The 58,326-nt window shown below is 47.3% G+C and overlaps 1 protein-coding gene and 1 long non-coding RNA gene across 8 annotated transcripts; one reads left to right on the top strand and one right to left on the bottom strand.

The window, feature by feature from the left end:
* Window positions 1–17,019: 17,019 nt before the first annotated feature.
* On the bottom strand, window positions 17,020–43,446 carry PSEN2 (presenilin 2). Of its 7 annotated transcripts, XM_055582048.1 has the most exons (15): window positions 43,372–43,446; window positions 37,998–38,081; window positions 37,431–37,467; window positions 37,133–37,275; window positions 36,518–36,608; window positions 32,436–32,596; window positions 30,215–30,432; window positions 28,899–29,040; window positions 26,717–26,784; window positions 25,809–26,029; window positions 24,470–24,568; window positions 23,651–23,734; window positions 23,218–23,319; window positions 19,259–19,377; window positions 17,020–17,749 (listed from the first exon to the last, which is right to left on the bottom strand). In XM_055582048.1, the coding sequence occupies exons 6-15, from the start codon at window positions 32,574–32,576 to the stop codon at window positions 17,594–17,596; spliced, it is 1,350 nt and encodes a 449-aa protein (XP_055438023.1). In that variant the 5' UTR covers window positions 32,577–32,596; window positions 36,518–36,608; window positions 37,133–37,275; window positions 37,431–37,467; window positions 37,998–38,081; window positions 43,372–43,446; the 3' UTR covers window positions 17,020–17,593. The 7 variants fall into 7 exon arrangements, with proteins under 7 accessions (XP_055438023.1, XP_055438025.1, XP_055438022.1 ...); XM_055582050.1 differs by lacking the exon at window positions 36,518–36,608 and having other exon boundaries at window positions 37,129–37,275; XM_055582047.1 differs by lacking the exon at window positions 36,518–36,608.
* Window positions 43,447–43,491: 45 nt separating this feature from the next.
* On the top strand, window positions 43,492–57,915 carry LOC129652927 (uncharacterized). Its single transcript, XR_008714852.1, has 2 exons — window positions 43,492–43,633; window positions 57,499–57,915. It is a non-coding gene; the product is annotated as an uncharacterized LOC129652927 (long non-coding RNA).
* Window positions 57,916–58,326: the final 411 nt, after the last annotated feature.

The following is a 58,326-nucleotide window of genomic DNA, read 5'->3' as shown; positions in this document are numbered from 1 at the left end:
TTCATTCCTCTTGTTCAGGGGCCCAAACCCTTTCATGGGAACAAAGAAAACCTTCTGACATTCAGATAAAATATCTTTATGAACACTGATGAGATTGTTGATGAATTTGTTTCTCACATGCGTCCCCTTAGTGTGTTAGTCACTCATGCATGCGTGCTAAGTTGCTTCAGTCGTGTCCAACTCCTTGTGACCCTGTGGACTGTAGTCCGCCAGGCTCCTCTGTCCATGGAATTCTCCAGGCAAGAATATTGGAGTGGGTTGCCATGCCCTCCTCCAGGGGATCTTCCCTGCCCAGGGATTGAACCTGGGTCAGTTATGCCTCCTGCATCGGCAGGTGGGTTCCTTACAACTAGCACCACCTGGGAAGCCCACGTTAGTCACTCAGTCCTGTCCACTTGTTGTGACCCCATGGACTATACCTTACCAGGCTCCTCTATCCATGGGAGTCTCCAGACAAGAATACTGAAGTGGGTATTCCCTTCTCCAGAAGATCTTCCTGACCAAGAGATTGAACCCAGGTCTCCTGTATTGCAGGCAGACTCTTTACTTTCTGAGCCACCAGAGAAGCTCTCCCTTTACTAGGGAAAATTTGTCTCCCAAGTGGAAGGAACCTCTCGCTCACTCCCTCCGGGTATAGTCCTGAGCTCAGCTCAGGGGCAGAACTAGTCACTGATGGATCCCAAACAGCTCAGGGAAGAGCTGATTCAGGAGGTACTAGGAGCACACAGGGCCTGAGGAGCTGTCCTGCTTCCAGCCCTGTAGCATCGCTCTCTCCTCTTGGGCATGGAGCGAGAATGAAGGACCAGGAGCCAGAGAACCTGAGAACAGACCAGAGCTCTACCATTACATCAGGTCTCTTGGGCACCTTATGTAACCTCTCTGGGCCTCAGTGTTTTAATGTGCCAAATACCTGAGCTACCTACTTAATTCTTAATTTAATCTTGTGATATTACCACTATTTTTCTTTTTAGCAATGACCATGTTTATTATCTGACTCAGATGTCAGCTGAAGCCTCCCTGAATAAGATTGGTTCAAACATCCATTCCACATCCTATGGAAGCCTAAAATCCTGGCCCCCAAGTTTGGCCAATTCCCAGGAGGGCAGGGTGGAAGGTTCGAGGAGGCTTATGTACACAGTCACCTCTGGCCCTGAGCCCCTGAGAGTGCTGAGGTCCACCAATTTGTGGACGGTCTCACCATCTGTGTACCATTCCTACACAGAGCTGTGCTGACCCCTTTGGGGAATGAAAGGGATCTACGTGACGTCGGATGAAAGAGTAGACACCGCTGTCCTTATAAGTCTTTTAGCTGTCCCATTCTATGAGGACTTCTATCAGCTGATTGCCTCATGGAGTTTCCAGTTAGTGGGGTTTTTTTTTCTCCCTTACTTTCTCATCTCTAGAGCTTTACTGGTGGCTCAGATGGTAAAGCGTCTGCCTGCAATGTGGGAGACCTGGGTTCAACCCCTGGTTTGAGAAGATCCCCTGGAGAAGGAAAGGCTTCTTCTGATGTTGCAGTCATGCGGGAGCTCAGTACCCAGTAATTACAAACTGGTGACAGATTTAGTCTCAGATCTCAATACCAGACACAGGGCAGATAGCCAAGGGCTGCTACCCGGAGGCTTAGGAATTAGTATGAGAATCAAACAAGAAGGTGATGGCACCCCACTCCAGTACTCTTGTCTGGAAAATTCCATGGACTAAGGAACCTGGTAAGCTACAGTCCATGGGCTCGCAAAGAGTGGGACATGACTGAGTGGCTTCACTTTCTTTTTATCTCTCCCCCTAATCCCTTCTCTTTGAGACTGCCTCCAGAACTCCAAATGCTTCTTACTGTATTCTGTGGAGTCGTTTATTTCTCTACCATTCCTTCTGCCAAACTCAGCCTCTCAAACTAATCAAGGTGTGAAATAATACAGCAAGATCAACAGTCCTTATGTACCAGGCAATTGGGACTATAAGTGTTTTTTTATCACTCTATTAAAACTGTGATACAGCTTCTGCTAAATTCTTGCCTAAATGACAATTCCATTCCTTAGAAAGCAGAGAAAATGAAGAGGAGCAGCATTTCGGTTCTAATTCTGCACAACCCGGGGAGTTTGCTCATCAGGGGAAAATGACAGAAATCTCACTGTCACGCAGGAGTGTATGACCGCGGGGAAGGCCTGCTAGATGGTCCAGTGTGCGCCAAGACTCAAGAAGGAGTTCTTGTTGTTCAGTTGCTCAGTTGTGTCTGACTCGTTGCGACCCCATGCCAGGGGGGTCTGCAGCATGCCAGGCTTCCCTGTCCTTCACCATTTCCCAGAGTTTGCTCAAACTCATGTCCATTGAGTTGATGATAGCCTCCAACCATCTTGTCCTCTGTTGTCCCCTTCTCCTCCTGCTTTCAATCTTTCCCGTCATCAGGGTCTTTCCCAATGAATTGGCTCTTTGCATCAGGTGGCCAAAGTATTGGAGCTTTAGCATCAATCCTTCCAATGAATGTTCAGGGTTGATTTCTTTTAGGATTGACCGGAATCAATCCTTTAGGATTGATCTCCTTGCAGTCCAGGGGACTCTCAAGAGTCTTCTCCAGCACCACAGCTTGAAAGCATCAGTTCTCCGGCACTAAGCTCTCTTTACAGTCCAACTCTCAGGAAGGAGACTCCTATGGTATTTGGAAAAAAGTTAGGTGTGATTGATCTCGAGATCCAAGAATAAAGGAAAGACAGCTCAAGCAGGACTGAGTGGTCCTGTTACAGATGATCCCTCCACAGTCAAATACACCCATAGGTAGGTGAATGGGTCAGCAGGGTGTTTCTGCACTGGCCAACAGGAGCTCCAGCATCTTCACCACGTGACTTGAAGGTTGCCCTGGGGACCGTCTCCATTCCTGTGGGAGATCAGTGGGCCTGGCCCAGCAGCGGCACACAGACTTCTGCTCACACTCCCTGCACTGATCACGTGGTCACACCCGCTGCAGGGGAATGTGGGAATGGAGTCTAAGTGTGCTCTCAGAAGAGCCAGATGGCAACAGCAAGGTGTCGCCCAGTAGGAAGCAGTCTCTGCCACACACTTCTTCAATTGCCTTATCAAGTGTGAAAAGTTGAGGAACAGTGTCAGTAAGAGGATATGGCAGCAGATAGAAAGACAGCACCTTGATGCCCCAGGAGAACTACTGGAAGGCTGAAGAGACAGGCACTATCATCCCGATATTTATAAAGACTAAGAAACTGGAATCTAGAAAGTACACAGTGATGAACTTGACATGAATACAGGATGAGTGGCTCAAAGAGATAGTCAGATGGGTGGCCTTGAACATTGAGAAGGAAAGCAATGACCACGAAGAGCCAGCATGTAGTCCAGGCTAACCTCGTTTTCTCTTTTGAGAGGATTATCTTTAATAATGTTTGTATCTTTAGTCTTCATAATACTCCTTCAGGAAGTTTATGCTGTTGAATCAATGCAAATTATGGATAAAGTTATTTTGCACAAAATGATATCACTATTTTTATTTTTGGCTATACCATGCTACTTGCAGAATCTTAGTTCCCTGACCAGGGATTGAACTTGAGCCCCTGTCAGTGAGAGAACCAAGTCCTAACCACTGGACCAGCAGGGAACTCTCATTATTTTATTTATAATAGCAAAAAATTATATACGATCTAAAAGTACAGCAATAGGGGAATGGTCATGTAAATCATTAATCATTAATACAATGAACTATTGTACAGACTTTAAAACTGTTTTTGAAGAGTAATAATGATATGAGAAAATACATATGAAATACTGTCAATGATAAAATCGGGATGCAAATATCAGAGAATGTATGCTCTCAGTGAAGTGAAAAATATCAGCATAGAAAAATGATGGATAAAATAGGCAGAAATGTTAACAGTAGTTCTCTCAGATGGCAGAATTCTTGGTCGTTGTTAATTTCCTCCATGTACTTCCCTATATTTTGCAACAGTGAGTATGTATGACTTCCACAAAAAGAGAAAAAAACCTATTCTTTGAAAAAGAAAAAAAATCACCAAGCTGATAGAGCAGGGCCACCACACATATAAAGAGGACATCATCATTTCACAAGGTATTTGAAAAAGAATTTCAATGCTATTCACTGCACTTATAGATAAAATTGTGAGTCAGTTACTATGAATATAGGTGGTTGTTAATCCCTGAATGACCATCCATTCCCAATCCAGACTTAGGTCTGCAGAGGCAGGAATAGGCTTTGTCCTGTTCAACATTTTCACCCTTGTCTCGGGTGAACATCTGCACTGTCCAACATGCTGTCCACTAACCATGTGTGAATAATTGGTTCTACATTAATCAAATTAAATGCAATTTAGGGGAATTCCCTACTGGTCCAGGGGTTAAAACTCTGCTTCTGCTGCAGGGAGCCTGGGTCCCACATGCCCAAAGATCCCACATGCCACGTGGCCAAAAACAAACAGAAACCCCCCAAAAATCTCAGTAACTAAAATTAAATGCGCTTTAAAATTCAGTCCCTCAGTTGCCCTAGCCTCATTTTAAGTGTTCAATAGGCACACATGGCTAGTGACCACTGTATTATACAGCTTAGATATACAGCATGTCCATCATTCTAGAACATTCTTTTGGAAAGTGCTGATCTTGGGGTAATGATGATCAGCTTCACAGAGCACACCAGACTGAAGGAAAGTCGGCCTCTCAGGTGATTACCACAGGCTGGCACAATGAGCCAGGTCTAATCAGATGAACCTGAACTGTTCTAAGCATGACATCCACCACTGGACCACCATGGAAGTCCCTAGGGGTGGGGAGATATTAATTTTTGTTGAAGACAAACTCTATATGTACTTGTGAGATAACGCAACTAAACCAAAATACGAACTCTTGAGTTTAATTAATGAAGTATAAGGTTCAGAACAAGTGATAGTTCCAAGCTATGTTGGCCAAACTACACTGAGAATGTAAGTGTTTTTCCATCAGTGGTGTTTTCAGAACTAGAATTGGCCAGAATGAAACTGATTAAATACAAAAAATAGTTTGTATCACTTGAGACTGCTGTTGGTTATAAGTGGATGGAAACTGGAAACCAGCACAGCATATGAGGGAAAAAAAAGACTGTTAGGAACAGTCCAGCTTCTGGGTTTTAGTGGCTTTGTGCCTGGTTTGGTAAACAATGAAGTAATAAGCCATACAGGTAATAGAAGTGGTAAGACTGGTGAGAAACTGCATTAACATGGTGCCGGTGTGGGGAGAAAAAGAGAGAACCAAGACTGATACCTAGAGCAAAAGCCAGAGGTAATCAAGCGATGTTTAAGGTTTAATAGCAATCTAACCAGAGCTATGAAACAGCTTTATTATCAAACCACTTGCAGGAAGATTAATTTTGTTACTGTACATTTCAGCTTTAGCATCATTCTTTCCAAGGAACACCCAGGGCTGATCTCTTTCAGAATGGACTGGTTGGATCTCCTTGCAGTCCAAGGGACTCTCAAGAATCTTCTCCAACACCACAGTTCAAAAGCATCAATTCTTCGGCGCTCAGCCTTCTTCACAGTCCAACTCTCACATCCATACATGACCACAGGAAAAACTGTAGCCTTGACTAGACGAAACTTTGTTGGCAAAGTAATGTCTCTGCTTTTCTATTCCTAACCTAATGTCTCTGCTTTCTATTCCTAACCTCGTCTTGATTCTTTTTTTTTTTTTTTTTAAGCCACACACAGTACTGTGTGTGTGGCTTAGTTCCTCAGCCAGGGATTGAACTCATGCCCCTTAATATTAGAAATATGGAGTCTTATCCACTGGACTGCCAGGGAAGTCCCTATACTTGCTTCCTTTTTGTTCCTCACCTTGTCTTAAAACAGTTCTTATACTAGATAAGAACTCCTCTAAACAAAGTTGTTTTTTGATAATGTGTGATTTCCCCAAAATGCAACTATCATATTTTATATAGTGGAGCAGACCCAATTGTCGTCAACTTTGAGTATTTTGGTCCAAAAGAGATGCTGGATTACTTAAGCAAGTCAAGAGAAAAAGGATAAAGTTATAGAAACAAAAGCAACAGAAGATATGTAGAGCTGAAACTGCTGTGTGGACACCTGTAGAAAGGGAAGTGATGGGAACTGAATCTTAGTTTGATACAAGGAAGGCACTTCCAGCAGTCAAAGGTGAGGCACCAGCTGCAGGAGGCAGCATGGGGTAGAGGTGGGTGGAGGAGGGCCAGGTAAAGGGTCAACCTGAGTTTGTGCTGCTACTTTCTAGCCATGGGACCTCAGGCCAAGTTACTTAACTCTTCTAAGCCTCTGTTTCTTCACCTGTAAAAGGGGATAATAACTCTTGGTGTTATTCAGTTCAGTTCAGTCGCTCAGTCACGTCCGACTCTTTGCGACCCCATGAATTGCAGCACGCCAGGCCTCCTTGTCCATCACCAACTCCCAGAGTTCACTCAGACTCATGTCCATTGAGTCAGTGATGCCTTCCAGCCATCTCATCCTCTGTCGTCCCCTTTTCCTCCTGCCCCCAATCCCTCCCAGCATCAGAGTCTTTTCCAATGAGTCAACTCTTCGCATGAGGTGGCCAAAGTATTGGGGTTTCAGCTTTAGCATCATTCCTTCCAAAGAAATCCCAGGGCTGATCTCTTTCAGAATGGACTGGTTGGATCTCCTTGCAGTCCAAGGGACTCTCAAGAGTCTTCTCCAACATCACAGTTCAAAAGCATCAATTCTTCGGTGCTCAGCCTTCTTCACAGTCCAACTCTCAAATCCATACATGACCACAGGAAAAACCGTAGCCTTGACTAGACGAAACTTTGTTGGCAAAGTAATGTCTCTGCTTTTCAATGTGCTATCTAGGTTGGTCATAACTTTCCTTCCAAGGAGTAAGCGTCTTTTAATTTCATGGCTGTGGTCATCATCTGCAGTGATTTTGGAGCCCAAAAAAATAAAGTCTGACACTGTTTCCACTGTTTCCCCATCTATTTCCCATGAAGTGATGGGACCAGATGCCATGATCTTTATTTTCTGAATGTTGAGCTTTAAGCCAACTTTTTCACTCTCCACTTTCACTTTCATCAAGAGGTTTTTTAGTTCCTCTTCACTTTCTGCCATAAGAGTGGTGTCATCTGCATATCTGAGGTTATTGATATTTCTCCTGGCAATCTTGATTCCAACTTGTGCTTCTTCCAGCCCAGCGTTTCTCATGATGTACTCTGCATATAAGTTAAATAAGCAGGGTGACAAGACACAGCCTTGACATACTCCTTTTCCTATTTGGAACCAGACTGTTGTTCCATGTCGGGTTCTAACTGTTGCTTCCTGACCTGCATACAAATTTCTCAAGAGGCAGATCAGGTGGTCTGGTATTCCCATCTCTTTCAGAATTTTCCACAGTTGATTGTGATCCACACAGTCAAAGGCTTTGGCATAGTCAATAAAGCAGAAATAGATGTTTTTCTGGAACTCTCTTGCTTTTTCCATGATCTAGCGGATGTTGGCAATTTGATCTCTGGTTCCTCTGCCTTTTCTAAAACCAGCTTGAACATGTGGAAGTTCACGGTTCACATATTGCTGAAGCTTGGCTTGGAGAATTTTGAGCATTACTTTACTAGCGTGTGAGATGAGTGCAATTGTGCGGTAGTTGGAGCATTCTTTGGCATTGCCTTTCTTTGGGATTGGAATGAAAACTGACCTTTTCCAGTCGTGTGGCCACTGCTGAGTTTTCCAAATTTGCTGGCATATTGAGTGCAGCACTTTCACAGCATCGTCTTTCAGGATTTGGAAGAGCTCAACTGGAATTCCATCACCTCCACTAGCTTTGTTCGTAGTGATGCTTTCTAAGGCCCACTTGACTTCACCTTCCAGGATGTCTGGCTCTAGGTCAGTGATCACACCATCGTGATTATCTGGATCGTGAAGCTCTTTTTTGTACAGTTCTTCTGTGTATTCTTGCCATCTCTTCTTAATATCTTCTGCTTCTGTTAGGTCCATACCATTTCTGTCCTTTATCGAGCCCATCTTTGCATGAAATGTTCCCTTGGTATCTCTTGGTGTTATTATAAGAATGAAATAAACTAACACATGCCTAGTGCTTACTGTACCTCCTGGCACATGCCAAACCCTCCAGTGTTACCTATAGCCTGTTATGATTGATTGTGTAAGCTCCTTGTCTCTGAATGTTCCAGCAAACCTCCTGGATCACTGGTTGGGAGAATCATAGGATGGATTTCTGCACTGCATTGGTAGACGGTTAGGATGAGCTGTACCGATACTAGCAACCTAGAACTTAAGAGGTGGTGTAGGAAAAGGGTTCTGTGGTCAAATCAGTTGACAAGTGCTGGAATAATCAAAATTCAACAGCTCTCTTTCCTCTGTGACTTCTCTGAGCCTTTAATATCACTCGCTTGCTCAGTCGCTTCAGTCATGTCTGACTCTTAGCGACCCTTTGGGCTGTAGCCCTCCAGGCTCTTGTGTCCATGGGATTCTCTAGGCAAGGACACTGGAGTGGGTTGCCATTTCCTCCTCCAGGGGATCTTCCCAACCCAGGGATCGAACCCGTGTCTCCTGTGTCACGGGGTGATTCTTTACCACTGAGCCATCTATGAGCCCCGTTACTACCCTGATATTTAAATTCCTATCATACTTGGCCACAGAACCCTTTTCGTAGAATATCTTGAGGGAAGAGAGTGTTTTGAACACATTTTAGGAAATATTGAATTAGATGATTTCTGAGATTCTTTCTGACTCTGGCATCTGAAAAAGTTGTGAACTGCAAATGCAGTGATGTTTACAGCTACTGTTTATTGAGCACTATCTATGAGCCATGCACTGATTTGAGCATTTTAGATATGTCACATGATTCTCATGGTAACCCTTAACATTTCATCAGCCTCTTTTCACAGCTGAGAAGATTGAGACTCAGAGAGGTTACTCAGTTTGCCCAAGTTCACACAGCTAACACATGGTGGAACCAGGAATACAACCTTGCCTGCTCTTCAAAACCCTGCTCTTAACTGCTAGACCATGCTTTAGCAGAAGCTCCTGATTTTTTTATGCAGCGGTATAAATATGATGATGTATATTTAGAGGAAAAAAACAATGTGGGGTTGACATTATAAGAAAAGGGAGAAAACACAGTCCAGGAGCCAGGAGACTTGGGAGGTGAAGCCTTATCTTACAAATTTAGATCTCATGCCCTTTCTACCGACCAGCATTCACGCCAACTACTCACGCCAGTTTGCTTTAAGGTTATCAGTGAGGTCATTGGAACCACTGGCTACCAGGAAGTGAGAGGAGTGTCTGTGTTAAATGACCAGGAGATGTTTTTTCCTTTAGTAGAATTTCCATGGCTGATGAGAAATGAAGCCCTTCACAACATATGCCCTTTATCTCTACCTTCATCCAAGATGAGATCAAAGGGCAGAGAAATTCTTTGGCTCCCTCTCTTGCTGTGCTTACCCCTTTACTTTGATAACTACATGCTACTTAACAGTAAGAAGAGCAGGTGCCCCTTCCTTATGGGCTATGCTGATGAGAAGAAGCATACCCAGATTAAAGCTGAGAACCTGAAAAGTGGGCTTCTTAACTCACCTTGACATCAAGGTCACGTTCATTCCCAAGTATGTCAACCCCTGCAGTGTGGTCAGCCTCTGGCCTGGGCCTCTAACTGAATCAAGCCTAGTCCTCTCCTGGTTCCTCAGCTCACTGGGAGGGAGCACAGGGTGGCTGCACTTTCTGCAGGCAGTGGCCAGAGATCCAACAGGAACTCAGTGCTGCAGGCTCAATCCTGAACATCAGGGCTTGAGGGCCTCCCTGTGGCTCCAGGTGGAATCTGCTGCCCTCGTGTGGCCATCCTGGCTCAGTGCTAACCGAAGGAAAATTGAAGGCAAACGGGCCCTTGAGAGGCCGGAAAGACAAGTTGAACTGAGTGACCTCGTGAAAGCAGCAGATTTAGGGGTCCAGTAGTGCTCCAACTTTTTAGTCCCCGTTCTATTTACACTCATAAAAATTATTGAAGACCCCAGAGATCTCTTATTATGGATTGATTCTCTCCTATTTAGAAATTATAACTGAGAAACTTTTTAAAATGTTGACATAGCAATTCTTTCAAAGATAACAATAAACATTTCATGTTAACATAAATAACATATTTAGGTAAAAAACTGTATTTTGCAAGGCGAAAAGAAACTTTAATAAAAAGAGCAGCACTTATTTGCATTTTTGCAATTCTCTTTGATAGAATACAATATTTCAATAAACACAGCGAGACCCTCACTTCTTTTGCTTTCAATTGCTTCTAGAAAATTCCTGTGTACCTTCATGAGAGAAGAATGAAAAAGGCAGAGTATCTTCGTATTATTATGAAATAGTTTTGACTTTGTCATCCCCCCGGGACCACATTCTGAGAACTAACCCTGACTCAGAGTCCTCCCCTCCCAGCTCAAGAGCCCAGGTAGGGGAAGTTGGGAGGGAAGCACCCGAGGTGGCTTCTACTCCAAGAGGAAACATCCACAGAAACATGTAGTAAACTCTTCACATTTTTTTTTCTTTTATGTTTAAAAGAGCTGGCCTTTTGTAAGACAGAGAAGATGGGGAAGAATATTGACTGAGTCACTGTTGCCCTCTTTCCCCTTCAGAGATAAGATTTTTAAGAGACGACTTCACTTGCTTTATTTTTCATGCACTCTTTAAAAAAAAAAAATTTTATTTATTTATCTGGCTACACTCGGTCTTAGTTGTGGCATGTGGGATCCAGTTCCCTGACCAGAGATCTAACCTGGACCCCTGCATTGGGAACAAATAGTCTTAGCCACTGGACCACCAGGGAAGTCCCTTCACACACTTCATTTTTCTGTTTTTTTTTTTTTTTTTGGCAGTTCTGTTTTTTTAATAGAAAATTTAGAAATGGTGGCATGATACATATAACATAAAATTACCATTTTGAACATTCTAAAGCATGTAATTTAGTGGTATTTAGTACATTCACAATGTTACACAAACATCACCGCTGTCTGGCCCTGGAACATTTTCAGCACCACAAAAGGAACCCATGCCCATGAGCAATCATTTCCCACTACCCACTCCCCCTGGTCCCTGGCAGCCACCAGTCTGCACCCTGTGTATGTGGTTTGCCTTTTCTGGAGAGTTCATATTGGGAGAGTTCATATAAATGGCATCATGCAATATGTGGCTTCTGGTATCTGGCTTCTTTTACTTATCCTAGTGTTTTCAAGTTTCATCTATGCTGTAGCAGGAATCAATACTTCATTCCTTTTCATGGCTGAATATTCCCTTGTAAGGACATACCCATTTTACTTATCCAAGTTTTGGCTATTGTGACTAGTGATGTATCATCATTTTGTACAAGTATTTGAACACTTGTTCTCAATTCTTTTGAGTGGAAATGTTCGGTCATATGACAATCTTATGTTTAACTTATTATGGAACCGCCAAACTGTTTGGGTGCCACATTTTACTATGTAGATGTTTCTTCAGAGAATCATTAAAATAACATATTCAAGAGGCTTCCTGCATCAGTGGAAATGAGGTGGGCAACCCAGGTCCCACTGTAATATTAATAATTGCTGTTGTTAGTTTAGAATCATGCTTCTGGTTATAAAGTACATTATGATTTTTCACACGCTTTGATGATCATTATTTATTTGAGCTCGACAACACTGCAAAATGGGAAGCAAAGCTAGTCATGTACTCATGCCATGCATGTGAGCTCAGGCGCTCAGTTGTGTCTGGCTCTTCTTGTAACCCCATGGACTGTAGCCCACCAGGCTCCTCTGTCCATGGAATTCTCCAGGGAAAAATACTGGAGCAGGTTGCCATTTCCTTTTCTAGGGGATCTTCCTGGACCAGAGATCAAACCCATGTCTCTTGCGTCTCCATTGGCAGGTGGGTTCTTCACCACTAGCGCCGCTTGGGATGCCCCACTCATGCCATAGCTTCTTAAAAAACTTAAAGTACAATTTGGATCACCTTTACTACTCTTCAGATCACTAATTTGGGAATCACTAACGTTTTAAACCTTCCTCTTTATAAATGTGCAAAACTGAGATCCAGAGAGGTAAATTGGCCAGCTGGCCATAGCTATGGGTAGCTGATTATAAACTGACTTTCTAGGCACCAAACAACCATACATTTTACTGTAACACAGTCTTGTTAGGAAGCTGTGACTACAGAGGAATTTCATGTATATTTCCTTTGCTGCTGCTAAGTCGCTTCAGTCGTGTCTGACTCTGTGAGACCCCATGGACTGCAGCCTACCAGGCTTCTCCGTCCATGGGATTCTCCAGGCAAGAACACTGGAGTGGGTTGCCATTTCCTCCTCCAATGCATGAAAGTGGAAAGCGAAAGTGAAGTCGCTCAGTCGTGTCTGACTCTTAGCAACCCCATGGACTGCAGCCTACCAGGCTCCTCCATCCATGGGATTTTCCAGGCAACAGTACTGGAGTGGGGTGCCATTGCCTTCTCCAATATTTCCTTTAGGAAGATACAATTTTTTTTAGTGTAATGAGAAGGTAGAGGGAGACACTGGTTATACTCAGGCAGGTCTTGTCGCAGTTTGGCTCCCCTAGCAGCTGACATGAGCCAAGGATTGAGAGCAGGCGGCTCCTGTGCACCGTGGAGGGGATTCCACTAGGGAGGGTGGGGATGTGGGGAAGATGTGGTTGAGGGCAGGGGCAAAGGAGGCAGCAGGTTGAGGTGCATCATCGGGCCTCTCACATGGAGGCCCGCACGGGAGGCAAGGAGTGTCGACCGAACCACTCCCCAGCCCACCCCAAACTCACACTCCCAGATCCTATTCTAGTTCTTCATTGCTAAATGTGAACCGTCAAGCAAGAATCATCGGCCACTTCAGAACAGGTATAAAAAAGAAAAGGATGGGCAGATGAAGAAAAAGATGACCAGGGACTGGGGAGCCTGGTGGGCTGCTGTCTATGGGGTCACACAGAGTCGGACACGACTGAAGTGACTTAGCAGCAGCAGCAGAGAAAACTTGAGAGGATTCAGAGAGTAGAACACTTTTTAAAACAATTAGTTTTTCCAGAGAGATCTGAGATGATATTATCTTTATCAAAACATTAGTAGATCAGCTGTGAGAAAGGAACAAATAGAGGTGAACACTTTGGGGAAATTTTTTAAAATATGCCATTCATCACACACACACACACACACACACTTCTGTTAACTGTGTGTGGTGACGGATGTTAACTAGGCTCACTGTGGTGATCATTTCATAACATATACTCTTAACAAAGAGACAACAGGCCCCAGATAGAGTCACTTGTGTTAAGTCCACATTCCCAAACCGAGACTTAATACCTAATTACAGTGTGTCCAGAATTGTAATCTTAACCTGTTGGTCTGGAATTTCCTGGTCGGCACTAGTGAGATCATCTGCCAGCTAGACTCCTGCCATCCCCCAAAGGCAGGTGATTTTCCCTGAAACAAGCTGCTCGTTTAACTTCCTTGTCCTGCCTCGTTCTTCCATTTTGTACATGGAAGCTCCTTTCTATCTGCAAGATAGGATGCTGCCTGATTCATCAATCATTGAATAAAGCCAATTAGATCTTTACATTTACTTTAGCTGAATTTGTTTTAACACAAGTAGAGAACAAGAGAACAGACACGGCGGGATGGGGTGGGGGGTTGCGGGGAAGGAGAGTGTGGGACCTATGGAGAGAGTCACGTGGAAACTTACATTACTATATGCAAAACAGATAGCCAATGGGAGTTTGCTGTATGACTCAGGGAACTCAAACAGGGGCTCTGTAACAACCTAGAGGGCTGGGATGGGGAGGGAGATGGGAAGGAGGTTCAAGGGGGAGGGGACAGATGTATACCTATGGCTGATTCATGTTGATGTTTGACAGAAAACAACAAAATTCTGTAAAGCAATTAACCTTCAATTAAAAAATAAATTTTAAAAAAGATAAAATGTATACCTGTGGCGGATTCATTTTGATATTTGGCAAAACTAATACAATTTTGTAAAGTTTAAAAATAAAATAAAATTTAAAAAAATTTTAAAAAAGATAAAAAATTTAAAAAAATACAAATATCAAATCATTCATTATGTTGTACATCTGAAACTAATATATGTCAATTAGATCTAAATTTTTTAAAATGTGATTGCCAAAAAATAAAGTGTTGGAAGGCTGAGAGATAAATTAGAATATGGATGGGTGGAGAGACAAAGAGAAGGCACAAGAAAATAGTTTAGAAAAAATAACAATATGAGAGATCTAACAGAAGTCTCAAAAAAGCAAAGCTAAAAATACTGTAAAAATCCTAAGAGACCATCTACCTTAATCCCTGGCTGTCATCTGCCATCTCCCATTTCCACCTTCTTTGAAGACACCACCCTGTGGTCCACACTCCCTCATGACCTTGTTCTCTCATACTATATTGCTAACTTCAAGATCTATGTTGGCGAACCAGAAGATACACCATAGCCACATACTTCCTTATCCTCTTTAGATGGATATATAGTAATTTGAAATAAAGATATTTCTCAGTCTCCCTTGTAGCAAGGTGTGATCATGGCCACAGAATATAAGCAGAAGTGCTGTGGGCAAGTTCAAGAGGAGAAAGTGCATCCATTTCTCATCCTCCTTTTATGCCAGATGGAGTGTTGACTTGACAACTAGAGCCTGGGAGCCAATTTGGACCATTAGGTGAAAGCTACCTACTGAGGACATCGAACAAGAAGATAGAAGCCTGACCCCTGATACCTATCATGGTATAGGTCAAGCTATCATGACCTCCATGAGCTGCTTGTTTGTGAGAGAACAATAACCATCTTGTTTAAATCGCTGCTATTTTTGTTATATACAGTTTATCCTGATCCTATTCTCAGGAGGTTTCAAAGATGCCCCTCACGTCACACAGTAAGTAACTGGCAGAGCCAAAATTTGAATGCTGATCATTTTATTCCAGAGCCCATACGGAAACTCAGGAAAGTGGGCTTTACCCTATCTCGAGGCCTTACAGAGGAGACATAGCACAAGGGACTGCAGTAATGAGCTCTCGGTTGGGGGAGGGCAACAAGAAGCCAAGTGAGCATGTGATGGAGAAAGAAGAAAAAGCAAGAGGCGCATACAGCACAGAGAGAGCAGACAAGCTTCACCGCACACGTGGTAGCCTCATTTCCATGGTGCTGCGGGACAGGAGCAAGGGAAAGCTGGCACTTGGGTTGAACCGTGATTGGTTGGTTCGATAAGGTGGGGGACAGAGGTGTTTGCATACCACTTCTCTGTTCTTCTCAGCATGTCTGGATTATCTTTTTTCATCTCCTCCACTTAGGTGCTGGGTTCCCCAATCTCCCAGCTACTCAGGGACCAAGCTTCCACACACAGAGTCTCCTCAAGCATCTCTGTTTTCTATCCAAGGGCTCTCGCCCTTTTGCCTTCTCACATTTGCTTCTTTCCGGTCTTCACTAGGCTTCCCTATGGACTCAGTTGGTAAAGAATCTGTCTGCAATGCAGGAGACCCGGGTTCAATCCCAGGGTCAGGAAGATCCCCGAAGGAAATGCCAACTCACTCCAGTATTCTTGCCTGGAGAATTCCATGGACAGAGGAGCTAGGCAGGCTACAGTCCATGGGACTGCAGAGTCAGACACGACTGTGCAACTAACTTTCACTTTTCACATTAATCTTAACATCTAACCAGGGCACCGCTCACCTCTCCTTCCCTCATTGTTCACTTCCACCTTCTGCTGTTGCGGCTGCCAAGTCAATTCAGTCGTGTCCGACTCTGTGTGACCCCATAGATGGCAGCCTACCAGGCTCCTCCGTCCATGGGATTTTCCAGACAAGGGTATCCACCTTCTGCTTTAGCCTCTAAATGCAGCTTCTCTCCCAACATCCAGGTCAGGGCTTTGACAAAGGCCTTCTAAGCCTAACAAGTCAAAGCACTTGTCATACCTCCTCTTCAGAAGCCCCACCCTGAAACTACTCTTTCGAAGATAAACATTGCCCTACTTGCCAAACTGAATGAGATTTTCCCCAGTTTTTCTTCCCTTTTAATCTCCAGGGAGCTTTTACTCTCACAGACCAGCCCTCATCATCTTAAAATTCTACCTACTTTTGGCTTTCACAACAGTGATGGCACCTGAGTCCCAAGCCAGAGACGAGCCAGATGAAACTGCCACCCCTGGGCCAAGCGAGTCTGCCCTCTCGGCTTCCACATCTATCTCCCAGCCCAGGCGGGAAAGGCAGCTATGTCACAACACCAAAATACACAGTTCTTTCATCTCCTCATGATACGTAGCCAGCTTTGTGACTCGCGCAGCATTTCTGAGACAGCAGACAGCACTTCCAGTTTGAGCAGCAGTCTCAAACTGTTTTCTCAGGAGTCTGACAGCCATGCTTCCCACTCCCAGTGACTTGCTCTGTGAAGCCTCCAGGGGCCCAAGTCCTGGTAGGAGGGTGAGATTCTCTTTGCAGCCTGTGAATGATGTAGAGGAAAAAAAACAGAAGGGACTCTCTGGTGGTCCAGTGGTTAAGACTTTGCCTCCCAATGCAGGAGGTGTGGGCTCCATCCCTGGTCGGGGAGCTAAGATCCTAACAGTCCTCGAGGCCAAAACACAAAAGAGAAGCAGCATTGTAACAAATTCCATGGGAACTTTCAAAATGATCCATCCTGGAAAAAGAAGAAAGAAAAAGGAAAAACCAATCTGCACCCCCACCTCCCTCCACACAGTGCCCAGAGATACGACCACAGAAGGAAGGGAGAACAGGTTCCTGGGCTCCCCCATCCCCTGCAGCCACTGCTGAGAACCAGCACTGCGCGTTCCTCCGGTGTTTTGGCAACAACCTTGCAGTGTTTCTGACGACAGCCGGCCCAGCACCTGCCCAGCTGTCAGCCAGCATGCCTCTGCTTAGGAAACCTAGTTCAAGAAAACGATGCAGAAAGGGGGGCGTTTAAGCCTCTGTCCTTCACAATGGGCAGATCTCTTCCCTTCCATGGCCAGAGCACACACGTTCTCCCAGGAGAGGCAGGGAGAGGGTCCGCACTGACAAACAGACCAGACCCCAGCACTGTGACAGGACTCGGCTATTTATTGATGGTGATATTAAGACACTTCCCAGCAACGACTGCTGTGACAAGGACTCTAAAGGTAATCAGATAATGATGACATCATAGACAAAGCGCTGGGAACATTCCTTGCAGAGAAAATTGGCTTTTCCTCTCCAGTCAGTGACCAGGCGCTTCGTGCCATCCCGGGCACGGCCTCCTGGTCCCAGACAGCCTTGCCTCATCCTCTGTCTGGGCCTTCTCCGAGGACACCAGGCTCGGGGGTGAGAGCAGGGGGCCTTCCCCACGCCCCTCACGTCTCAGAACCGTCCTCAGCTCCTCTGGCCCGACTTCCCGGGTTTCCTGTCGGTGAAGCGAGTGCTCACGAGGGGGTGAGCCACGCCCCGCGACAAAGCCGCTAGCACCACAAAGCTGGCCCTTCCTCTTCACCAAGTTAACACAAGCCTTTTTCATCCTCACTTGCTTTTAAAGGAAAGAAAAGTCTCAAAAATACATGGCACTAGAGTGTAAAATCATACAGCTGCCTCCAGTTACCGCTTCCTACAGCTTCCAGCCCACGGCGCCCACGTCCCCCTCAGATGTAGAGCTGATGGGAGGCCAGGGTGTCCATGAACGGCCGCACCAGGTTGTCCGTGGAGAAGTAGAAGATGAGCCCGAACGTGATGGAGATGGGGAGGGCGGGCAGCGCCTTCTTGAACACGGCGAGCAGCAGGAGGGTCAGACACAAACCCTACCGGACACAGAGGCGGGGGGAGCGGGAGAAGGTGACCACCGGTTGGACAGGGGGAGGGGAGCACTTAGTGACAGCCCAGGGTGTGGGCTCAGGAGCCCTGACACCCCAGCACCTCCCCTGGTCCTCTCGGCAGCTCTGTGAGGTGCGTGGGGGCGGAGGCTCTCAGCCAGTACTAATGCCTTGCACACGAGTGGATGAACCAGCAGGCAGGCCTCGTGAACTGGGCCGCTGCTACCGGACTACCTACCCTGGCCGTGTGACCTGATGCATGAAGCCTTCCCCCAGGGGACATGAATTTATGCAAAAACTGGACGGGTCTGACTGAAAGGCAGCACTGTTCTCAGCGGACACCAAGGGAACCAAGATGCCGAGTGACCACCCCCTGCCCCTTGCTGTAAGCAGGTGCGCTGGTTGCCTATCCTGTCCCTGCCCCAGTGGATGCAGTCAGTGGTCCAGGGTGGGGACAGGGAACCAGAGTGCCTGTCCTCTCCCCGGGGAGAGCAGGGCTTCAGGGCAGACAGTCTGGAAGTGGAGGAGCCTGGGCATCCCCTACCTGGTCCTTGACACACACTGTGGGCAAATAGAAATGTCCAAAGAACTGGAGCCTTGGTCCTAACCTGCCACGTGATGCCCCAGGTTCACCAGGCAGAGCACTGAGTGTGGGCCGTTCGGGGCCTCCACCTCCACCGTCATCACAGATGCGTCCCCATTACCTGCACCTGATCATGGTAAGTGACTACGGGTGCTAAGTCTCTGCAGTCGTGTCCGACTCTTTGTGACCCTATGGACTGTAGTCCGCTGAGCTCCTCTGTCCATGGGATTCTCCAGACAAGAATACTGGAGTGGGTTGCCATTTCCTCCTCCAGGGGATCCTCCTGACCCAGGGATTGAACCTGCGTCTCTTGTGTCTCCTACATTGGTAGGTGGGTTCTTTTATCACTAGCGCCATCTGGGAAGCCCCTAAGTGATGATAGGGGTCTTCAAATTTCACCGCTGGGGTTCAAAGTGAGGGGCCCCCCTCTCAAGCCCCAGGAGATCCCATGGGGACTCAGAACTGCATGATGTCTGGGTGCTGTGGAGGGAAAACACACAGCCCCGGAGTCAGAGACCTGAATTCAAATCACACCTCGGGCCTCGCAGCTTTATGCCTTGCAGCTTTGTGCCCATGCCCAAGCCCTCACCCTGGTCCATCTTCCAAACATCTCAGGTCACCATCCCTACCTCAAGGTGCGGTGAGACAAATGTACAGAGTTAGCCAAGACCTTGGCACCCAGCACGCACACTCAGTAACGCCAGAGCTCCTGGTCACCCTCCCTGCATCGTGCCTGCACCTACTTACGACCAGATCCTCCTGTGAACCTTGGTCTCATCCTGAGGATCTTTCTGGCAACTCTGCCCAGCCCTTCCAAGGGATAGCAGCATCTGAAAACTCCCTGGGGTTCCTGGGCCCCCCATGAAGACCCCCACTGCCCAGGGGCGGGTGGGGAGCACCCTGGGCCCACTCACAATGAGGATGGCCACAAAGCAGGCCAGTGTGGTGTTCCAGTCCCCGCTGCCCGTGGCGGCCGCCTTGCCCACCAGCACACTGTAGAAGATGAAGTCTCCGAGGCCGAGCTTCACGCCCCCTGTGTGGTGGAGAGAGAAGGATCCCGTAGGTCTCAGAAGCCCCCAGAGGAAGCAGCAGAGAAGGCTGACCCCAGCCGAACAGCCCAGGCACTCGGCCCAGCCCAGGGGACCCAGGGCCCAGAGGCCTGGGGACCTCAGAGGGCTGATGGGTGGTGTCACTGCCTAGCCCACCTCACCTGGACTCTGGAACAAGGATTAGCTGTCTCAGAAAAACAGCAGACAGTGGGGAAAAGGGGGAAACCTGTGGTCTGGCTGACTTGCATTCTGGGCTATGCAAAGCCAGCATTTCTGATAATTCACACAAAACTGGTGCTTGGTACTTGGTTTGAGTAAAGACAAGAGTGAATAAAATCCATTGTCCAGGGCTGGTGGGAAGTTACCCAACTGAGCGCTGAGTATGAATTATAAATGCTTTTTAGGAAATTTAATTTCATTGCTTTTAAAAACATATATGATAACCGAGGTCCTCTGGAGACTAATATATAAGAGGTAAATGTATAAGAGATAAATGTATATTGTAAACCAACTCTGTTATTGTGTAGCCGCTAAGTCGTGTCCGACTCTTTCAGCCCCATGGACTGTAGCCTACCAGGCTTCTCTGTCCATGGAAATTTCCCAGGCAAGAGTACTGGAGTGGGTTGCTATTTCCTTCTCCAGGGGATCTTCCTGACCCAGGGATCAATCCCACTCTCCCACATTGTAGGCAGATTCTTTACCACTGAACCACCAGGGAAGATAAACGTAACTTGTAACTAGTGTATCCATTACTGAAAAGGAAATGAGCTTCTAGAATGTTTTGTTTCCTTTAGTACAATTGCCCTGTACACCTTCTTATAGGATAATTTCATTCCTCATGGACAACAAAAATGCTTATGAAACAGACTGGAATTGAGTGGGTCTGCATCAAGGAAACATGCTCTGCCCCATCTGATCCCACTCCCCTCTCCTCTTTGGGCTCCAAGCAAGAAGCACCTCACCCTTCCTTCCTTAGTCTGTCCCTTCCGTCACCCCCCACCACTCCCAACTTCCTCACTTTGGCAAACATGTAAGCCCTGCCCTCTTACAGAGACCACTACCCTTGCGGGTCTTTTGCTACCACCCCCACTCCTGCCTCTCTGTTCTGCCTGCTCTCCCCTCCCTTCTCTCTCCGTTTTCAATCAGTTCTTTCTCAAAGGAACTGTGCTCACCTAGCAGGCACTTCAGAGACCTGAGGCAGCAAGTCCCACATCCCCCAATCAATGTGCTCAGGCAAGGCCACCATCATGCCTCTGTGGACCACCGCCCCCACCATGCTGTCTATCTCAGCACCCTGCCCTGTCTACTCCCCAGGATCCTCCACAAGCGACCTTCCCTTCATCCCCTTAACATCGCCCACGCGGGCCCTCTGGTCTCCACTCTGACCCTGCACCCTTCCTGGGTACCTTGTGGGGACCCACGTATTTGACAAGTATATCCTGGTGACTCCTCTTCGGGCCTGGAACCCTGACCTTTCTGAGCACTACTCCCTCTCGTGTGTCTCTGGCTTCTCCACCTGACGTCCTCCAGAGCCTCCCAACTGCCGGCCCCCCCTTTCACCCCTCTCCCCACCTCCCTGCCCATCCCTTGTCCAGCTGGGTCCTCCTGGTGCCTCCCATGCAGGTGGTGGTGCCCAAGCTGGGCCCTTCTGGCTCTTCCCTCACCCAACCCTCCAACAGTCTGTGCTCCTGCGGCCACCTGGGATCTGTCTGGGATGCAGCTCTGCTCACTTTAATTCCCTGCAACAAACCCCTAATGGTCCCCCGTAGCCTCCAGGATGAAGTCTGAACTCCCATGAGTACCGCTCACCCTTGAAGGTCTGGCCCCCAGCTTCTCTGGCCACTAAACATCCCAGAGCTCCCAGATGGCTTCCTCCCCTCTCATCTGAGCCTTTGCCAATGCTGTTGTGGAACAGAATCTAACCAGCCTTTGTCCTTCATTCTGGGAGGGAGACCAAATCCTTGGAATTTCCCCAGGGACGGGAGTATCTTTGTTGTTCAGCAGCCCCCTGGATCATTTATGCAAGTGAGAGGATGGCACTGTTGCTGCTGCTGCTAAGTCGCTTCAGTTGCGTCCAACTCTGTGCGACCCCATAGACGGGAGCCCACCAGAAAGACCAACCATGTGATAAGGAGGTTGGGACTCCAGGCTCGGCTGAGTCAGGGGAGAGAGGCAGCCTGGAGATGAAGTCCAGTGTCACGAGCAAGGACTCAATCCATTATGCCTATGTAATGAGACCCCAGTAAAAACTCTGGACGTTGGAACTCGGTACACACATCCATGTGCAGGGGTGGGGGTGATTCCCGGGTTCCAGGGGCAGAGAGCACCTTCCCAGACCTCACCCTATGTGGCTTTTCATTTGGCCGGCTGGTCCTCATTTATATCCTTTATAATATCAATAAAGCTGTAATGGTATGTATAGCACTTTGCTGAGTTCCGAGAGTCATTCTAGTACATTTTCCAACCTGATGGAGTTGTGAGAATCCCCAGATTTGTAGCCAGTCAGTCAGAAGCGTGGGTGGCCTGGAGACCCCCAGAGCTTGTGGCTGGCATGTGAAAGGTGGGTGGTCGTGTGGGGATGGTGCCCACGCGGGATCCGTGCTGATTCGGGCGGGGGCTCAGCGCCAGGCCTGTCTCCGGCCCAGCTGCCTGTGTGCTGGGTGACTGCCGACTTGTCCTTCCAGGCCAGCCTCCAGCCAATTGTCTTCCCCACGTCCGTCCTGAGTACTTTTTACCTAACCTCCCCTGACTTGCGCTGCTCCGTGGGGAGCTTCTCAAGGGCAGCAGCTGTGTTAATCCAGCAGCATCTCCCTGGCTCCCACATGCCTCCCAGCCCACACTAGTGGTCCATATATGTGTGCTGGTCGGTTATTTTAATCCGCTTGGAAACATAACCATGTATCAGAAGGTCTTTGGGCGTGTCTTCAAGATTGTCCTCCACACCTGCTACTTCTGCTCCCAGCCACTCGGGGCTCTGCCTGGGGGAAGCCTGCACCCCAACTCTGCCCGTCTTATGCTCCGCAGCCCCAGTGTGGGGCAGTGCTGGTAGCGCCGGCCTGCGCAGCCCAGCTCACTCCCAGAACACAGGGCCCACGCCTGCGACTCCACGGCTGCACTGGGACGGCCTCCGGCTACTCGAGCACACACTGTCCCAGCCTCAGCCCTGCCCCTCCCCGTCGTCTCCCTCCTCCCGCACAGCTCAAACCCCTCCCCATCCCACGGCTCCCACTGCTCACAGGACACAGACGAGAACCCCCATCTTGATCCAGAAGGCCCCTGGAGCCCCTGTCTGTCTCCCGGCCCCATCTCTGCACTTGGGTCTCAGCATCCTGCTTCCACTTCCTCTAAGTCAGCCCCAGGGTCACTGCTCCCAAGGTGTCCTCGGCTGGAAACCGAACCCCTTTGCACTGTGTGTTCCCCTCTGTGTCCTCAGCCTCTGGAGCTCAGCTTAGAAGTTACTTCCTCAAGAGACTTCCTCTGACCCCTTCAAGCAGGTCAACAGCCTTGTCAGTGCCCCTACCACCCTATGTTCTTCTGCGCGGTCCTCCCAGCTCCCGAGAGAGTGGTTAGTGCCCATGCCCACATAGCAGCACCCCCAGAGCAGCACCCGTATGATCACCCCCCAGTGCAGAGTGGGCATACGGCCAACATCTGTCACACACGAGGTAGCCTGGGCTTTAAGTCCCCATGGCCTGCCCATAGGACTGAGCCTTGGCAGGCTTCTCTCTGACTTTGTGAAGCAGCTCTGATGTCAAACGGGCTCCTCCCTGACCTCAGGGAGCCCCACCCCGGGCCCACGCAGACCATCCATCTGGACACCTTACTTTCCTCCTCTTCCTCCAGCTCCTCCCCCGGGTAGCCAGGCAGCGGGGGCTCAAAGACGTCAGGGTACGAGGGCTCCCCATAACTGTCATAGGAGTCTTCTTCTGGGTGTCCGTTGTCATGTGAGGAGGGAGAGAGACAAGAGGGGGTCAGAGGGTTCTCTGAGCCCAGGGCTTCCCTGCCCCACCCCACACCATGCCCAGCCCGACACAGAGGATTCTCCAGACCACACAGCAAGGGATGGGAAGGGAGAGAAGCAGGGCTGAGGCAGAGGAGCGAAGGTCCACTTGCACCCGATCCCCAGCGTGTGCATGCCCGGAGGCGTCTTCCCTGCCCTTCCTGTCCTTGTGCCTCCCAGAGAGGCCAGGCAGGCTGAGCGGGGTGCAGTGAAAAGCTCCCCCCATGATGACAGGCTGTCAGTCCCCTGATACTCACCCATCTCCGGGTCGTAGGGGAGCTGAAGGGCTCCCTGAGAGGAAGGGTCCAGCTTGGCCATGCCCACGGTCCATACCATGGCGGCTGGGGAAGGAGAAAAGGGTCCAGCCTCAGACATTACTAACTATGGCTGCCCCCGGGGCGAGGGAGGCAAGTGGGACCGTCTGTGTCCCCAGAAAGCCAGCACAGGACCCTCAGTCCCTGTGGGTATTTGCTTATGGCCTCTGTTAGGGAGCCTCTGGGGGTTCAGACTCTGCTGCACATCCAACACCCAGCACAGTGCCCACCACAAAGTGCCCACCATCAGTGCATGCTTGCTGATGCTTTTATAAATAGAGATCCCTGCAGACTGGCCCTGAGGAGAGCAGCAACTCCGAGAGTGCTTCTTTAGAGACTGAGCTTCAGTTGTTGAGAAAGCCCAGGGAAAGGCAGGCATCCTGCCACCCGCCTCCCCAGACCCCTGCCCTGAACAGTCCCTCCCCAAAGTCCCTTTCCAGGGGCCTGGAGAGCTGAGTGGGTGGCCTCAGGCTCATGGGAACGCGGCCCAGGCCCACTGCAGGAGTCTGGCTGAGATGAAACTGCGGGCGGGCCACACTCCTGGAAGCCCTCTTCCTGCTCTAAATGTCCAAGCTTCTTCCTGAGCCACAGCAGGACACAGCCCACCTTCATCTCAGGAAGGTAGACTCCTTCTGGGATCACCAAGGCTGCCTCCCTTCCTTTGGTCAGGAAAAAGGTTAACTGTCTCCCCATCAACTCTGAAAGCCAAAGCCAATGCAAACCCTGGTTCCCACGTCTGAAGGAAGCACGGGGGTCACTCACATGAGTATATGAGGGCAGGGAATATGGGCTCGTTTCTCTCCTGAGCGGTTTCCACGAGCATCCTCAGTGGCCCTTTGGGGCACAGCACAGCCACAAGATCTGGGAAAGCAAAGTCATCCCTGGCACATTAAGAAAGACGTTTATTCCCAGCCAGCTCTCTAACACCAGGCCTGGGAGAGTGTATCCTGGATCCTCAGGGCAAGGCTCTCCAACCATGGCCCCCTGTTGTTTCAGCAACCCCACCCTTGGGTTTCAGCCTCAATCCCTAGAGCCTGCACGGGCTGGAGCCCATGGTGGGGTCTGAGCGGGCTAACTGCAAACAGGGACTGCTGTTGTGTGGCTCAGAGACCCAGAGGATGGGCTTGAAGTCCCATTTCTCTGAGCCCCAAATTCCTTATCCTAAGAATGTAAGAAGCAGTACTGGTGATGGTAATCTCACTAATACAGTCAGCTTTCCAGATCTCTGGGTTCTGTATCCATAGATTCAACCAGCCGTGGATCAAAAATTTCAGAAAGTAATTCCAGCAAGTTCCCAAAACCAGTATTTGCTGCACACTGGCAATTGTAAATGTCATTTACATTTTATTAACAGCTATTTATACATCGCTTATGTTGTACTATATAAGTAATCTAGAGATAATTTAAAATATTTGGGAGGGGACTTCCCTGGCCCAGTGGTAAAGACTTCGCCTTCCAATGCAGGGGGTGTAGGTTTGATCCCTGGTAGGGTAGCTAAGATCCCACATGCCTCACAGCCAAAAAAGGTCAAAATATAAAACAGAAACAACATTGTAACAAATTCAATAAAGACTAAAAATGGTCCACATCAAAAAAAAAAAGTCTTAAAAAAACATACAGTATTTGGGAGGATGTACATAAGTTATATGCAAATCCTATGTCATTTTATGTCAGAGATTTGAGCATCCTTGGACTTTGGTACCTCAGGGGATACTGGAACCAGTCCCGCAAGGATACCAAGGCAACATTATACTAATTAAAGAGCAGCTTGCATCTGGGGTACTCACTATTTACTGGTACTGTGCCCAATCTCAGGGTTGTTCTGAGGAGTAAATGACTTCTGACGTAGAAAGTGCTTAAGGGTGCGAGTGCTCAGTAAACATTTGCTGTTATTAGTAATCATGTCAACAGTCATGATTCCATAGGACCCAGTTTGTTTTTTATGAAGGTGAACTTCTCAGAAGGCAGACCATCCAGGCCTCCCTGGGGGGTTGAAGGGAAGTGGGGGGCACATCTCAGCACCCACCAAGCCTGTCCAGCAGTCAGGACTCAGCCCTGGATGTCACTCCACGGCCTCCCACCAGGCTGGCGGCCCACCTACCATACACGGAGATGGCGCCCAGAATGACCCAGGCGGACCACTCCGGGAGGTACTTGATGAACACCAAGGCCATGAGCGCGCTGATCATGATGAGGTAGGCCTGTTGCAGCACCAGGGGGCCCTTCCAGTGGATGCACACCATGCCCACCGCCCCGAAGTTCCAGACAGTCAGGAACAGGGTGGGGTAGTCCATGGCCACATTGTAGGTCTTGAGCACTTCCCTGTGGGACCAGAGTGGAGTCCGGGGGCTGGGACACTCACTGGAGATGTCAGACCCTGAGGCAGGCGGTCCAATACCCTCAATCACCAAGTCCCAGCCTGGGTTTTCCCAATCTCTGGCTCATTTATTAACCGCCTTCCCCATTTCCATGAGCCCTACAGGTAACCCCTTGAAATACTTTCTGAAACAAGGTGGGGAGTACACCAACATCTTGTCCTTGGGCTGGACGACCCTCTGCCCGAGGAAAAGATCTTTGGAAAAGTGTTTTCTCCTGTGCCTCCAGTGTTTTTGGGCCCCTGGGTTAGGCTGATGTCCTAAATCCAGGGCAAGAGAGACCACCTTCCCCCAAAACTAGGAGGGACCCAGTCCCAGCCCAAAGATTGGAATGTAAATTTTGAGGCCTTTCTGATCCCTGCCTCTGCTGGGGTTCACAGCCTTCTCTGTGATGACTCTGAGTCTTTAAATCAGGAACCAGAAGGAGACATGTGGCCCAATGAAGGGCTCCACTCCAGTGTCAAGGAGGCCAGGCTCCTGGAGCAGCAACAAGGGGCAAGCATGGAGCCCGAGGGGCGCCCTTCCCTCCCGGGTCCTTCAGACCCACCCAGGCCACAGGGAAGGGGTCTCAGGGGACCTGCTGCCCCTGGCAGCCACTCACCCAGGGTCCTGCTGCCCCCCAGTGGCCACTCACCCGAGGTAGATGTAGGTGAAGAGGAAGAGCAACATCAGAGAAGACATGATCAGCCAACCGTGGATGAACTGGGTGGAAACAGGCATCGTGACTGCAGGCCCCCAGGCCCCTGGTCCTCAGGACTGACTCCCAAGCCTAGAAACCCTTCCTCCTTAGGCTCCTCCTGCCTATGCTGGAAGGTGGCTGTTTTACAGGTAAGGAGGGCACAGACATTCAAGGTGTTCTCTCCAGGTAACCCAGCAAGCATACAAAGGAGCTGGAAATCCTTCATGCCTAAACACCTAGCTCTCTACTTGGTCACCTGGAAAGGACACGCTTGGCACATTCCAGGCTCTAGAGAGAAAGCTGGCGGGGTCTCTGCTCCCACGTGCTATGTCCCCAAGTGTGGGCAGTGAGACAACAGACACAGAGACACACACTAGCAGGAAGAGATAAGGGCTGTGAAAAAAAAACTGGCTGGGCAAAGTGACAAGAGACCCACTGCTTCTATTTTAGACAGAGTGGTCAGGGCAGGCTCCTCCTCTCCTGGCCCAAATAAAGGAGGGTCAAAGGTGATGGGGGGGGTCACTGCAACCCGCCTACTCAGAGGACAGACCCATCAGTCACCAGCTCGGGCCACTGGGGACCGCAGTGGCCACCTGGTTGTCTGCTCAAAGTGGAAGGGGCAACGCTGGTATGTGCTGATCCTCCTCATCCCACCTGAGCCTGCCCAGACCACCGTCACCGCTTGTCCGTGTCGTGGAGTAAATCTGACTGAATGGAGGCTCAGCAGCCTCCCAGCAGTTCCTAGCGTGGTCATGTGACACCCGCTCACCACGGTGCTGCTGGCCCTGGCCCTGCTCCCAGCTTGTCCTCATACATGTCTCGGCTCCAAACAAAAGCCCTCCTCCCTACTTCCCACCATCCACGGCCATCTCTGCCCCAATCACAAACTCTGCCTCGGTTATACAGGCAGCTATTTACTAAGAAGCTTCAGCTCCTGGACACGCCCCTCCCACTGCTCACCCCCACGCTCACCCCCAGTCAGTCCCTCTCTATTTGAGGCTCTCCATCTCTCTCTACCTGCTCCACAGATGCCAGCAGCCTGAATATTCAGTGCTGCACACGCCTGTGTGTGAACAGTTTAAAAATCAGTAATGTCTCGTTCAACTTCCTTTCAGTCCTCACGGCTTCAAAGCCTTCCTCGGGAGAAAAGCCTGAAACTCGTGCCTAAAAGCTTATGGATCTCTGTGAACGATTTGGGCTAGGTGGGACTCAACTCCCCTGTTCCTCCCCAGAGCTGCTCTGCAGAGCAGGGCCCACCCAAAGGTCTCTGGGAGCTGGAAGACCTCGGTATAGCAGTTGTACACCCCCAGCTGAAAGGCAAATGGGAAAATAAAAATAAGCTTGGAGGGGAAGTATATGTTGAAAGGAGCCTAAAATAGAAAATCTGACTTCTTCAGAAGGAGAGGCAAAATAAAATTAACTTCTGAATATGAGAAGTGATCCTATGAACGCAGCAAGGAGGAACTCAGTGAAGTGGGATTAAGTGTAAGTGGAAAGCACAGGAGTATCGGGTAACCCGTGGTGGGGCAGGAGTGGGGTGGGAGAAAGTACAGGCAAACCTCAGGGATATTCGGGTTTGGTTTCAGATCACAATAAAGTGAGTATCACATGAAAAAGAGTCACAAATTTTTTGGTCTCCCACCTCATGCAAAAGTTAATGCTTGAACTGAGGTCAATTAAGTGTGCAATGGCATTATATCTAAAAAAATGTTAAAACAGCATTAATTAGAAGATAATGCTGTTGCAAAAATGGCACCAACAGACTTGATCAATGTAGATTTGCCACAAACCTTCAATTTGTAAACAAAACAAAACAAAACAAAACACAGTATCTGTGAAACCCAATAAAATGAGGTATTGCTCTAAAACTCGAGGTCTATTTTACAGGAAAAAAGGAACTCTGTTTAAAAAAAAAAAAATCCAGGGCTGCTGCATAAGAGGCCCTGAGGCATGAAAGCCAGGGTTGCTTTGTAAGAAGCCCTGAAGCATGAAATCCAGGGCTGCTGCATGAGAGGCCCTGAAGCATGAAAGCCAGGGCTGCAGCATGAGAGGCCCTGAGGCATGAAAGCCAGGGCTGCTGCATGAGAGGCCCTGAGGCCTGGCAGGCAGGCAGGAGGCAGACCGGCTCACCGCTCACCTTGTAGCAGCGGTACTTGTAGAGCACGACCAGGAAGATCGTCATGGTGACAATGACGCTGATCATGATGAGGGTGTTGAGCACGGAGTTGAGGAGCCGCTGGCCCACTGAGGGCGTGTCCTCGGAGAACGGGGTATAGATGCTGAGGAAGGAGACAAGGGCTAGAGCTCTGCACCTGGCCTGCTTGTGGCCCCCAGCCCAGGGAGATGCAGGCGCCCTGGGCACCCCCAGCCCTCAGCACAGCACTCTGGCTGTCCCAGTGAGTGCTGCCCACCATCCTCACGAGCTGTCCTGCCTCCCTGGCACCTAACTCCAGCTTCTAACTGAGCTGACGCAGCCACACGGGAGGGCCTGACTGGTCTTTACCACAGCCTCCCAGGCCCCCACACCAACTAAAACCTCTCCCAAAAGTGCTTATCCCAGCTGACCCCACTCCCCAGTTCTGTACCCACTTCCCCATCAAGCCTAGGACGCCTCCACCCCCACTCCTACCCCTACCCACACCCAATGTAGCCCAGTAGCTGCACAGGCAGCTATAAACTCAGGAGGCAATTCATTGATCCCACACTCTTAGGGAAGCAAACTGTTTGCCAAGTTCTCAAGGTCTCAACGCTTTTCACCTGAGCTGCTCTGAGTCCCCAACAGACTATACGCTTCCTGAGGGCGAGGGCTTCTTTCTCTACTCCTTTCATTATCAAAATCATAAACAAAATGTAAAAAAAAAACTCCCTTAAAAAAGTTTCAAGAAGGTACTCAGTAGTGATACCATGGGAGGCTGGGGGAGGGAGCAGAGGGAAGCTTCCCATTTACCCAGGCTGCTGCTTCTTCCTGGATTCTCTTTATTAAAATAAATAAAATCTCCCTCCTGAGTCTGGGAGTGAGCTAAGAAATCGCGTGGTCCTCTTTAGTTTACATTCACAGGAGTGTGAATGAGAGGCCCAGAGAGAAAAAGACTTGTCTGTGGTCATGCAATGACAGGTGGCACCGCCACACCTGCGATGGAGCAGAGAACCTACCTCCTGCAGTGAGAGCAGGCTGCAGGGGCTGCACATGGATTAACTCTCTCAGTTCTCCTGGTAACCTTGCTATCAAACCCATCATACAGATGAGGAGACTGAGGCCGAGAGCGGTTAGGAAAGTGCCTGGGCAGGTCACACAGCCAGGAGGCTGTGGACGAACCAGGGTGTGGACTCAGGCAGCTCCCCACCCCTGCTCTTTGCTGCGGCTGCCACGGGGCCGCAGGTACAGCGGCCAGCACAGGCTACACCCTCCTCCCCCAATCCTGCACCCCCACCCACCCCTGGCCCCCAACTCACAGCTGCCCATTCTTCTCTGTGTAGAAGCGCACGGACTTGATGGTGGCCACCACCACGATCATGCACAGTGTGACAGGCACAAATAACATGATCACATGCTTTGCCCCGTATTTGAGGGTCAGCTCCTCCTCCAGGCCTGGTGGCCGCCCGGGAACCCCACTGCAGACGTAGCGGTCAGGGTCCTCCTCCTCGTGGTCCTCCTCACTCTCCTGGCTTCTCTGTGGGAAACCATGCTGTGAGGACCATGGGATGCCCCCCAGCGGAGCCCTACTGACACAGAGCATGGGTGTGTGAACTGGAAACGAGAAGTTTGAATGTCACTTTTCAGATGTAAGAACCAGTCTATGGGCTACAGCTTAGATGTGGGAGTGGTGGCTTTCCAGGACATGGAGAAGTTTATGAGGACAACTAGAGACTAAGAGTTGGCACTAGCCACCACAGATGCAGGAAGGGAGGCCATGGTAGCCACGGATGAGGACAGTCTGCAGAATGGGTCTGCAGCAGGTCTGCAGATCTGTTCCCTCCCTCAGTGAAGGGACTCAGTTCTGGTCACACGGCCATACTAGTTTGGGAGGAGCTAGGCCAGGTGATGGGAGGAAGGCAGAGACTAAACATTTTTGGTTGAAAAATCACAAACCAGGATGGTCAGCACACATGGGGACTCTCTTTGATTGTATTAACAAATAAGGCACTGGGAATTTGCAGGGAAATAAATTACTTTGAAATTTTTGCCCCCGCCAAAACCAAGCATGCAAACTTTGCAGCTTTGAACCGGAGGCTAACTAGGCATTGAGCATCTGGGAGGATCCAGGTTAGGGAAAGTGGGAGAATATAAACGAGGAGGCAGCAAAGGAGGATAGGATGCCTGCCAGACACTGACATACACTGATCTTCAAGAATGTGTTTCAGAATTGTGGCAGTTCAGGATCACTGGCTGCCTTGTTAATTACAGTAACAGCCAAGACAAAGCCAAGTGAAACAGAAATCAAAAGTGACTGCTCTTTGGTATGTTTTTTGCAGAGAGAATTCCATCTAGATATTCAACTGAGAAGGAAAGGAAAACTGTTAATGAACAGGAACTGAAACAACTGAAATGCACAAAAAGTCCAGGAGATTAAAGACAAAACACCGAGCAAGAATTGGCTAAGGAGTAGTGGGGCCATGGCCTTGAGCTGCTGAGATCTCTCTCGGAGCCCAGGGGGAAGACAGGAGAAGAAGTGAGTTCAAACTACAGCAAAGGGGAATGAGGCTGGCTGGAAGAAAGAAAAATACTAGAATGGGCAAAACAGATAATGGGATTTAGGCAAATTCAGATACTGTTTTACCCTGATGAGGAGGGAGGTAGCTTGACTAAGTGACTCTCCCAAGTACACGCTCCACTTCATACTGTTATAATCTCCTGCCTTTTGGGCTGCAGAGGCAAGATCACACAGTGCAGCACACCCTTCCTGCTATGGGCTGCATGTTTGTGACCCCCAAATTCACATGTTGAAACCTAATGCCCAACATGATGGTGTTGGAGATACAGGCTTTGGCAGGTGATTAGGTCATGAGAGTGGAGCCCTCAAGAATGGCATTCGCACCCTTATAAAGGGTGTCCAGGAAAGCTCCCTAACCCTTCTGCCTTGTGAAGACACAGAGGGAACACAGCTGCCTATGAACCAGGAAGTGGGCCCTCATCAGACATCAGACCTGCCAGCGCCTTCACCTTGACCTCCCAACCTCCAGAGCAAAGAAAAATACACTTCTGCTGTTTATAAGCCACCCAGTTTATGGTATTTTTGTTATGGCAGCCTGAACGAACTAAAACACATCCCCAGCTCAAAAGTCAAACATGAATCAGCTAATCTCTCGGTTCCTATCTCCAGCCATCTACCAAAAAAGGTTCCCTCCAGCCTCTGTGCTGCCTGCCCCAGCATCCACTCACTCTCAGGTTCCTGTGGGAACAGTAACCTGCATAGGAAGGTGAACCGAAGGGGCAGGGCCAGGGTGGATCACGCCGTCTACTACAGAGTCGGTCTGTGACAGGCTGTGCATGTGCAGAATCTATGATCAAGCCCTCGCAGACCTAGGATCCACCATGGTGGGCCACCCGCCCCTTTGACCAGTTCTCACCTTCACTTCCCCTCCCTCCCACATCAGGGAAGGCCTGGTTTCCATCCATGAGATATGGGACGCCAGCAGCCCGTCTGGAGACCACGGACTGCTGGCAGGAACCTACCCACTGGGCGGCACTCTCTCCATCCTCCAGGCCCTGCCGGCTGTCCTGGCAGGAGCGTGGCGTGGGGCTCTCGGCCGACATCAGGGACGTCCGCTCATCACACACTTCTTCCTCGCTGTCAGAGGCCATGAATGTGAGCATGGCCCTGCCTCCGGAAGTGCCTGGAAAAGGAGCACAGGGGTCTTTGTGCCACTCTCCTGAGAGACAAAGGCAGTGGAGAGTGAGAGGTGACTTTAAAACCTGGACACAGATCCTGCCCACAATGACCACCCAGGATGCATTTGTCAAAGGACTGCTATAGGGCTTCCCGAGTGGCTCGGTGGTAAAGAATCCACCTGCCAATGCAGGAGATATGGGTTCGATCCCTGATCCAGGAAGATCCCACGTGCCAGGGAGCAATGAAGCCCATGTGTCCCAACTACTGAGTCTGTGCTCTAGAGCCCGGAAACCACAACTACCGAAGACGGAGTGCCCTAGACCCACGCTCCAAAACAACAGAAGTCACTGCAATGAGAAGCCCGTGCACCACAACGAGAGAGTAGCCCCTGCTCTCCACAACTAGAGAAAACCCTAAGCAGCAATGAAGACCCAACAGAGCCATAAATAAATAAACATTTAAGGAAAAAGGACAGTCCCCAGGAGCCACGACTGAGGCTGCAGCAGTCTCGAGAGGGACTGGCTAGAGAGGATCCAGGCCATGGGGGCGAAACTCCCAACCAGAAACATCAGGGCCACTCTAAACTCTCAACACACTCATTCATTCAATCAACAAATATCTGACCACCATCTATCACGTGCCAAGGACACGTCTGTTCTAAAAGAATAAAAACCAGTCCAATGTGGCAAATTCTATAATCCAAGTGTTCACTAAAAGGAACAGAAGGGACTAAATCTCAGAGATCAGGAGTGTTTTCTGGAGAAGATACCATTATGTGATGGACACAGACTCTCCCAGGTGGGAGGGAAGGGCAGAGGGCGTGAAGAATGTCTCAGCCTGAGCCTGGCACTGCCAGGGCTGGGGAGGGGGTCACTGCTGTGGACAAGTGAAGGGTCTCCAGCGCCATGCTAAGGAGGTGTGCCCTGTCCCCTGAGGACACAGTGACAGATCAGATCTCTGGTTAGAAATCTCAGTCTTGTCACTGACTGAAAAAGGAGTAAAAAGAAGGAAAGGTGACCTCCCTGGAGACAATGATGGGTCATGAACAGGGCCTAAGGTAGCAGAAAGATGGATGGGAGTGAGGGGAGAGAATCCATACAGACAAGATGTTGGGGACACAACAGGACAGAGTCCAGGACAACGGCCAGGCAGGGAGTAGGACAGAGGAGGTGGGAGAACAAGGTGTTGGGGGAAATCTGCCAAATGTAAATGGTTGAAAGGAGGGAGCTACCTGGGAGGCAGCTGAAGGCCAGTGTCTGAGCTGGAGGGGAGGGAGATGAGAGTTATAGGTTTAGATGCTGCGGCCACGGGAGCAGTGAGCCGAGACCACGAGAGAGGAGTGTGCATGCGTGCGTGTGTGTGTGTGTGTGTGTGTTGGGGAAGTATAGCTGAGGGCAGGACCCACAGGAAAAACCAAAGCTGAAAGGGCCACAGAGGAGGGAGCCTGTCCCCTCGACACTGCTGTGCTGCCCTGAGTGGCGTGTGGACCCAGCAGCACCATGTGGATGCTGGGGCAGCCCGAACTCCTACCAACACCCTGGGCAGGTCAGCTGAGCTCCCAGCAGGGCCAGCTCCCCCATCACCTGCCTCCTGGGACCCTGGGGAAGACTCACGCCAGTAGGAACAGTCAGGTCTGCTCTCGTCTCAAAGTTCATCTCCATGTCAATGGCCCTCAAAATTTATGATCATTTTTATTCTATTTCCACAGTGTCTTTTTTTTTTTTTTACTATATGGACCATTTTTAAAGTCTTTATTGAATTTGTTACAATATCGCTTCTGTTTTATGTTTTGGTGTTTTTGGGAGAGGGGGCCACTAGGCACATGGGATCTTAGTTCCCCGACCAGGGATCAAACCCACATCCCCTGCACTGGAAGGCTAAGTCTTAACCACTGGACCGCCAGGACAGTCCCTGTGATTTTCAAGTGGAGAAGGCAGGCAGGTTCCTTCCACCGAGGCAGCCAGTTCTGTTCATCTTGGCAGAGGCTCTGAGGCTGCTGCTTTGTTTTGAAGACAGTGTCCCAGGCCGTGGCCTGCATTACTCCCCGCTGGATTTCAGCTCCATCCCCAAGTCCAGGCCCACAGCAGAGCCTGATCCTGCTCACCGACTAGGGCCCTTACAGAAGGCTTTCCCGTAGCTCTTACAAAGAATTCGAAATGAGCAAGGTAAGCTGCGCTGGGTTCAGCAGAGAAACAAGTATAAGAGCGACAGCAGTGGCGACATCAGCAGGAAGCAGAATAAGGTAACTTCCAGGAGAGGTGACAAGGACGCTGTGCTACTGGAGTTAAGACTAAGTGGGGGGCAATCTATCAACAGTGGGGAGTAGACGTCTCAAGTCTTTAGGAGGAAGACACATGAAACGAGACACAAAGGTTAGGAGTATCTTGCCAGGCAGAGGCTGAAGTAGGTGGGGCCCGAGGAAGTAGCCTCATAAACAGATGGAGGGATGGGGGGATTAATTCTGAAACACCCAGCAGGCTGAGGTGGCTGAAGCATGGGGACCACGGAGGCAGTGATGGGAGGTAGGACCATTCAAGGGAAGGGCGTGGGGGCCTGGCCAGGGGACGAGGAGCTGAAGCTAGCCGGGGGAGAGGGCAGCCAAGGTTTCTGAATTAAGGAGGGATGTGACCAGAGTGGCTGTGTGGGAACAGAGGGCCGGCTGAGCCCTCTTGCCTCTTCCCCTGAGACACCAGGGGCGGTGCCGCCCAGGACCCAGGAGGCGGATCTGCTCCTCAGCGCCCAGACCTTGGGAAGTTCTTAGCGTCCTTCATCTATGGTAACAGTAATGAAAGAAATTACCTAATGGAGACCCAGGCAGAAAAACTCTAAAGAGCTCCTCTGCAATGGTGGGCCCCACTAGATAAATCCTAAACATACACCTGCCCGGGCCCAGGAGATGCCCTCGTTGACCCTGTGGCAATGCTGAGTCCATTCTTACTCAAAGAGCGACATGGAACACAGAGCTGGCTGCACCTCAAGCTAAATTAGGACATTCTATCTTGAACAGTGTAGCAGCTCTTTGAATACTTTGTTTTGTCTGGGCTGTGAATTAATAATTTAGTTACCATCTCTCTCCTTCTGTTCTTCCCACGCCTTTAGAGGCCCTGGGATTTATCTTCGCAGTGACTGGAGGAGCGGATCAGGAGTTCCTGTATCTAAACGGCAGGGCTGCAGCCCCCAGGGCAGAGGCGAGCTTACCCTTCAGAACCACAGCTGCTGGCAGCCAGGCTGCCTCAGTCCCTAGAGCAAAGCATGAGGGGACTGGGCAAATAAGAGGCTAAGATGCTTCTTAAAGGAGAAAGGGAGCTACAGGGCAGGTGGGGAGAGAAAAGCAGGGGACCCACGATCAAGTAGGAGTTAAATCCTTTCCAACTTCCATTTCTTCAGCCAGTCACCAAATCCCAGGAAAACACGTCTGCCTCCCAAAGTCTGTGGACACACCCAGGGAGAGCACGTTTAAAAACAGACTATATCCCTTCCATGCGAAACTGCACTGCAGAGGGAGAAAGTCAGAAAGCTACAAAACACGCTTTGCCATCCACCACATGTAATGCATGGCCTCCTCACCAGAAAACAAATGCTCCCTGAGCAGATTCCCTCCCTCCCTGGATGCTGCCCTCGACTCCCAGAAAAGCAGGGCATCTAGGGGTTGCAGCCAGGAAGAGCTGGTCTTGGCTGTTGGAGCAAGGGCATCCTAATCACAGCCCTCTGGGCCTGGAGGAGGTGGGGACAGCTGGAGGTGCTTCCTGGGGCTCCCAGCATCTGAGGGCATGGCTTAGGACTTTCAGAAAGCTGTAAGATGCTGGAGATGCTGTTTCGCAACGTGGCCCAGGCCACCTGAAGGGTGGCAGAGCAGCTGCTGAGCCCTCACTGTGTACTAAACATAAGTCAGGAATGAGGTACAGTCAGTCCCCTACATACGAACCTTCAACCTGCACACTTCAGAGATTTGAACATGAGTTCGCATGTCCAGTAGTGTGAGTTCACATGTCTGGCGTACTTTTCAAGGTACTGTACTGTAAGATTAAAAATTTTCTGTTTGCTTTTTATGTATTATTTGTGTGAGAAGTATTATAAACCTCTTAAGTATAGTACTATATAGCCGATGATGTTAGTTGGGTACCTAGGCTAACTTTGTTGGACTTACGAACAAATTGGATTTATGGCCTCTTGGAACAGAACTTGTTCGATTCAGGGCACTTACTGTGCTGCCGTTATTCCTCATTTTACAGATGAGGAAAAAGATTTTAAAGTGATAAGTTCAAAGTCATCCTTGGACTGAGGTGGTCAAGTTCTGTGCTCTTAAACACGATGTTAGGGTGCTTACTTAAAATGCAGATCCTAAGTTTCATTCTGGTCAAAGGTCCAGGGATCTGCATTTTGAGACAGTCCCTGGGCGATTCTTAGGCTGGTGTTAAACCCACCCTGGAGCTGGTCCTGCCAAGTAATCAGATGCCCCAGCCTGGGCCCAAACTTGGTACTGAAAGCGCCCAGGAACAGTTCACCTCCTTGTCGCAAGGGCAGGGCCTCACTCACCTACCTTAGCACACCTGCTGCTCTGCACAACTTGCTCACTGAATGCGGGCGTGAAAGAATAAGCAGTCCTTTTTCCTGAATACCCTGTGGTTGGGCTGAGATCCAATGGGGAGGAAGAGCAACAGGAGCTTTCTCAGACTAGGAGAGCTGCAGGGGGAGAATGCAGTGATCTGACTGACACGTACACATGCAATGCCCACCTGGAAGGAGGGTGTGAAAAAACTGGATCTCAAGCATCCCTGGTACAAACTGCATCAGCCTTTCTGAAGGCAGTAAACATCAACAGCTTTAAACATTCATACCTTTTGATCCTGAAATGCTAACTTCTCGGAATCTGTCCTAGGAAAATAACAAAAGATTTATCTGAAAACATGGTTGTTGCAGTCATTTATAATTTTTTTTAAGTGAAAACAACTAAGATGTCTGACTTTGTATGATAATATATCTATCCGATATATGACTAACAAAAATCTTACTTCAAAGATTATTTACTAACATGAAAAAAACACCAAGATGCTAAATTTAGTAGATTTAAAACCACAGATATAAGCATCTGAATTTTCTTAGAAAATGTATACATATATATGAAGGACTGGCAAGACATATTATACAACATTAAAGGTGCTTATCTTTGGGTAGTGAGATTGAGGGTGATACACGATATTTTCCTGCATTTTTTAAAACTTCCATAATAAAACATGAATTGTGTCTGCTGTTTTTTGTAAAGCTATTAATTTTTAAAGGGGAAATAACAAGTATCAACATTTAGATAGATTTTTTCCATGCTGCCTTCTCCCACATCCCCTCTCACTGGACTCAGGGGACCTTGGGAAGCCGCTTTCACACCTTCTCCTAACCCCTCTTATTACCTGGTTCCTGAAGGAGAACAGAGCAGCTGGGATGGATTCCTCTGGCTTCTAAGTTGGAACTGAAGCCTGAAGGTACTCGCAATCCTTGGAGGGAAAAAATGCAGATAAACAGTCTTGCTAGATGTTTGTCCACATCAGAGCACTTAGTGATGCCAAGAACTCCCGCCGGGAGGCTGACTCACAGGCCGGTGGGGGTGGGGCTGGGTGACTCTCCTCCTGCTGATGTCAAATCCTATCAACCCCATAGCAACCAGCTCTCCACTCTCTCCGAGGGAGCAACAGGATAAAGCAGAGAAGCCAATGGGAGGAACAGGTGCCCCAGACTACATCCTGGAAACCGTTCCCAGAACAAGGCACTGTGGCTGAAAACTCCTTGGATTAGGATGTAAAATCAAACATCCAAAGAAGCCACCGTTCACTCCCATTAATCAGTTGAATGGGATCCAAATGCTGAATGAGCCAAGCCAAGGGAGTCTGACCCAGGGAATTTCCTCAACCTTGCCTGTGTCAGCAGTTCCTGCAATTATTATGGAACCCTGGTGACCCAGTTTCCTCAACCCGATTTTCATTTCAGAAAAATGCAAAGGTTTTGGCCTTAAAATTTAAGGCCAATGGACCTAACTCGGAAACAGATTCCTACCTAAGTAGGAAATCGATTTTTAAATTCCATTGTAAACAAGAGTGCCTCAAGGAAAAACATGGAAATTTCGGTTCCAAAAGAAAATTGGGAGTCAACAGGTGGGGCCAAAGAGAAAGGCTTGGATCCGAGTACTTGCTTTCTTTGTCTCCATAGGCCTAACAGTACTCCTTCCTTTCAGTATTGAAAGAACATTACAACATTACAGTAGTTTCAGGTATACAACAAAGTGACTTAAAATGTTTTACAGATTACATTCCATGTAAGGTTACTCTAAAACACTGCCTGTATTCCCTGTGCTCTACATTACACGCTTGTATCATTGATTTTATACATGGTTGTTTGTCCCTCTTAATCCTCTTTTATTTTGCACTTCCCCCTTGGTAACCATGATCTGCTGGTCTATTTTTGCCTTTTTTTTTTTTTTTTTTGCAATTCTCCTTATGATATTTATTGAAGGAAAAAAAAATACTAATTCAAAAAAATATATGCACCCCCCCTATTCATTGCAGCATTATTTTGTTTTTGTTTTTAATTAACTTTTTTTAATTGAAGGATAATCACTTTATAGTACTGCGTTGGCTTCTGCCAAACATCAAGATGAATCTGTTTCTGTTTTGTCTTGTTTGTTCATTTTAATTTTCAGTGCTCCCTCAAAGACGGCAGCAATGGTTTTAAAAAGGTCACTTTCTAGGGTCACATGGCTACTTCACAGAGCTTCCATGACTCCTGGGGCGTTCCCAGCCTTCCCTTACCCGGGGTGAGGAAATTCCCTTAGAAATTCCCACAGCTTGCCTGCCTGCCTATTTCCCCTGGCCCAGGCACCTGACCATGTATGGGCCCTGGCTGGCCGTCATCCATCTGTCCATCCATCCAGCCCATAATGTGATGCACATCACTTGTCGGACGGTTTTCCCCAGAACAGGGAGGCGGCCTCAGCTGGAGCAGGAGCCCACGTCCCCCAGGGAGGCCCTGAAGTACCGCTCCACTCTGCTGAGTCACAGGCCCCGGGCGACCCTCTGGGGCCTCCTGAACCTTGACCCAAGCTCTAGATTTCCCTCTGTCTGCCCTTTCCTACTCAAAAGTGCTCAGTAAACATTTTCTCTCACTTCCTGAAGGAGCCTGGAAAAGGGGCCGTTTGGAAGTGACAGAGGGATGCTGCGAAGGTAGCCACACTGGCCATGCGCTACAGAGCCACCCTTGAGCAGCCTCCCATAAATCGTGTTTTTGCTTTCAATGAAAAGCAGCAAGACAGCAGTCAAAAGCTGAGCCTTAGAAATGGACAGAGTTTGAATCAGCTAGCCAATTGATCTGAACCACATACTCGGACAATTTAACTTCACACGGCCCATTTCCTCTTGTGTAAAAAGTAAGACAGGCACATTTTGCAAGATTACTGTAAAAACTAGAGCTAATGTGTAATGTGTCCAGCACAGAGTAGATGTTCAATCAAGAGTAATTATAATGAAATAAAGGCAGGGACACAGTGAGAGCGGACAACAGAAGCCTGTTGATGGCCCCTTGGAAAGCTACAAAAATGCTAAACCATCAGGCATGAGTTGAGTACCAAGGTCACGCCTCACTCAGGCCCTGAGTGTTTTCCTCTTCAGCCCCAGCCCAGGGCATGCTGGCAACATGAACATTTTGTCAAACAAAAGGGCACGTCCATAGACTGAGGCCAGAGCTGGCAAGGACCTTCAGGGCCATCCAGTCAGCACCCCATTTCATACTTGGGGAAACTGAAGCCCAGACGGACAAAAGGACAAGGGCCCATGACCAGAAGCCACAGTTATGGCTCAGGTCTCCAAACTGCCATAGAGGAGCTCTTCCCTTCTGCTCCAAGTACTTGAGAGGGTCACATACTCAATGGGTTTCCAAGAACACTCAATAAAGGGAAAATTCTGAAGGCATAATATTAACACAAAAAGCAGGATACAAAACTTCATCTTCAGTTTCCTACTTCTAGTATTTTAACACATGAATACAGGTATGTGCATAAAGTACCATAAGGAAGTTCATGTTAAGAGTGGTTCTTTGGACTAGGGGCTAACAGATGACTTGAAGAAAAAAAAAATTTCCCAAATTTTCTACAGTGAACACATATTGCTTTCATTTTTAAAAAGTCAGAAAGTTTCTGGTTAAGGTACAGCAGAAAGTGAGTGCCCTTTAAACTTTTCTTCCCATTGCTCCGGAAGACTGTGTTTTGGCAAAGATAAAAGAGCAACCCATTCTCCCAGGCAATGGAAAGAATGGACAGTAATCATCCCCCTCCCAGACATCCGGTCTTTACTGAGGATCACTTTGAAACTACTTCTGCCCAGACTGTAATCACACAGCAGCCTCACCACCTCCTGGTCAAGAAGCCAACACTGATTCTTCAAGGTTTGAAGGCCAGGTCAGATGCAGCCACCTTAAGGTGAGGAGAAACCCCCAGGCCCCGGTCAGGGGCAGCGTGGAGGGTATGCCAACCTCAGAGCCCTTTGCCTTCCACCCCCAGCCCCACCCCCAGCTGCTGGAGTCCAGGGACAGGTGGAAATATTTGCAGAAACATTTGTTGCCTTGCCAGTCTTACCAACTAAACAGTGTCTAAAAGTCAAATCAACAGCTGAAAAGCAGCCAAATGCGTCTTCAATAACATAAGGTGATCTATACACACAATGCTTTAGTTTCCTAAAAAAAATTTTTTTTTGTTTTGGCTTTGCCAAGTAGCTTCCAACGGAGATCTCACAGCAATGTCCTGGGCAGTCGTGCAGGCACATGGGTGGGGCGTGAGAGTGGGAGGTCTTCCAAGCAAAAACTCAAAAGATGCAGAAGGCAGAAGCCAGCTGGGTTCAAATGCTGGCACTCAGAGTCATGGAAGCCACACAACTGGACAAGGTCCTCAATGCCCTGAACCTTAGTTTCCCCTTCTGTAACCCTTAGCTTCCCCTTTCCACTTCAGTGTGATGGTAACTCTTTAGATAACTCTGACAACTACTGTACAGAATGGCTTTTTATTGTATATAACAAACTTATAAGTGACGTTATTGTCATTATTACCATCAATGATGTAAGAGGGACCAAATTAGGTGGAACCTCTCATTCTGGCAAAGCCTGTGTGCATGTGTGCAGAGGGGCTGTGAGTAGGCACAGAGGAGCTGGGGGTGGCGGAGGTGGGGCGGGCAAAGGGCCCCCAGGCACAGTTGAGCAGCAGCCTCTGGCCAGGCTGTTCCTTGTCCTCCTCTTCCTCAAACAGACAGAGCATTCACCTTCCAACCCTGCACACATCAGACTCTTGACTTGGTGCACAAATACTTCAACACCAAATGATACAGAATTTTTCCTGAAAACCTGAGGCACCATCATCCCACTCCACAGTAACACTCCACGAAGTCCTCCACTTCCAGCCTCTGCCCTCAATGCTCCCACATTCACCCAAGGCGAGAACCTGGATGACCTGCCTCATGAGTGGCTGAAGCTGCAGCTTTGAGCTGCAGACAGGACTTCAGGCCCCTTCACCAGCTGGACCCAGGAAACATAGCTGCTAATACACTTTCCTGCCCCCACACAGCCACGTTCACCCAGAGGGGAACCTGAGGCTCACACACCTGCAGCAGCTTATACAAAGCCTTTAATTACTACCAAAGGTCTTAGCCGAAGTCCTTGGAGACTCAGGTGTCTACAGAAGGGGCTATGTTGATTCAGGGCCATCCATGTGGGAAGAGCTCGGGTCCATAATGATCAATTACTCTCAGGACAGGCTGGCAACCCACGCTGTCAATTTTGGGTCAACCTGGCTCTGTGATTGCTCTGGATGGGAACCACCTCTCAGGCTATCCATCTATAAATTGAGGATGCAGCTACTGCAACAATCCACAGTTCATACCGTCAAAAGGGAATACTCATTAAGTCACAGACTGGGGCATTTCATCCAGCTGTCCAAGGGCTGAGGTCTAGTCCCAGGTCTGGACAAGAGAACTAGAGTCCAGGACAACAGGTTCGAAGCCTGGCTCTCATATATTCTACCTGCGTGACCTTGAACAAAGTCACTTTAGCTTTGAGGGCTGAGTTTCTTCATTGATAAAATTTGGGATGGGAATTAGCTCCTGTTTCGGGTTCATTCAGCTTTTCAAAAGCTAGATTCTGGGAGTCTCCTCAGAGCTGTAAATGCCTGATCAAAAAACAGCCAAACATCGCAGATAAGGAAACTAGGGGCTCCAGGCCCGTCCTTAGGTCCTGTTCCTCAAGCCGGCGGAAAGACCTCCGCCTCCCCTCCTGCCACTGCCAAGCAGACCCCGGGGCCGCGTGTCGCAGGCCAGCAGGACTGGGCGCCCATCAGGTGCCAGCCAGGAGAGAGGAACACAGTGCCGCGTCCGCACGCCTTTGAAACCCACGTGCGCTGCTCCTTTAAATGTCCCGGCCCTTTAACAGATCGCACCGCGCCCACTCCGGCGGGGGCTCCGGCGGCGGGGCTCCGGCGGCGGGGAGAACCCGGCCCCGCTGAAGGCCCGAGGCCTGGAGCCCCTCCCCGCGCTCCTCCACTCGCCAGTTCCGGGCCGGCCCCCATCGCAGCGGTCCCGGCGCCCTCCCCTCCCCAGCCGCTGGGGCCGCATCCCCGGAACCGCCCCGAGGCGCGACCCGCCGCGGCGAGGGGCGTGCGGAGGGCAAGGCCCCGCCTGCGGAGTGCAGCTCCACCTCGCGCCCTTCGAGCGCCGGGCGATCAGGCCCCCACCCGCGCGCCCCATCCAGCCGGCTCACCTGCTCCTCCGCGCAGCTCCAGCGGTGTTTACTGGCCCAGCGCCCGGCAGACCCGGTGCAGGCGCAGGCCCCGCCCCCGGCTCGCCCCGGCCCCGCCCCGTCGGCGACGCCACGCTCCCGGGTCCACGTCCGGCCTCACTGGAGCCCGGGCACCGCGTAGGCGAGGGGCCGGGCTTCCCTCCGAGAGCCGCGGGGACCCGGGAATGAATCTGACATTGGACTGAGCACTGACCTGAGAGGGAGTGGAGGCCGCACCTGTAATGTGAGAGGGCTTTGCGCACCATGGTGGGGGGTGGTGCGTTTGCTTCGTGGACAGTCTCCAGTCTTGCAGTTTTAGGTTCCGGTATCCCCCCACCTCCTCCCACCCCCAGGATTTAAAAGCGAGCAGTAGGGACTGGTGTGAGCTAACATCTTGAGAATTTTCCTGGTCTGTTTTCTAGAGCTTCCAAACTACCAGGAGCACTAGATCAAATTAAGCATGGATGAAATTGCTGCCCATGCCCTGAGAATTGACCTAAGTTGTTTCCAGGATTTGGGGTCCATGGGGTGAGTTGAGATGGTCAGTAATCTGATATTTCTGAGTAGCTTCACTTACAATAAAAAATTAAGGGGAAATCCATGCAACGTAAAATTAACCATGTAAAGTGTACAATTCAATGGCATTTAGTACATTCCTGATATGTAGTTGGTTCAAACCTAGCCACCTTGGTCTATTTCCAAAACATTTCCATCAATCCAAAATAAAACCTCCTACCCATTGATTTGCTTTGTTGACATCCTCTTCTCCCCTCAGTCCCTGGCAGCCTATTGACCTATTTTGGATATTTCATATAAACGAAATCATAGGGTATGTGACCTTTTGTAACTGACTTCTGGCACTTAGCATAAATGTTTTCAAGGTTCATCCACATTGTGGCGTGGATCAGCACTTCATTCCTTTTTAAGACTGGATAATATTCAATTACATGTATATCACAGTTCGTTTATCTGATCATCCACTGATGGGCCTTTGTGCTGTTTCCACCTTTTGGCAATTGTCAGTGGTGCTGCTACAAACGTGTGTACATGTATTTGTCTGAGTACCTGTTTTCAGTTTTTTGGGGTACACACCTAGGAGCTGAATTGCTAGATCATATGGAAATTCTGTTTTTAACTTTTTGAGGAGCGGTCAAACTGCTCTTCATAAAGCTGAACCATTTTACACTCTGTCCAGCAATGAACAGAGGGTTCCAATTTCTCCACCTCATCCATCACTTGTTATTTTCCATTAAATTTATTATTTTTGTTGTTGTTGTTGCCTTTCTAGTGGGTATAAAGGTTTTGTTTTGCATCTCCCTGATAATTGGTGATGTTGAGCATCCTGTACTTGCTGACCATTTATATATCTTTGGAGGAATGTCTATTCAAGTCCTTTGCCCATTTTTAATCAGGTTATCTTTTTGTTGCTGAGTTAGAAGTGTTTTATATATATTTGCTCTATATCAGACTCCTGTCAGATACATGATTTGCAAATATTTTCTCCCATTTTGTAGGCTGTCTTTTCACTTCCTGATAATGTCTTTTAATGCACATGCATCTGCGTACTCAGTTGCTCAGTCATGTCCAACTGTTTTGCAACCCTGTGGACCGTAACCCACTGAGCCTGAACATGGAATTTCCCAGGCAAAAATACTGGAGTGGGTTGCCATTCCTTCTCCAGAGAATCTTCCTGACCCAAGGATCAAACCCACATCTCCTGTGTTAACATATGGATTCTTTACCACTGCGCCACATGGGAAGGCCTTTAATGTACCTAAGTCTGGTTTATCAGTTTTTTCTTTTATTACTTATGCATTTGGTGTCATAGTTAAGAATCTATTGCCAAATCCAGAGTCAATAAAATTTACCTCTGTGTTTCTTCCAAGAGTGTTATGGTTTTAGAACTTGCATTTAGATTATCGATACATTTTGAGTTAATTATTGTATATGGTATGAGGTCTAGGTCCAGCTTCATTCTTAGGCATGTGGTTAATTGTACTAACACCATTTGTTGAAGAGACTGTTCTTTCCTCCAGTGAATGGTCTGGGCCTCCTTGTCAGAAATCAATGGGCTATAGATAAATGGGGAAAAAACCCGAATTTTAAAAAGAGCTATTTAAATGGAAATTAATCCAAGATGGAAATGGGGCAGGTCAGCATTTTGACAGACAAAATAATGATCCAAAGAATAACCATTGATGAATTAGAGAAATTAATTATAAGTAGCAGAAAGAATCATTAAGTAATAGGTTCTTAAAAGTATAAGGATCCTTGAGGGTCACAAATCCAGCTCTAACTGATGTATGAACCATCTCTGCAGAATCCGCAAGAAAGGACTGCCCAGGCATATTTCTTGTTTTGGAAACTTCCAGTATTGTAATGTGGGCTTCCCAGGTGGCGCAGTGGTAAAGAATCCACCCCCCACACCCACCCCCCAGCTGGAGTAACAGATGGCAACACATTCCAGTATTCTTGCCTGGAAAACTCCATGGACAGAGGGGCCTGGCAGGCTACAGTCCATGGAGTCGCAAAGAGTCGGACACAACCTAGCAACTACACAAGCAGGGTACATATGTTAATCCCAAACTCCTAATTTATCCCTTCCCCCACCACCCTTCCCCTTTGGTAACCATAAATTTGTTTGCAAAGTCTGTAAGTCTGTTTCTGTTTTGTAAATAAGTTCATTTGTATCATCTTTGTAGATTCCACAGGTAAGTGATATCATATGATATTTGTTTTTCTCTGACTTACTTCCTTTAGTATGATAATCTCTAGGTCCATTCATGTTGTTGCAAATTGCATTATTTCATTCTTTTTTATGGCTAAGTAATATTTCATTGTATATATGTACCACATCTTTATCCATTTCTCTGTTGATGGACGTTTCGGTAGAGTCCATGTGCAGACTGTATTCCTGTCACATGTAATCGCTGACGCCACCGTTCCACTATCTCACTGGTCAGCCACTGACTTGACGTAGATCTCCTTAAACACCTGGAGCCAACTCCTCCCACTCCCAAAGTGAGAAGAAACCTCTCATGGTCTTTATAGATTGGTCCTGAACTGGGTACTCCTGCTGCACTTAACCAGGCCACCTGCCTTAACTCTTTACTTTCTGCTTATGTGGAAGGTCAGCCCAAAGTGCAAGCCTAGGGTCCTCTTGGATCTCTTCTGAGCCTGTGTCTAGCCCTGGACTTGTGTGTTGCAGTCTGGACTCCCTGGTAAAAGTGGTAATCCTTCAAGGCCTTTTTGCTTCCAGTATCTTCCTCCTTAGCCTCCCCCTTCCCAGACTTTTTGGTTCATCTGCTGCTTAACCTCATCTGCTGCCTCTTGCCCCAGACAACTATAGGTCCTGTATGTCTTTGTGTGTGTTAGTTGCTCAGTCATGTCTCACTCTTTTCTACCTCATGGACTGTAGCCCACCAGGCTCCTCTGTCCATGAAATTCTCCAGGCAAGATTACTGGAGTGGGTTGCCGTTCCCTTCTCCAGGAGATCTTCATGACCCAGGGAGATCAAACCTGGGGTTCCTGCATTGAAGGCGAATTCTTGACTGTCTGAGCCACCAGGGAAGCTTCTGTAATGTCTCTTAAGTCCTTTCAAAAGATCCTTGGGAAGCTACTCTAGTCTGAAGGGAGTGAAGCAAAGGTCAGTCTCTGTACCAATCCCTCGGGGACTGCCAGGTGGGCCATAATGGAAAACCACATTTTTGAGAACAAGGTCTGTGTAGCCCAGTCTGGCACCAGCAAGCCACAGCAGGGGTTCAGGCTGTTTGTCTTCCTGGCTGCTGCTGGGAGAATGGGAGATGGTGGGTAGGTAAGGAAAAATGCTGCAACAATTTCTTACTGAAATTTAGCAGCCTCTTTCTTCATGAGTCATTCCTCTGGTTGTTCTAATTTTTTTTTTTTTTAGATTCCAGAGTCCTAAAAAAGCTGATTCTGCCAGTTTTTAGAAGCCTAATGGTTGCTTCAGAGAAGGCAATGGCACCCCACTCCAGTACTTTTGCCTAGAAAATCCCATGGACGGAGGAGCCTGGTGAGCTGAAGTCCATGGGGTCACTAGAGTTGGACACGACTGAGCGACTCACTTTCACTTTTCACTTTCATGCATTGGAGAAGGAAATGGCAACCCACTCCAGTGTTCTTGCCTGGAGAATCCCAGGGATGGGGGAGCCTGTGGGCTGCCGTCTATGGGGTCTCACAGAGTCGGACACGACTGAAGCGACTTAGCAGCAGCAGCAGCAATGGTTGCTTAAGTGGAGGGACTGATTCTTGAAGCTCCTTGTCTGTCATTTGCCATAACATCATTCGTAAATAGCCTCAGTTTTACCAGTGGACACTATTGATTGAACAGTTTTCTCCTTGAAGCCATGCTCTCCTGTTTCCCTCCTTCATGGTGTCAGTGGGGTTCTGTTCTCACCGTGTACACTCTTCTTGGGGAATCCAGCCATGACCCAAGCTGTCACCTCTGTGTTGATGAATCTCCAACTTAGTCCTATCCTCAGAGCCCCAGACCTGTGGACCACCGTCCGTGGACCACTCCACTAAGAAATCCCACAGATCACTCTGGGTGAAACTGTGTGAGAAAGTTCTGGCTAATAATTTGGAAGGAGAAGGGGTTCATCCTTATTCTCATTCTTATTGCTATCTGGAACATGGTGGTGATAGCCAGAGCTCAAGCAGCCACCTTGGACCATGTCAACCATGGGGATAGAGAATCAGTGAAATGGAAGGAGCTGTGTCTTTGATAATTGTGGAGCCACTAGCTTAGAATTGCTTACCTCCTTACTCTGTCTCAGGCTACTCTGGTGGCTCAGACAGTGACGAGACTGCCTGCAATACAGAAGACTGGGTATCCATCCATGGGTCAGGAAAATCTCCTGGAGAGGAGAATGGCAACCCACTCCAGTATTCTTGCCTGGAGAATTCCATGGACACAGGAGCCTGGCAGGTTACAGTCCATAGGGTCACAAAGATTCAGACATGACTGGACAACTAACACTCTGTCTTAAGGAGGAAAAGCAGTTTTATCTTGTTATTTGTGAGTCCCTCACATGGAACTAAACCAAAGGTTGCTTAATACACACGATGCTTCCAGCCCTATTCCCCATACACCATTGCCCCACTGGCTGTGCTGAAGCACACGCAGCTCTCACCGCTAGCATCCCTCTGCACAGCACCTACTGAAAGGGGTTATAGAGGTCTAGTCTCTTGGTCGCTTGTCTTCCTCACTTCCTGTGACCATCTCTAGAGAAGGGCCTGTACATTTCTTGGATTCCTGCCACGTGGTCAACTTCCTTAAGGCAAGAAAAAGAGGGATAGGGAGTGGACATTCTTGGATCCCATTTTTATGTGCTTTACATTTTATCTATCTTACTTTAACTGTTAGAGCAACCCTGTGAGAGGTGGAACATTTTATTGCTCTTTTATGTGGAGAAATGGAAGTTGACAGAGACAAAACTGGTTTCCCAAATGTACATGGATAACAAGGGGCAGAATTAAGTGTGAACCTCAAGTGTGTCTGGCCTGATGCGTAAGCCCGCTCTAGCCCACTTAGAAGGTTCCACGTCAGAGCATTGGCTGGGCTGTGGCTGCATGATCTTTGATGAATTAATTCCCCTCGTGCTTCTCCTTTGAGACTGTCGTTCTCAGCTGCTTTTCACATGCTGGTTTGTGAAGGATGAGTAAGCGCCTTTCTGAGCCTGACCCCAGTTCAGAAAGGGGTGGCTTCTGCTTCAGGTTTTGTTGTTCAGGGGACTTGAAGGTTCCTCAAAAAATTAAAAATAGAACTACCATGTGATCCAGCAAGTCCACTCCTGATATGTATCCAAAGAAAATGACAGCACAACTTCAAAGAGGTATACACACTCCAAATACACACGCCTGTGTTCATTGTACTATTATTTACAATAGCCAAGATAGGGAAGCAACCCAAGTGTAAATAATGTTTAATTTTTTGAGGAACCTGCATGCTGTTTTCCATAGTGGCTGCACGAATTTGCATTGCTACCACTAATGCACAAGGGTTCCCTTTTCTGCACATCCTTGCCAACACTTGTTCTCTCTTATCTTTTTGATAACAGCCATTCTGACAGGTGTGAGGTGATATCTCATTGTGGTTTTGCTTTGCATTTTCCTAATGATCAATGATGTTGAGCATCTTTTCATGTGTGTTGGTCATCTGTATATCTTCTTTGGGAAAATGTCTTATTTAATTCCTCTGCTTGTTTTCTGTTTAGGCTTTTTTTATGTTGAATTGTTTATTTTGGATATATTATGTTTGTATATTTTGTATATTAACTCCTTATCAGATGTACTTTTTGCAAATACCTTCTCCCATTCAGTAGGTGTCCTTTTCATTTTATTGATCGTTTCCTTTGCTGTGCAAAAGCTTTTTAGTTTGATGTAGTCCTGTTTGTTTATTTTTGCTTTTGTTTTCCTTGCTTGAATACTGCCAATGTTTTCTTCTAGGAGTTTTATGATTTCCTAAAACCTATGATTTAGGTCTTAAGTTGTCTTTAATCCATTTTGAGTTTTACTAATAGTTTTTTTTTTTTATTTTGCTAAAAGTTTGATTTATGCTCTTAAAACTGAGAATTCCAAAAAAGCTTTTGTGTATGTGGATTGTATCTATCAATATTTATCACATTAGAAATTAAAACTGAGAAAATTTAAAAATGTTTTCATTTTAAAGTAATAACAACCAGTGATATGTTAACATAACATTTTAATGAAAATAACTGTATTTTACCCAAAAGAATTAGTGAGGAAAGTGACACTGTTTTACATTTGTGGTAGGCAGAATAATGTCCCTCAAAAATGTCTAAACGCTTTTCCCTAGGACCTGTGAATATGTGACTTTAAATGACAAAAGGGATATGTGAATGTGATTGGGGTTAAGGACCCTGAGATGGGGAATCTTCCTAGATTGTCCAGGTGGATTTAGTCACATGAATCCTTAAAAGTGTGGAACCTTTCCTGGCTGTGGTTGAAAGGAGATGCAGGCACTAAAGAAGAATCAGATGGAAATGTAGTGTTTCTGTCTTTGAATAGAGAGGAAAGAGACCTCAAACCAAGGAGAGCATGTGGCCTCTAGAACCTAGAAAAGACAAAGAAACAGTCTCCATTAGAACCTTGAAAAGGGGACACAGCCCTCTGACACCTTGCTGTTCGCCCCGTAAGAGGTGTATTGGACTCCTGCCCCGGGGAACTGTAAGGCAGTGTGTGTTGTTAAGCCACTAAGTTTGTGTTAGTTTTGTTTTGTTTTGTTTTTTTAATATAACATCAAGAGATAACTAATACAACATTTTGGCAGATTTCTTTAATATCCAGCTTATAAGAAGACCATTGACTATTCACATCTGCTTCTACATTCAGTCTTTTGTGATATGATGCTTTGGTTGAAGTATATAAAGAAAATTTGGCCTTGTGTATTGTTAAAGTTGGAAAATGTGAGAGAGCTTCAGTAGCCTTCTCAGATCACTGGGGATCATTCTGATACTACACTAAATTTAACAGTTGTAATTTCCTAATTTTTAGTTGCAGACTGGAGCCTGAAATGATATCAATGAACTTTTCATATCCATTACATTAAAATCCATTGATCTCTCTTGTACTTTAATGGATCTTTTTACCCATGCATGATTTTATAACATCATGTATTGACTGTCTGGAAAAACATTGATTCACTGAACTATGCAACTCTTCCAAATGTTGACATTCTTCATTATATGATATAAAAATACAAAATTTTAATATCACCAGTACTCTTCTCTAAAATAGCTGGGAAGCTATTCCAGTCCCTATGGCAGATACAAGTTTTCTAGAATTCTCGTGTCATTAGCAACACATGCCATCAGCATTTTCCCATCGTTTGTTTCCCTCGAAATAATAAGCTAACTTTGTTCATTTTCATGAGAATGTCTGCCAGGTACCCAAGTCTGAATAACTTCCAGTTGTCTGTCATACTTCAAGCAAAAATGATATTCTCTAGAGAAAGCAGCTACTGCAGCTTACATATGAGTGTAATCACAGAAGTGCTTTCCATGGAGACGACCAAGATGCTTCAGATTGTAGCACCGGGGCTTGATGCCGACTTTCCATTTCACTACACAGAATATTCAAAATATTATGCAGATATGTTATATAAAAATATTACACAATCAAGGGTAGAGATTAAACAAAATTGGCAATTTTTACTGCTTTCTTCTGTATGTTTTCAGTTGAATCTGGCACTTTTAAAAAGTCACTGATTCGTGGCCATGCCTGTCATAATGGTGAGCAGTACTGTTTTGTGCCACTGAGTCTCCCCCACGCTCAGGCCCCGGAAGTTTCATCTACCATTGCTTTTGTGCCACCGGTGCCCATGGCAACATGGTGAGAAAGAGTAATAATAAAGTTTTAGTATTAGTATGAAAATCATGTTGCCCTAGCGGTCTGCAGATCATGTTTGGAAAACCATCCAGTTGAAGCTGTTTTCTCTCAGGGCTCTACCTTCGTTCCATGTTTCTGTGATACGCAGTGGATGCACTTAGCATTTTGGTGTTTGTTTCTTTAAAGATGTGCATATCATCTTGTCATGTTCTTACAAGATTTATGAAGTTAACAGTGTATACTTTGTAGACAGCTCAGAAACATTTTTTTAATAGCCTGGCTTCCGCTTTGTTATGTTCTTGGTTGTGTGTACCATTCTACACGTTTGGGTTTAGGAAGGAAAGGAGTAACCGTCCAGTAGTCATTCCCACTTGGTGGGGAATGACTTCATTGAACACAGAGGGAAAAGATGTAATGGATGTTAAGGAAATTAAACAAGGAGCCCATGAGACTGAATTGGCTCTAATGCCTTGGTGCCCCATGCAAGCAAACCAAAGCCAGAGTTAATGCACTTCAATCAGAGAAAATGAAACTTGAGAGCCACCAACTGCAAACAGCCAACTTGGCTTTTCCAAATAAGGCAACTAACTGCTTAAGCTTTGGCCAATCAAATAATCTCCTTGCTTTGCTTCTTCTCTGTCAAACCCCTCCCCTAGCTCCTGTCAGTGGAAAGCTCTTCATCACCTTTGGTTTGGTGCTGTCCAATTCAAATCAACATGAACTCAAATAAACTTTCTTTTTTAAGTTAATGCCCCTCAGTTTACCTTTTTACATGCATGTGCATCATGCTCAATCACCAAGTCGTGTCTGACTCTGCAACCCCATGGACTGTAGCCCACCAGGCTCCTTTGTCTGTGGGATTTTCCGGGTAAGAATTCTGGAGTGGGTTGCCACTTCCTCCTCCAGGAGATCTTCCCGACCCAGGGATCAAACCCTCATATCCTGCATTGGCAGGTGGATTTTTTACCACTGAACCACCTGGGAAGCCCCTTTAATGTGTATACATCTGGACAATATTTAATTTCATTACACATTGTCAAGTAGAAAGCCACAGTCAGTCATAGACACAATCAGATTTATCCTAAGGCACATAGTCAGATACCAGGGTATGGAGTTTGAGGCCGGCAGAGTAACTGGAAATCGAGGGAGGCCATCCTGGGAAGAAGGAGCCAAAGAGGGGAGGCCCTCCCCCCCGGGAGGCCCCCAAATCTGCATATAAATTCCCCCCAAAGCCATGGCTGACCTCTTCACCAGAGATGAAGGCATTTTATTTATTTATTCGGCTGCTACGGGTCTTAGTCACACATGTGAATTCTTTATGTAGTTGTGGCATGTGGGATCTAGTTCCCTGACCAGGGATTGAACCCGGACCCCCTGCATTGAAAGTTTGGCATCTTAACCACTGGACTACCAGGAAAGTCCCATGAAGGGCATTGCACAATGATAAATTTTAAGTTGGCCCCTTTCAGATATTTGCTATATTTTCTGAGCTAACACAAAAGATCAGAGGAAACTGGACACCTAGCCAGTGTCCTAAGAATTGCTTAGTGTGGGAAAAACTCTCACACATCTAGTGCTAGGAGTGTTGTGAATGTCATAGTAGTGTGAGGGTAAAGGAGAGACTCCCTGGAGGAGGACTGAAGTTTTCTTTAAAGCTACATAAGGTAATAGTCCCAAGTTCCAGGGATTAGAACCTGAATATTTTGGAGGATCATTACTTAGTCAACCACAGCCCAACCCTCAGCTCTCATAGTCTTGTCTATCCTGCACGCAAAACAGTCACCCCATCCTGGTGTCTTCCTATGTCTCAACCCACGACAGCAGCATCTCAAGCCTCAGATATTGTCTAAATATCATCAGCGATAAAGCTCAAAATTTCATCATGTTTATCATCTAAAATCAGTGACACTGGGTATGATCCATCCTGGAACAGAATTCCTCCCCATCTCTGGGCTTGTAAAACTAGAAAACAAGTTTATCTGCTCCCAAAATACAGTTATGGGACAGGTACAGGATAACAGCTGTAGAAGTTCCCATTCCAAAGGGAGAGAATTGCTGCAACGACTGAGCCCAGGTGGCACAACTGGAGAGTCTGTGCGCGCAAATGAAAGATCCTGCTTGCCACAACGAAGACCCAACACAGCCAAATAAATATAAAAAAGAAAAGGGAGAGAATAGAAGAAAGAGTCACCAGCCCCAAGCAATTTTTTTTTTTTTTTGCTTTGTTAAATTTTTTTCGTCTTTTTTTTTTTTTTAACAATGGAGTATTACCCCAAGCAATTTTGAAACTCCACCAGCCAAACTCCCATAGGTTCGCACCCCTGTCCTGCCCCCCGCCTCCTCATCTTCCTTTTTCTTGAAAGTGTAGCCTGTGTTTGCAGCTGAGTGGTTTTATCTGCCTGTTTCTGGCCTATAGAAGCTTGGTGACCACTTTCTTTCGTTTCACAGTCTCAGTTCGAGTTGGCGGTTTTCTAACATTCTAAAAACCCTTGTGTATGTCATGGAGATTGACACCATGAAACAAGAGGCTCCTGGAGTCCCCCACCTCTATTCTTGGCTTCTGGCTTCTGTTCAAATGGCTGAGGGGATGCACAGTCACGTGTCTCATCTCTTCAGTGCTAACATGGCTCTCCCACCACACCCTTGGCCTTCTCTCCACAGTCTGCTTTTGCGACAGTGAATCTCCGAATTAGCATCTTTTGCAATCTGGGATAGGTTGAGAGTTTCCCAAATCGTCAAGTCTTGGTTCTTTCCTGCTTAACAGTTCTCCCCTCAGTTTATCTGTTACCTCTGGAATTTTACTATAAGCAGCAAGAAGAAACCAGGCTGCACCTTCTGCACTTTGCTTGGAAACCCAGGTGCCTTGTTTGCAAGCTCTGCTGCCCTCAGGACTGGAGGACACAATTCCACTAGGCTTTCTGCCTTGATAGAGTCAGGATTCTCTTTCCTTCAGTTTCCTATCATATGTTCCTCATTTCCTCTGAACCTTTGCTAGCAGCACCTTTAACATCCACTTTTTTTTTTTTTTCCCACCAACAGTCTGTTTATGATAATCTAGGTATTCTCTAAGATTACATGGGCTTTTCTACTGTGCTCTTCACTTGCGTCTGAGCCATCATTGACAGTGTCTTTAACAACCATATTTCTGCTAATAGTCTGCTCACAATGATCTAGGCTTTTTCTATCGTGTTACTCAGAATTCTTCCAGATTCTATCCCTTTCCCAAATCCAAAGCTACTCCATTTTCAGGCGTTTGTTATAACAGCACCCCACTTCCAGGCAAAATCTGTATTAGTCGGCTCAAATCAACACACGTTCACTGTCTTCTATCAACCTTCTATCTGAAGGTCAGACATCTGAAATTAGTTTCATGGGGCCAAAACCAAGGTGCCTGGGTGTGCCCACTCCAGAGGCTCTAGGGGAGAATCCATTGCCTTTCCTTTTCCAGCTGCTACCTGTTTCCTCCTGCAGGTTCCAGCTTATGTTGCTTGGCTCGTGGCTCTTCACATTTCTCTCTGCTTCATCATTACATCACCTACTCTTCCATCTCTATAATCAGATCTCCCTCTGCCTCCCTTATAAGTACTCTTGTGATCACATTTAGGGCCCACATGGATAATCCAAGATAATCTTCTCATCTCAGAATTCTTAACATAAGCATATCTGCAAAGACTATTGCCATATGTGGTGGTTAATTTTGTGTGTCGACTTAACTAGACCACAGTAACCGGACATTGGGTCAAGAATTACTCTAGATGTTTCTGTGAGGGCATTTTTAAGATGAGATTGTCATTTGAATCAGTAGACTTAGAGTGAAATGGATTACCTTCCGTTATGTGAATGGGCCTCATCCAATCCATCAAAGCCTTAATAGAAAAATATCAACCTCCCTGGAGGAAGAGGGAATTCTGCCAGCAAATGGCCTTTGGACTCAAGCTGCAGCTCTCTCCTGGGTTTCCAGCCTGCCAGCTACCCTGCAGATTTTGGATTTTCCAGCTTCTACAATTGCACGAGCCCAGTTCCTTAAAATCTCTTTCTCTCTGTATAACTTTACACACACACACAGCCTATTAGTTCTGTTTCTGTGAAGAACCTGACTAATACATCATATAAGGTAACATAAGTTTCTAGGAAATAGGGCACAGTTAACTTTGGAGCCGTTGTTCAGTCTATCACAAACATCATCAATTCTTTTCAAGTGCATATGGAATATTTATCAAAATTGACTCTATGCTATGCTATGCTAAGTCACTTCAGTCGTGTCTGACTCTGTGCGACCCCATAGACGGCAGCCCACCAGGCTCCCCCGTCCCTGGGATTCTCCAGGCAAGAACACTGGAGTGGGTTGCCATTTCCTACTCCAGTGCATGAAAGTGAAGTCACTCAGTTGTGTCCGACTCTTAGCGACCCCGTGGATTGCAGCCTAACAGGCTCCTCCGTCCATGGGATAGGGTGCCATTGCCTTCTCCGAATTGACTCTATGCTGAACCATAAAATAAGTCTTGGTACATTTCAGTCTTACATAGTATGTTCTCTTTTGACAAAAGAAATAAATTAGAAATCAATAATAATAACTAGAAAAGTCCCACATATTTGGGACCCATATGGGTGCTAAGCAGCACCCATAGGACAAGGAAGAAATCAGTAGAAGAGTGAGGGACTATTTTAAGCTGAATAAAAATACAATATATCAAAAATTAAAGACTGCAGCTATGCAGTGCTTAGAGTAAAATTTATAGCCATAAATGCTTACAAGAAGAAAGATTTAAAGTTAATGACCTGTTTTACCTGGAAAACTATAAGAGTGAGTTAAACCCAAAGTGAGTAGCAGAAAAAATAATAATGATAAGAACAGAAATCAGCAAAATAAAAAAACAAATGATAGGGGCTTCCCTCCTGGTCCAGTGGCTGAGACTGCGCTTCCAGTGCAGGGGCCAAGGTTGTTTGAAGTTTGAATTACTTTTCATGGGAAGAGGGTAGTGACAGGAAATGACCAGGTAATCCACTCTTGACGTGTATCAGATAGTACTAAAGCATTTGAGAAGCCTCATGGGATTATGCCACAAATGGTCAGACTTTTAGTCAAGTTCAGACACCCAGGTAATAGTCTCACACAGAGCAACAGAATGCATGGCAGTTTGCAGTATGTGTCTTTTAAAGCCTCTTCAGTATTTTTGGCTTGAGGACCACTTATGCTAATAGCATTCATAGAGCTTTCTGCAGATAACACATTTTGAAAATATGTAAGATAATTGCATAGAAAGGAAATAGACATGTAGATATACTTTGAAACTAGCAAATTATTTTCCTTGCTACAACACTTCTCTTTTCCTCTAATATATATTTACAGACAGCATTCATGGACTATTACGGAGCCATAGCACAAAGAATGACTTTTGTGGATTTCTTCTTACACTCTGCAGGAGGGCCAGCTTTCATTTTGGGTGTGGCTATCTCACACAGCAGTGTGATATATCAAGCCCATTAAAATGATCTATATTTAAAAGTACACATTTAATTTACTTACTTAAAGCTCAGTTGGTAAAGAATCTGCCTGCAGTGCAGGAGACCCGTGTTCAATCCCAGGGTCAGGAAGATCCCCTGGAGAAGGAACTGGCAATCCACTCCAGTACTCTTGCCTGGAGAATTCCAAGGACAGAGGAGCCTGATGGGCTACAGTCCATGGGATCGCAAAGAGCTGAAAATGACTGTGTGACTAACTTTCTTCCACTTTTTCAGGGAACTGGACCCCACATGCTGCAACTAAAAGTTTGTTTGCTACAACTAAAGATACAACGAAGATGGAAGATCCTGCATGCTGCGACTAAGATCTGACGCAGCCAAAATAAATAAAAGAATGTAAGCTTCATGTCTACCTTAAAAAATAATAAATTAACAAATCCAAATGTTGGCTATCTGAAAAAGATTAATAAAGGTGACAACCCTAGTAAGACTGATTAAGAAGAAAAAAAGAGAAAGAAAACATAAATTATCAGTATCAGCAATGAAAGAGAATCATCACAGATTCTACAGATGTTAAAAAGATAATAAATGAATATTATAAACAATGACACTAAATCTGACAACTTAGATGAAATGAGACAATTTCTTGAAAAATCCAAATGATCAAAACTGACACAAAAATAAATACAAAAATTTAATGGTCCCTTTTTACAAATATTGTCTATTACAGATGTTGAATTTCTAATTAAAAATCTCCCCATAAGCAAAACTTCAGAGCCAGATAGTTTCATTGGTAAATTCAATAAAACATTTAAGGAAAAAATGATAGTGTCGATCTTATATAAATCCTTTCAGAACACAAAGGAGGAGGGCAGAGTTTCCAATTTGATGACACCAGAAATAAACAATCTTGAAGCCAAAATATGACAGAGATGCTTTAAGAAAAGAAGATTACAGATCAATATCCCTCATAAATATGGATATATAAATCTTTAACAAAATGTTAGCAAATTGAATCCAGCAATGTATAAAAAGAACAATACATCAAGTCAATGGGATTTATCCCATGAGTGCAATGTTGGTTTCATATTGGAAATCAATCAA

This window comes from Bubalus kerabau, chromosome 5, assembly GCF_029407905.1.
Source record: "Bubalus kerabau isolate K-KA32 ecotype Philippines breed swamp buffalo chromosome 5, PCC_UOA_SB_1v2, whole genome shotgun sequence".
NCBI classification, from domain to species: Eukaryota; Metazoa; Chordata; class Mammalia; order Artiodactyla; family Bovidae; genus Bubalus; species Bubalus kerabau.
The sequence above is the reverse complement of the archived record's forward strand: the minus strand, read 5'-3'. Positions and strand labels throughout refer to the sequence as shown.

Bases quoted from the DNA above. Each gene is read 5' to 3' on its own strand.
- PSEN2 (XM_055582050.1), bottom strand. From the start codon at position 32,576: ATGCTCACATTCATGGCCTCTGACAGCGAGGAAGAAGTGTGTGATGAG. The intron at 23,320-23,650 runs GTGAGTATCAGG...ACGGACACCCAG, and splicing joins CCCCTACGACCCGGAGATGG to AAGAAGACTCCTATGACAGT. The intron at 19,378-23,217 runs GTAAGGTGTCCA...TCCACCACACAG, and splicing joins GCTGGAGGAAGAGGAGGAAA to GGGGCGTGAAGCTCGGCCTC.